Source organism: Xenopus laevis, chromosome 1S (genome assembly GCF_017654675.1).
Source record: "Xenopus laevis strain J_2021 chromosome 1S, Xenopus_laevis_v10.1, whole genome shotgun sequence".
NCBI classification, from domain to species: domain Eukaryota; kingdom Metazoa; phylum Chordata; class Amphibia; order Anura; family Pipidae; genus Xenopus; species Xenopus laevis.
The window spans coordinates 183,633,028-183,690,019 of record NC_054372.1 but is presented as its reverse complement, the minus strand read 5'-3'; the positions used below and the strand labels follow the sequence as shown (position 1 = coordinate 183,690,019).

Below are 56,992 nucleotides of genomic sequence, written 5' to 3'. Positions count from 1 at the left end.
TCCTCTTTATCGGTTCCATCAATCTATCTGGGTGATACAATGACAACTGTATTAAGAGTTAATCAGCTATAGAGTCGTCTTCGACAGAGGTGTATTCATTAGGGGGGCAGTAGGGGTGAATGTTGTACTTAGAGTGTTATAAAACTAAATTATGATCTATAATTGTGCCTCTTAATTGTATAGACACTATTACAATAATAATAGTAGTAGAAGGAATAGATGGTCCCTAGCAGGGCCACCATCAGGAGGGCACAGGGGGACTGCTGTACAGGCCTAAAGGGGGGCCTGGCTGTGCAGCACTTTTTCGAAATAGCTGGGCCCCCTTGGCATCGCCGAAGATATGCCACCTCTCCAGAAGTCCTGAACCGATGAAGTCCCGAACTGCCGAAGCCCCGAAGCCGAGAAAAGACCCGAAGTCACTAAAAGAGTCGACCTTGAAGTTCACTTCTACTGAACAACAATGTGTGTTTTATTTTTTAAAGCCTTATTTACCAATGTATTATTTTAATACTCTATAGGCCCCTGCCAACTATGTTTTTTTTTAAATATTCTCTGGGGCCCCAATGTTTTAAGGGGGGCCCTGACCACCAATGATTTTTAAAAAACATTTATGGGGGCCCCTGGCGCCAGTATTTTTTTTTTAACTTTTATAGAGGGCCCTGGTGCCACAATTTTTTTAAACTTATAGGAGGGCCCTGACATCAATGGCTTTTTGTAAAGTGTGGGGGGGGGGTTACTGTTTTTAGTGCTGATGTCTGTGTGGTCTTTTAACTGTGGTGTGGATCTGGGGTGGGCGGGGCCCAAAAATTTTGTACGGGGCCCGTGATTTCTAATGGCGGTCCTGGTCCCTAGCAGTTGGATAATGGTCTCTGGGAAGAAACTGTGGCTGTTGGATAGCAGTTATAGTAGGAAGAGATGGTGCCTATAGTAACAGTGGATAATAGTCTCTGGGAAGGGAGTGTGACTGTGGGATAGCAGGTATAGTAGGGAGAGATGGTGCCTATAGTAACAGTAGGATAATAGTCTCTGGGAAGGGAGTGTGACTGTGGGAGGTGGCAAGTGTAGTAGGGAGAGATGGTGCCTATAGTAACAGTGGATAATAGTCTCTGGGAAAGGAGTGTGACTGTGGGATAGCAGGTATAGTAGGGAGAGATGGTGCCTATAGTAACAGTGGGATAATAGTCTCTGGGAAGGGAGTGTGACTGTGGGATAGCAGGTATAGTAGGGAGAGATGGTGTCTATAGTAACAGTGGGATAATAGTCTCTGGGAAGGGAGTGTGACTGTGGGATAGCAGGTATAGTAGGGAGAGATGGTGCCTATAGTAACAGTGGGATAATAGTCTCTGGGAAGGGAGTGTGACTGTGGGAGGTGGCAAGTGTAGTAGGGAGAGATGGTGCCTATAGTAACAGTGGATAATAGTCTCTGGGAAAGGAGTGTGACTGTGGGATAGCAGGTATAGTAGGGAGAGATGGTGTCTATAGTAACAGTGGGATAATAGTCTCTGGGAAGGGAGTGTGACTGTGGGATAGCAGGTATAGTAGGGAGAGATGGTGCCTATAGTAACAGTGGGATAATAGTCTCTGGGAAGGGAGTGTGACTGTGGGAGGTGGCAAGTGTAGTAGGGAGAGATGGTGCCTATAGTAACAGTGGATAATAGTCTCTGGGAAGGGAGTGTGACTGTGGGATAGCAGGTATAGTAGGGAGAGATGGTGCCTATAGTAACAGTGGATAATAGTCTCTGGGAAGGGAGTGTGACTGTGGGATAGCAGGTATAGTAGGGAGAGATGGTGCCTATAGTAACAGTGGGATAATAGTCTCTGGGAAGGGAGTGTGACTGTGGGATAGCAGGTATAGTAGGAAGAGATGGTGCCTATAGTAACAGTGGATAATAGTCTCTGGGAAGGGAGTGTGACTGTGGGATAGCAGGTATAGTAGGGAGAGATGGTGTCTATAGTAACAGTGGGATAATAGTCTCTGGGAAGGAAGTGTGACTGTGGGAGGTGGCAGGTGTAGTAGGGAGAGATGGTGTCTATAGTAACAGTGGATAATAGTCTCTGGGAAGGGAGTGTGACTGTGGGATAGCAGGTATAGTAGGGAGAGATGGTGCCTAAAGTAACAGTGGATAACAGTCTCTGGGAAGGGAGTGTGACTGTGGGATAGCAGGTATAGTAGGGAGAGATGGTGCCTATAGTAACAGTGGATACTGTTCCCTTTGTGTGGGGAGTGTGACTGTGGGATAGCAGGTATAGTAGGGAGAGATGGTGTCTATAGTAACAGTGGATAATAGTCTCTGGGAAGGGAGTGTGACTGTGGGATAGCAGGTATAGTAGGGAGAGATGGTGCCTATAGTAACAGTGGATAATAGTCTCTGGGAAGGGAGTGTGACTGTGGGAGGTGGCAGGTGTAGTAGGGAGAGATGGTGCCTATAGTAACAGTGGATAATAGTCTCTGGGAAGGGAGTGTGACTGTGGGAGGTGGCAGGTGTAGTAGGGAGAGAGTATCAGTGACATGCACAGTATTCCATAGTTTTAGCTGCTGCCCCTTATCCCATGTTGGCTTTTCTATACACACACTAAGAAAGCCTAAATCCCATTCCCAGAAGGAGTTTCTTTTAAAATAAGAGGCTTTTTGGCAGAGAGCCCAGAACTCCGAGCAGCTGCACTTCAGAACACTTGTAACAATTTAAGTTTGAAACAATTGTAACAATTTAAAGGGAAACTATAACCCCTGAACAATGTAGGTCTCTATAAAAATATAATTCACGAAACAGCTCATATGTAAAACCCTGCTTCATGTAAATAGACTATTTTCATAATAATATAATTTTCATTAGTATGTGCCATTGGATAATCCTAAATAAAAAATTGCCATTTTAAGAAATAAAGGCTGCCCCCTGGGATCCTATGAGTCACGGTGCACACAAAAAACCATACATGTTAGGTCACATGAGCCAATTAACAGACAGAGTTCTGTCTTTTGCTTCCACACTTCTTCCTGTTACAGTTAGAGCTGCAGTATTTCTGGTCAGGGGATCTCTGAGGCAGCACAGAGAATATCATAAAATGGTGATTCAAAGGAAAATATGTAACAGGGCAATATTTAAAATAAATATAGATTTCAGTTTGGTAAGATTCTTTAATATGCCACCTAATATGATATATATCTCTTTTTTAAAATATTCATTTTGGGGGTATAGTTTTCCTTTAAAGGGGTGCTTCACCTTTAAGTTAACGTTTAGTATGGTATAAAATGGCTAATTCTAAGCAAATGTTCAATTGGTCTTCATTATTTCTTTTTCATAGTTTTCTAATTATTTGCCTTCTTCTTATGATTCTTTCCAGCTTTCAAATGGGAGTCACTGACGCCATCTAAAAAGACAAATGCTCTGTAAGGCTAAAATTTTATTGTTATTGCAACTTTTTATTCCTTATCCTTCTATTCGGGCCTCTCCTATTCATATTCCAGTCTCTTATTCAAATCAATGCATTGTTGCTAGGGTCATTTGGACCCTAGTTACCAGATTGCTTAAGATGCAAATTGAAGAGCTGCTGAATAAAAAGCTAAATAATTCAAATAAAAAAAATGAAAACCAATTGCAAATTGTCTCAGAATTTCACTCTCTACATCATATTAAAAGTTAATTTAAAGGTGAACAACCCCTTTAAGATAAGCAAAGATACAATTGTAACAAATCTGTCGTAACATATGAAACAAAATAATTCTCAGAAATGTGTTCAAACTTTCATAACCTGCCAAATTTTGTAAAATTGACATGGTAATCAGGGGGTGTTGCCATAAAATGTGCGTGGTCAAAATATTTCGCCCTGCTGTTTTTCTCACTATTTACATTTTCTTAATGTTCTTAGGTATTTAATTTATAGCAGGGGATGGGCCTCTTTCCTGTTGTAGGATATCCACACTGACCAATCATGGTACAACCTGACGCCTAGAGAAGTTTAACTGCAAGTCTCAGATCCCAGTAATTATTCTACTTGGGAGGTGTTAAAGGATCAGTTCTGTATAAAAATAAAAACTGAGTTAATAGATAGACTGGGCAAAATAAAAAATGTTTCTAATATAGTTAGTTAGCCAAAAATGTAATGTATAAAGGCTGGAGTGACTGGGTATGTAACATAATAACCAGAACACTACTTCCTGCTTTTCAGCTCTCTTTGTTTCCACTGATTGGTTACCAGTCTGCAACCAATCAATGACTTGAAGGGGGTGACATGGGTCATAACTGTTGCTTTTGAATCTGAGCTGAATGCTGAGGATGAATTACAAACTCACTGAACAGTTATGTCCCATGTGACCCCCCCTTATATTCACTGATTAACTCAGAGTTAGAGAGCTGAACAGCAGGAAGTAGTGTTCTGGCTATTATGTTACACATCCAGTCACTCCAGCCTTTATACATTACATTTTTGGCTAACTAACTTTATTAGAAACATTTTTTAATTTTGCACATTCTATCTATTTACCCAGTTTTTATATTTACACTGAACTGTTCCTTTAAAGGGGTGGTTCACCTTTAAGGTAACTTTTAGTATGTTATAGAATGGCCAATTCTAAGCAACTTTTCAATTGGCCTTCATTATTTATTTTTTATGGTGATTTGCCTTTTTCTTCTGGCTCTTTGCCGCTTTCAAATGGGGTCGCTGACCCCTTCTAAAGAACGAATACTCTGTAAGGCTACAAATTTATTGTTATTGTTACATTTTATTACTCATCTTTCTATTCAGGCCTCTCCTACTCATATTCCAGTCTCTTATTCAAATCAGTGCGTGGTTGCTAGGGGAATTTTGGCACTGGCAACCAGATTGCAGAAATTGCAAACTAGAAAGCTGCTGAATAAAAAGCTAAATGACTCAAAAACCTCAAATGATAAAAAATGAAAACCAATTGCAAATTGTCTCAGAATATCCCTCTCTACATCATACTAAAAGTTATCTCAAAGGAGAACTGACCCTTTAAAGATTTCAAAGAAAGGCGCAAAGTGTAAATCCCTGATCAATTGAGTGACAGTTTTCAGCCAATAATTCGTTTCCCAGGGATCCCAGTGAGGTGAGAGAGCCTGATGGAAATACCCTGCATGTCCACCATAGACCCGCCCCTGCTATGACTCTTCAGGACCAAGGAAAGCACGACACATTGGCGCAATAACGTAACGCTCTATCCAGTCAGGAGAAGCAGAAAGGGGCGGGGTCTCGTTGGCGTGTCCGAGCTTTCATAAACAGAAGCCTCAGCCCAGTGGGCGTGTCTTAGAGTAGCTCCGCCCTGTTGTGCTTGACGCAGCGAATCCCGGAAGAGAAGCGGCTGCTGCCTGTCATTGAGTGGAGCTGCAGGTGGGGGAGAGCAGTGAGATGCATCGAGGAGCCGGCCGCGCACTGACTCTCCCAGGGACTGACAAATGGAGGTAAGTGCTCAGCGTTCTGCTCATTAGTCTTTAATATTCAGCAGTGTGCTGCATTGTTATTCTTATAACACCCATCCCTGTGCCTTTTCCTCTGCACTGCTGCTTCTCTCTGCTGAAACAATGTAGCAGAAGTCAGTGTTGCTTCCCAGGTCAGCAGCCTTTGCTACATTCTCTCACAAGTCACAATCACCAGGGAATGGAGAGGGGCAGACGCTGCTACAGTTACTTTATCATGTAGTTGTTTCTGTTGGGTTTATATGCCCTTTAACAAGAGATCTCATTTCGCTGACACTCTGGGAAGTTTTTTCTTATTTTCATTTTTTTAGAATTCATTTGAGTTGCTTAAAATAAAGGGCCAGGGATTTAGTACATTTGCTGTTGTTCAACTGCAACTCTGAGCATCCCCTTGAAATGTAGCAGCTGGAGGGTTGAAGGGTGAACGCAGCTGATTTAATCCACATGGAACCTCGCAAGCTCTGCCTTTTATTATTTTGATTGGCAGTTTAGTTTCCCCTGAACAGGACAGGCCACTGTCAGTGTATGTAACCTTAGAGGGGTTGTTCAGCTTTAAGTTAAGTTTAAGTATGATGTAGAGAGTGATATTCTGAGTAGGGATGCACCAAATCCACTATTTGGGATTCTGCGAATCCTTGATGAAAGAATCCGCCAAATACCGAACCAAATCCTAATTTGCATATGTAAATTAGGGACAGGAAAGGAAAAAGTGGAAAAAATTACACTTTTGTGATGAAAAGTCACATGATTTCCCTACCCACCCCTAATGTACATATGCAAATTCGGTTCGGCCATGCACAAGGATTCGGCCGAATCCGAATCCTGCTGAAAAAGGCAGAATCCTGAACCAAATCCTGGATTCGGTGCATCCCTATTTCTGAGTCAATTTGCAATTGGTTTTCATTTTTTATTGTTTGTGGTTTTTGAGTTATTTAGCTTTTTATTCATCAGTTTGCTGGTTGCTAGGGTTCAAATTGCCCTAGCAACCATGCACTGATTTAAATAAGAGACTGGCATATAAATAGTAGAGAACCTGAATAGCAAGATGAGTAATAAAAAGTAGCAATAAAAATACATTTGTAGCCTTACAGAGCATTTGTTTTTTTTTAGATGGGGTCAGTGACCCCCATTTGAAAGCTGGAAAGAGTCGGAAGAAGGAGGCAAATGATTAAAAAAATGATAGAAAATAAATAATATATAAATAATATAGACCAATTGAAAAGTTGCTTAGAATCGGCCCTTCTATAACATACAAAAAGTTAACTTAAAGGGATCCTGACATGTTTTTTTCAAAACGCATAAGTTAATAGTCCAGCAGAATTCTGCACTGAAATCCATTTTTCAAAAGAGGAAACAGATTTTTTTATATTCAATTTTGAAATCTGACATGGGGCTAAATATTTTGTCAATTTCCCAGCTGCCCCTGGTCATGTGACTTGTGCCTGCACTTTAGGAGAGAAATGCTTTCTGGCAGGCTGCTGTTTTTCCTTCTCAATGTAACTGAATGTGTCTCAGTGGGACATGGGATTTTACTATTGAGTGTTGTTCTTAGATCTACCAGGCAGCTGTTATCTTGTGTTAGAGAGCTGTTATCTGGTTACCTCCCATTGTTCTTTTGTTTTACTGCTGGGGGGAAAGGGAGGGGGTGATATCAGTCCAACTTGCAGTACAGCAGTAAAGAGTGACTGAAGTTTATACGAGCACAAGTCACATGACTGGGGGCAGCTGGGAAATTGACAATATGTCTAGCCCCATGTCAGATTTCAAAATTGAATATAAAAAAAATTCTGTTTGCTCTTTTTAGAAATGGATTTCAGTGCAGAATTCTGCTGGAGCAGCACTATTAACTGATTCATTTTGAAAAATAAAATTTTTCCATGACAGTATCCCTTTAAAGGTGAACAGCCCCTTTAACCTGATAAATTCAAGCTTTCACTTTTTGCAACAAAGAAGTGCTGCGGCGGTATTTTTTTTCCTGCCTGTAAGCTCTTGTGCCTCAGCTTGTGGGGTTCTGCTCTCTATAAACAGGACAATCTCTGACAAAGCGTCACATTTAAAGGAATTGTTCAGTGTAAAAATAAAAACTGGGTAAATAGATAGGCTGTGCAAAATAAAAAATGTTTCTAATATAGTTAGTTAGCCAAAAATGTAATGTATAAAGGCTGGAGTGATTTGATGTGTAACATATCAGTCTGAACACTACTTTCTGCTTTTCAGCTCTCTTGGTTTACACTGACTGGTAACCCTGGCTACCAGGCAGTAACCAATCAGAGACTTGAGGGGGGGCTACATGGGTCATATCTGTTGCTTTTGAATCTGAGCTGAATGCTGAGGATCAATTACAAACTCACTGAACAGAAATGTCCCATGTGGCCCCCCTTCAAGTCGCTGACTAACTCAGAGTTAGAGAGCTGAAAAGCAGGAAGTAGTGTTCTGGTTATTATGTTACACATCCAGTCACTCCAGCCTTTATACATTACATTTTTGCCTAACTAACTATATTAGAAACATTTTTTATTTTGCACAGCCTATCTATTTACACAGCGAATCCATACAGCGGAGAATTACTTAAACAGGGGGGCTCACTACTGGGAATATATTGGGTAAAACACACTTTTTATTTATTACAAATTTCATATTACTTATTACATATTAAGAAAACTGGATATAGCAGCAATGTGTTAGGGGTGGCATCAATCCATTTGTTTCACTAAAGGTAAAGATAATAAAACATTTAATTGAGTACCCGGTTACTGTAAAAAATACTGAATCCCTAAAGTGGCTGATGCACGGTGTCATCCATAATGAACTAGCACTGCTAATTTGCATATGCAAATTAGGAGTGGAGTGGAAAATCGCGTGACTTTTTGTCACAAAACAAGGAAGTAAAAAATGTCCCCCCTTCCCACTGCAAATTAGGATTCTGTTCGGTATTCGGCCATATCTTTTGCAAAGGATTCGGGGGTTTGGCCAATCCAAAATAGTGAATTCGGTGCATCCCTACCTGATTTTAAGTTTTCCCTCATTTTACATTGTTGTTTTCTTGTCCCACCTATATATTATGCATAATTCATTTCCCTGATTTTACATTTTCCTGGATTTTACACCATTTTTTTATGGTCCACTGAAAAACATAAAAATTGTGGGTTCTACTGTGTTTATGTCCATATAAATTACGTGTTCTGATCCCAGAGGCGGAGAAGCAGTTCCTGTGTAGTACCTGAAGGTTAATAGAAAAGTGGTTGTGTATGTGACGTCCATCAAGGGAATATATATATATATATATATATATATATATATATATATATATATATATATATATATTTAGCAGAGAATAAATTGCCACTGATTCAACTAGCAGTGCAGTGACTCAGCTGGGGGGGAGGCTTATGAAAAGAGCAGGCGGCATCTCTGATGGCTCTGACCTTGAGCAAGGATTGCACTTACTTACATCAGTGGTCACAGCATTACTATGGGAGGGGGGAGAGCTGTAGGCAGGAGAATGGAAATTAAACAAGGGATAGGCCACTGGAAAGGGGCTGCGTCTGTTGCTAGCAGGTGGGGTTGGGATGCCCAAGCTTGTTAAAGGAAAACTATACCCCAAAATGAACACTTAAGCAGCAGATTTATATCCTATTAAGTGGCATATTAAAGAATCGTATCAAACTGGAATATATATTTAAGTAAATCTTGCCCTTTTACATCTCTTGCCTTGAGCCACCATTTTGTGATGGTCTGTGTGCTGCCTCAGAGATCACCTGACCAGAAATACTGCAGCTCTAACTGTAACAGGAAGTGTTGAAGCAAAAGACACAACTCTGTCTGTTAATTGGCTTGTGTGACCTAACAAGTATGGTTCGTTGGTATGTTTGTGTGCACAGTGAATCATACTATCCCATTTTTAAAATGGCAGTTTTCTATTTATGATTACCCAATGACACATACTACTAGAAAAGTATATTATTATGAAAATGGTTTATTTACATGAAGCAGGGTTTTACATATGAGCTGTTTCATGCAATATCTTTTTATAGAGACCTACATTGTTTGAGGGGTATAGTTTTCCTTTAAAGGAAATGTTTAGTATAAAAATAACACTGGGTAAATAGGCTGTGCCAAATAAAAAATGTTTCTAATATAGTTAGTTAGCCAAAAATGTAATGTATAAAGGCTGGGGTGACTGGATGTCTAACATAATAGCCTGAACACTACTTCCTGCTTTTCAGCTCTCTTTGTTTCCACTGATTGGTTACCAGTCAGCAACCAATCAGTGACTTGACGGAGGGGCACATGGGTCATAACTGTTGCTTTTGAATCTGAGCTGAATGCTGAGAATCAATTGCAAACTCACAGAACAGTTATGTCCCATGTGGCCCCCCTTATAGTCACTGACTAACTCAGAGTTAGAGAGAAGCAGGAAGTAGTGTTCTGACTATTATGTTACACACCCAGTCCCTCCAGTCTTTATACATTACATTTTTGGCTAACTAACTATATTAGAAACATTTTTTATAATGCACAGCCTATCTATTTACCTAGTTTTTATTTTTATACTGAACTGATCCTTTAAAACAGTACTGGCAACACCAGTGTCACATATCGGCCTTATAGGGCTCCATTTTGTATCTGCAGGCAGCTTTCTGACTCTCCAACTGTTCCGATTTGATACGTCTGTTGACACATTTGTGAGACACACCAGCAACAAATGTATCATTTAGTAACAATTTTATATAGATAGATAGATAGAGAGAGAGAGAGAGAGATATAGAGAGAGATATAGATAGATAGAGAGATAGAGAGAGATATAGAGATATAGATATATATAGATATATAGATATATAGATAGATAGATAGATAGATAGATATAAACATTGGCGAAGCTCAGTAGGGGCTTAAAGGGCTTGTTCACTTTCCAGCAAATTTTTTCAGTTCAGTTGCTTTCTCAGATAGTTCAGCAGATATAAAGACTTTCATTTATTTTATACTTGTGGGTGTTTTTTTTTCCTAATATTAAAGTTAAAATTTCTGATTCTTTTCCCCTTTTCTTACTGAAGCAGCTTGTGGGGGGGGGGTGCTGACTCTTTAACTGTTCTGAATTGATACATTTAGTTGATCTATTTCTTATCTTTGTCCCTGCTGAGCAGAATCCCTGAGTTTCATTAAAGGGATACTATCATGGGAAAAACATTTATTTCAAAATGAATCAGTTAATAGTGCCGCTCCAGCAGAATTCTGCACTGAAATCCATTTCTTAAAAGAGCAAACAGATTTTTTTTATATTCAATTTTGAAATCTGACATGGGGCTAGACATTTTGTCAGTTTCCCAGCTGCCCCAAGTAGTGAATTCCCCCTACAATGTCTGGTGAGTTTAATAGAGTGAGCTCTAATACATCTTCTAGGCAAAAGGAGCCCCCCTATAAGATATATTGGATCTAACTGTCAATGAATATCTGACACCCAACTGCTGCATGAAGAGAAAATGAAGTGAAACAGATGCTGAGAGAGAGAGAGAGAGGAATAGTGAAGATGAACTTGGTTATTTCAGACACAATTCAGAATATTTAATTGATGGCATTTAGAAAGTTTCTTATTTCATTATGCTGAAGCTTATATTAAATTTTCATTTTCTCGATAGTTCCCCTTTAAGTTATTTTTTTGCAGGAAGCTTTTTGGTGTTTAGAGGCCCAGATTTGGGCGGTTTGGCTGATATCACCCGACTGGACACACACACATATATATATATATATATATATATATATATATATATATATATATATATATATATATATATATATAGACAAATACAAGATTCCTCTGCACTCAACCCATTATCAATATATTTAAGACAGAGACATTTTGTGCATACTGCTACTGAAAAATGCCTTACCCTTTAAACAAAACAGGGATTGTTTGTCCATATATTGCAATATATTTAAGCTGGCCAACTACGTCAAAGTCATCCCATATCTGGGAGTTTTACTTTGAAAGCAGCTAGTAAGTTGCAGGTAAAACGTATTCGTCCCTTTTATAAAATGTATAATTAAACCATAGAATTCTTAATGAATCAGATGAAAATTGAGCATAGGACTGGCCAGATATGGGATGACTTTGACGTAGTTGGCCAGCTTAAATATATTGCAATATATGGACAAACAATCCCTGTTTTGTTTAAAGGGTAAGGCATTTTTCAGTAGCAGTATGCACAAAATGTCGCTGTCTTAAATATATTGATAATGGGTTGAGTGCAGAGGAATCTTGTATTTGTCTATATGTATTTTGTGGTCACACCCTCATTGCACCCCCGCCTAATGATTTTAAAAACTAGTGGTGAGCACAACTTTCCCCTGTTTGTTATATATATATATATATATATGCAAATACATGCTGAATTGGGTGATATCAGCCAATGTTCTGCAACCATCTAACTGCTGTCCTGGAATATCTTTCAGAACCAAGCAAAGTTGCAATGGACTGGATGAAACATCCTGATACATCGCTCTCCCACGTGTCATGGCATCAGAGATGGAGAAGACTGACGCCCTCCTTCACACCTTCAGCATGGCCTCTGCACTCTCCAGTTTAGGACTTGGGCTCTTCTGCTTTGTGGCCGATAGAGTTCAGCAGGCGGCATTCATCCAGCAAAAGGATTGGCTGAGAGCACTTTCTGATAGCACCACCCACTGCGTGATAGGCATGTGGTCCTGGGCCATTGTCATTGGCTTGAGGAAGAGAAGTGACTTTTGCGAAGTGGCCCTCGCTGGTTTCTTTGCCTCGGTTATTGACCTGGATCACTTTTTCCTTGCCGGCTCTGTCTCCTTAAAGGTAAGGGAAGATCATATCCAGGTCTTCCAACAGCTTTTAAAAGTCATTTCAGTGGCATCCTCAGAAACCCTTTTTTTCCTAAATGCACCAGTGTGTCTATAACATAGTGAAAGCAATGAGTTATTTAGTTGGGAGTTTAAAGGGGAAATAAACTTATAAATAAAGTAATTTATGCTTGTATAGTTAGTATTAAAGGAGAAGGAAAGGCTAAAATTAAAGAAAGGTCTATATAAACACACCAGTAAACCAGTAATGCTGCTCTGAGTTCTCTGTGAAAAGAAACACAGCATTTCTTTCCTTCTATTGTGTACTCATGGGCTTCTGTATCAGACTTCCTGTTTTCAGCTTAAACCTCCAGGGCTAGGGCTTGAGCATGCTCAGTTTGCTCCTCCCCTCCTTGCTGTTTTCTGAGCCCAGAGCTATGAGTGAACAGGCAGTGACTCAGGCAGGAAGTGATGTCACACCAAGCTAATATGGCAGCTGCTATCCTAAACAAACAGAGAGCTTCTAGAGTTGTTTACTCAGGTATGGGAAAGCATTCTGAAGAATAAATATAATGTTATAGCTTGCACTATTGTGGCTAATCTATTGGCAATAAACTGCTTCGCTAGCTTTGCTTCTTAAATATTAGTAGTTTTACAGATCCTAAATGACACCTTGATGATGTGGGGCCTTCTCTGGTGTGTGGTGTGCTCCGCTTGTGTGTCCTTGTCCCTACTTACAAGCACCCAGGCCTTGCTGTATGGTGGTTTATACTAGGAATGCACCGAATCCACTATTTTGGATTCGGCCGAACCCCCAAATCGTTTGCAAAAGATTCGGCCGAATACCGAACCGAATCCGAATGTTCATATGCAAATTAGGAGTGTGAAGGGGAAAACATTTTTACTTCCTTGTTTTGTGACAAAAAGTCAATTTCATATGCAAATTAGGATTCGGTGCATCCCTAGTTTAAACTCCCTTGCGTGAAGCACACACATGCCGATAATACCAAGGAAATTGGGCCGTAGAGACGCATGTTTTTAGGTGTTGGAATGGACCAAGTCTCTATAGCTCTTGCAACCAACCCCAGCAACTATTCTCCCAAGTGGCTCTCATCTTTAGGAAAATCTTTCTGCCGTTTGGAGAGTGATAGTGGGTATTTCATGGTCCTCGTGGTACTGTGGTCATACCAACATGGAATGTTTATAGTTTTTACAGGGTGCAAAAATTTTCCTTAAATTCCTGTTCCTCTGTGCAGACAAAGATGTGTTGTAAGATGAACCTTAATAAAATATCGGTTGTTTTAACTATCAAGGATTTGAAGGAATAGTGCAAACACAAAGGGGCAGATTTATTAAGGGTCGAATTGAAAATTTGAATGCAATTTTTTTTATGGTCAAAACTCTCAAACTCGAATTGTGAATTATCCCGATTCGAATTTTAATTCAAATTTCGAAATTTATCACACTCTGGCCCTTTAAGAACTTGAATTTGACTATTCACCACCTAAAACCTGCCGAATTGCTGTTTAAGTCAGCGGGAGAGGTCCAGGGGTCAATTTGGAGTTGTTTGCAGCCTTCCTGACGTGAGGATTTTTTTCGGAGAAAAAAAAAATTTCATTGAGTTCTTTAAAATCAAATTCGATTTGAGTTTTTGGGTTGATTTAATTCATCTGAGTTTTAAAAATTCGATTTTTTTTTTTGATAAATTTCGGATGGTCGAATTTCAAATTTATGGGGGTTTATTTATGAATCAGAAATTTGACCTTTGATAAATGTGCCTCCCCGTGTCCATGTGTCACATTGTGCTGTCCTTTCTCTAGGCTGCTACAAACCTTCAGCGTCGCCCCCCTCTCCATTGCTCCACTCTCATTCCGGTGGTGGCCCTCACACTCAAGTTCCTCATGCAGCTCCTGAGACTTAAGGACTCCTGGTGTTTCCTTCCTTGGATGCTGTTTATATCATGGACTTCCCACCATGTTCGAGACGGAATACGCCACGGACTGTGGATCTGTCCGTTTGGAAAGACATCCCCTCTGCCTTACTGGCTCTATGTGATGATCACTGCCTCCATGCCCAGCCTGTGCTCCCTAATCATGTGTCTCACTGGAACGAGACAACTCATGACGACAAAGCACGGGATACACATCGATGTGTAACGTTAACAGATGCCTTGAAATCTCATGAATCTGAGTGTTTACAAAAACATTCTCTCACCTTTTCTCCACCCAGTTCCACCACTTTTACCTCTAGAAGACACATCACATTTATACTTCTATATGACACTGGGTACAGTTGTTGAAGCCTTAAGTAGTGTGTTCCCATTAATGGCTCATATTCAGGGTTACCTGCTGGGGGATATTAAGCTTCCTTCATCTTTATCCCATCTCCTGACATGACATTCTCTAACGGAAAAGAAGAAATTACCCTCACACACCCTGACCGTCTAATAGATATGAATCCTCGATGAAAGAGGATTGGCAACCTCAAATTCAGTATAGAAGAACAGAAGATCACCGGCACAACTGGGTAATATTAGCAGGGAAAACCCTTGCTCGTTTATTGCGGATGCAACGTTTCAGGGTGTAACCCCTTTGTCAAGCATGGGGTTACGCCCCGAAACGTTGCATCCGCAATAAACAAGCAAGGGTTTTCCCTGCTAATATTACCCAGTTGTGCCGGTGATCTTCTGTTCTTCTATGACATTCTCTAACGCCATACTGAAATATTTCACTCACATCAGTTTAGTAAAAAAAATCGCTGTAAGGAGCTTAAATTAGATGGAACCATGTCTAAACTAAGACATATCTTAAAGGGATACTGTCTTGGGAAAACTTTTTTTTTCTTCAAAATTCATCAGTTAATAGTGCTGCTTCAGCAGAATTCGGCACTGAAATTTGTTTCTCAAAAAAGCAAACAGATTTAGACATATTGTCAGTTTCCCAGGTGCCCCCAGTCATTTGACTTGTGCTCTGATAAACATCAGTCACCCTTTACTGCTGTACTGCAAGTTGATTGATATCACCCTTCTCTCTTCCCCCCCCCCAGCAGCCTAACAACAGAACAATGGGAAGGTAACCAGATAGTGGCTCCCTAACACAAGATAACAGCTGCCTGGTAGATCTAAGAACAGCACTCAATAGTAAAATCCAGGTCCCACTGAGACACATTCAGTTACATTGAGTAGGAGAAACAACAGCCTGCCAGAAAGCAGTTCCATCCTAAAGTGCTGGCTCTTTCTGAAAGCACATGACCAGGCAAAATGACCTGAGATGCACCTACACACCAATATTGCCAATAAAATAACTGCACTTGCTAAAAAAAATTACGCTTGCTGGTTCAGGAATGACATTTTATATTGTAGAGTGAATTATTTGCAGTGTCATTTAGAAATAGAAAATACATCATAAAAATCATGACAGAATCCCTTTAAGGTGAGCCATCCTATGCCAGGCAGTTTGGCACATTCTGATTTTACCTGTTGATCATTGGTGGTCAGTCTTGGTAGAGCAATAGACACTGATGGACAAATGATTGGATCAGTCTCGATCTGCGCATTAAATTCAGCATGTCAGTGGTACCATCTCTGGAGCCAATGCACAAGCAGGTAGATTAATACCATTTGACCATTTGGTAGATTGCTACCTTTATGACCAAATATGTAAAAATAACCACAACGTTTGCCTCTGTATGGCCATCTAACAGACATATTTGCAAGTTTCTCCCATGTGTCCAGATCTGCTTAAAAACAATTCCATAAAAATAAACCCCCAGTAGACGTGTAGTATACATTACGTTCTAAACTGTGTTTGTCGGTGTTGTGTTTTCCTGCACTGATACTACAGTCACATCACACTACACCCTGCACAACGCTATAACCCAATTGATACATCTAGTTTGCTCTTACTTGGATAAGCATCGGGACATGATGAAGATTAGGGACTTAGGACTTCACTTAGGATCATGTTGAAGAAGAGACTGATTTCATCCAAAAGCAGCTTTTGCAGAAAGAGCTGTAGGACCATGGAGCACCCCCCTAAACTACTAACTGCATCTGTTGGCGCTTTCTCTTTATATCTCTCAAGCTTTAGTGTCCTGATAGATGTTTAGTGACAATGCAGTGCCTTTATTTCAAGACTTTATGACAGCAGAATGCTTTGCAGGTTTCTGAGAGCCAAAAGAGTCAGTAGCTTCAGCATTTTGATGGTGTCGCTTTGTGTTTTACTGACATTCCGCCCTTTTGTTAGTGGTGGGGTGGACAAAAAAAAAAAAGCATTTATTAAAGTGAAATGTCAGAAATTGAAATACATAGTAATATAGTCATTTAGGTTGAAAAAAGGACCCACGTCCATTAAGTTCAACCTAACTTTATTTTAACCTGCCTATCTGCCAGTTGATCCAGAGGAAGGCAAAAAAAACCCATCTGAAGCCTCTCCAATTTGCCTCAGAGGGGAAAAATTCCTTCCTGACTCCAAGATGGCAAACATACCAGTCCCTGGATCAACTTGTACTATGAGCTATCTCCCATAACCCTGTATTCCCTCACTTGCTAAACACCATCCAACCCCTTCTTAAAGCTATCTAATGTATCAGCCAGTACAACTGATTCAGGGAGACAATTCCACATCTTCACAGCTCTCACTGTAAAAAAACCCTTCCCAATATTTAGCCGGAACCTCTTTTCTTCTAATTGGAATGGGTGACCTTGTGTCAGCTCGAAAGACCTACTGGTAAATAAAGCATTAGAGAGATTATTATATGATCCCCTTATATATTTATACATAGTTATCATATCACCCCTTAAGCGCCTCTTCTCCAGTGTGAACATTCCCAATTTGGCCAGTCTTTCCTCATAGCTAAGATTTTCAATACCTTTTACCAGCTTAGTTGCCCTTCTCTGTACCCTCTCTAATACAATAATGTCCTGTTTGAGTGATCGAGACCAAAACTGTACGGCATATTCTAGATGGGGCCTTACAAGTGCTCTATACAGTGGAAGAATGACCCCCTCCTCCCGTGACTCTATGCCCCTTTTAATACAACTCAAGACCTTATTTGCCCTTGATGCTGCTGACTGGCATTGCTTGCTACAGACAAGTTTATCATCTACAAGGACTCCAAGGTCCTTTTCCATAATGGATTTGCCTAGTGCAGTCCCATTAAGGGTATAAGTGGATATTCTTACATCCCAGGTGCCTGACTTTACATTTATCAACATTGAATCTCATTTGCCACTTAGCTGCCCAGATTGCCAGTTTGTCAAGATCCTGTTGCAAGTCCCACATCCTGAAATGGTTTAAAAGTAATAATATAATATACAATTGAAACGGGAAAATGAAAGTGGATTATTCCCTTTCTTTGTCTTGTCGAAATCTTCATTAGTAACCAGCCCAAATCATTTAGTTTTCAGATCACACGGCAGCCCTCAAGGAGGAGAAACTAGGGGACATGTTCTTTGCTTCCAAAGGTTGGAAGATCTTCTCATAACCTAAAGTCCTTCCTTACAAATGAGTAAATGTGTTCATAAAGGCAGAGATATCATTTTATAGCCACCAAATGTTTGTAAGATCAAGAATTATTGTTGATGAAGTTTGCTAGATTAAAAATATGTGTATTGGAAAACTGGGCGTCGTGTAAATGTGCCAGTCAGGAACACCCACCTGTTTTTCTATCTTTATCTTCTATAGACAATACACAGATATTATCTTTGCTCTAATAGAAATCAAAGAAGTGAAAGGGTGCCATAAATAGCCAGTATATGTTCACTCACCAATAGTGATGGGCAAATAATGAATAGTGAAACGGCAAAAAATTTGCGAAGCGCCGCTGGTGTCTTGTTTTTGATGCCGGCGTCCGTTTTTGACGCCTGTGCAAATTCGCTGGCGAAAATGCGCCGGCGTCCATTTTTTTTTGACGCCGGCGAATTTCGTGAATTGCAGGATTTTGACACAAATTCACACCTGCTGAATAAATTCGCCCATCACTACTCACCAAGCTCCTGGGGCAGAATCAATTGATGGGCAATAGCATATCAGTTGGTATATATAGGCAATAGCATAGAAGGAGGCTTCAGGTACACGGAAGAAACCATAGGGCCACAAGAATAAAGTAAAATCTCATTTTATTTATTCACATTAAAAATAAACCTCCTAAAGGCCCTCTGCATTTCGTGCCTCTAAGGCACTTCGCCCATGACTTAGCTTAGAGGTACAAAATGTGTAGGGCTCTTTGTTCAATCACACGCATCCTAAAAATAAAACGGAAACCCTAGTACAGGTATGGGAGCCGTTATCCTGAATCCCGTTAGCCAGAAAGATCTGAATTACGCAAAGGTTGTCTCCCATAGACTCCATTTTATCCAAATAATCAAAGTAATTCCCTTTTTCTCTGTAATAATAAAACAGTAGCGTGAACTTGATCCCAACTAAGATATAATTAATTCTTATTAAAAGCAGAATCAGCCCATTGGGTTTATTTAATATTTTCATGATTTTCTATTAGATTTAAGGTATGAAGATCCAAATTACAGTAAAATCAGTTATTCAGAAAAACCCAGGTCCTGAGCATTCTGGATAACAGGTCCCATACTATCTACAATATCTGTAGGCAAATGGCCACTTATCTGCCACGTGCGGGGAACTCTAATAATTACTTGCAGTTAACAGTAGTGGTTATTGGGACTTTATATTGACCAGTTATAGATGTTAGATAATGATATAGGCTTTTATCATGAGTAAATCAATGTATTTTGCAAATATGAGTTACACCAGTGAGTCCTGGGTGAATTTATTGTCCTATGGATTTTGTAAAGTGTTAATCGCCATGGCAAACCCAGTCCTAACATTGTTCTATCATTTAACAATTATCGTTGTCTCCCCGATTCCTGTTTCTGCATAGTTTACTGGTCATTTCTCTAAAGATAAAAGCTGCCGAGAATCTCACAGTTCAACAGCTGGTTCCATTCTGCTTGGGAAGCCATTTCTGCTGCACTACCCACTTCCTGTTCTTCTGTTATAAAGGGAAAAGAACCAGTAAAATGGCTTCAATAGCAATGGCCGAACATACAGGCGATGTATCATGGTGTGAGTGTATTTCTGCTCCATGCAATAGCGATTTGTCATTTCTTTGTTTAACCCTGTATACACATATATATTTATCGTATTCATTGTTTCTGGTGAGTTTCACAAAAACAAGTTTATTGTTCATTTTAAAAAATAAAACACTGGAGAATTTTAAAAATATTAATTACCTAGGAATTTGGTTATTTGGCACCTCTTTAGCATATGATTTAGGGCCCAGCCGGTGGCCCCTCTAGATGAAAAAACAGTTGGGATTTGCAGTTCTACAAGGGAGGGGCAGGCTGGTCTCTAGGAAACAGTGGTATTATTTTTCCATGTCACAAAAGCAAATTCAAAGCGATCTCTCCTGCAGCTGAAACAAATATTATAATAGGGTTATATTTGCCTAAATAATTACAGCAGTAACAGATCATTTGCAACTATTTTTATGTCCTCTAATTATTGTGTTTATCAGGTGCTCTGCAATTACCTTCCCCATAGCAGCTTCATACAATGGTGGTTTGTTGCTTGGATACTAAATGTGCCCGAGGCTGGTTCTCAAGTTCTTTAGAATAATGATATTTTGCCATTTTAAACATTCAACGCAACGTCTTTAAGCCAAACTCCGTGTGGAGTCAGAAATTCTGGCCATAGAAAGAATCAAACCTGAGATTGACCTGGTGATTATTCAGGGCAAATATGCTCTGGTTATAGTTATACAGGTCTAGCAGTTAAACTGCAATTCACACCCCAATAGGTGCAGGTGCCATTGGCAGTTTGTAAAGCAGGTTCCAAACGAAGGTTCCGCTCGCACACCCTGGCATTACAACTCAATGGCTGGTGTTTGGTGATAGAGGGGTCGGCACCCTCCGAAATGTACAATCAAACAGGAATCACTGGCACTCAAAGGCAGGTGCAAGTAGGGCCAAGCCCTTGCGTGTTTATTCAGCAGAAAAATGCAACGTTTCGGGGTAAACCCCTTTGTCGAGCAGGGGCAACTCTTAGCCAGCTGCAGTCAGTCCAGGAGCTGTTGCTGTGAGAGCTGCCATAGCAACACATTGGTGCTGGTTAGGACCATGACTTTCCTATTGTTTAACTGCACCCAATTGTGCCCACTAGGGTTGCCACCTGTCCGGTTTTGACCCAGACACAGTGGCGATCCTAGAGGGGGGCGGGCCCTGGTGCGTGACGCACATCCGGGCCCTGCCCCCTCCGTACGGCCGCATTTGCCGGCATGTTCAGCGGCGAACGGACTGCCGGGGGGGCCCTGAGGGGGAGCGGGCCCCCTGCTCCCCCCGTAGTTCCGCCACTGCCCAGACAGCCTGGTATTTTGAACTTCCAGCCTGGTTTTCCAATAAGGAAAACCAGGCAGGATTCCCCATGATTGACACAGCAATCCGCGTGATGTCCCGCCCCGCCCCTCTACGACATGGCCCTGCCCCTATGCCTGGTCTCCACTGGTTAGAAAGATGGCAACCCTAATGCCCACTCATGAGTAGAATCCAGCAGTGTTTATGCTAATGCTGATATTGGCAACTGACGCTTAACAAATTCAGAAATTCTACATATTAGGGGTCATTTACTGCACCCTGAGACATAGGGTTGCCAACTTTTCCCCCAGTAAAGACCATGCAGGGGGCGGGGCCATGATGCAGTGGGGCGGGCCGTGGCATATAGGGTTGTGTCTGTTATATGGAGGGGCTGGGCTGTGATGTCAAGGGGCCTGGCTATGACTCGCCGATTGGCCGATCGCCGTGTCAATCAAAGGGAATCCTGCCCGGTTTTCTAAATAAGGACGTTTTTGACCTGGGCAGCCCTTCAAAATACTGGGCTGTCCGGATTAAAACCAGACAGGTGGCAACACTACTGAGACACCAGCGCTAGAGCAGCAAGTGCACACCCCATGGAGCACATCTAAGCACTTGCACCCCAGGCTAAGATGGAAAATCCAGTGCAAAGAGCAGGCAGGAGGTAAGGACAGGGCCGCAATGGGAGTTGAGAATATTACAACTAGGGTTGCCATCTGTCCGGTTTTTTGAAGGGTTGCCCGGGTCAAAACTACCTGCCTGGTATTCCAAATTAGAAAAACTGGGTAAAATTCACTATGATTGACAAAGGGATTGGCCAATTGCTGATTTCCACGTCATAGCAATGCCCCGATGACCACCCCCCCTCCCGCAACATCTCTGTTCTGCCCCCAGTCTGGAAGAAAGGTGCCAACCCTAGCTGCAACCTACCGACCCCTCTTGGACGGAACATTGCCTAATGCAGGTGGCACTTAATTCAAGGGTCATGTCACTCAGCATTTCAGGTAAGGCACCATGCAGTGAGCAAAGTGGGGGAAAAAGGCAGACTGAGTTTTTTTTTTTGCACACAGCGTGGTGCTTTGTAAATGATCCTTATTGTATTTTGGACTTCTGTACCACTCTTTAGCAGTAAAGATCTGTGTCTCCAAAGATGCCCCAGTAGCTGCCCATCTTCTTTTCTGCCGATTCACTGCACATGCTCTGTGCTGCTGTCACTTACTGAGCTTAGGGACCCACTCACAATATACAGTACACATAGAATAGAAATGTCACAATATACAGTATATATGCGATGATGCTTTTCATTAATGGTTCCAGTGTTCAGACGCACTTCCATGCACTCACACTCCGGGCCATTGGGACGACACAGGGGGTACAGTCGTACCTGCCTAAAGGGGGCCCGGCTGTGCCACACTTTCCAAATGAGCCGGGTTCCCCTTAACAGTGTATGAGCCGAACCCAAAGCCTAAAGTGCTGAAGGAGCCGAAACTGAGGCTCTGAAACCTTGAAAAGACCCAAAGCCACAAAAGGAGCTGAAAAAAAACCCCGAAGAAGCTGACAATACTGAGGACAAGGAAGAAGAACCTAAGGTAACTTCTACTGAACACCAATGTGTTCTTTTTATTAAACCCCTGGCCACCAACGTATTATTTTAATCATCTATAGGCCCCTGGCTACCAGTGTTTTTTAAAAATATTCTGTGGGGCCCCTGACCACCAATGATTTTTTTAACTTGCAAGAGGGTGCTGGCCACAACTGTTTTTTTTCACCTTGTAGGGGGGGGGGCCCTGGAAATCAATGGGTTTTTCTAACTTGTAGAGGGACCACCAAACTTTTATGGGGGGGGAAGGTCCTGACCACGAATTGTTTCTTAACTTGTAGGGGGCACCCTGGCCACCAATATATATTTTTTTTAACTTGCGGGGGGGGGGGCAGTAACAAACCTTATCATCAATTTTGATCTTATGAGCAATGGCTTGCCTAAAATGATGTGCCCCAAATCTTAAAGTTATAGCCACAATTCATGGCAGGGTAGTTATCAGGAGAAAGAAAGAGGCTGCTCTGATGTTCTTCTACTTAGGAACGATTTTTTCTAAGCAGAAGAACATCAGAGCAGCCTCTTTCTTTCTCCTGACAACTTCCTTGACTACTTGGTGGTCAGACTAGTGGGAAAATGACCAGCAGGTGGCGCTTTTGTAACAAAATTCATTCATATTAACATAGTTAAATTGGGTTGAAAGTCCATCAAGTTCAACCCCTCCAAATGAAAACCCAGCATCCATACACACATCCCTCCCTACTTTTAATTAAAATTCTATATACCCATATCTATGCTAACTATAGAGTTTAGTATCACAATAGCCTTTAATATTATGTCTGTCCAAAAAATCATCCAAGTCCCTCTTATAGTCATTAACTGAATCAGCATCACAACATCACCTGGCAGTGCATTCCACAACCTCACTGTCCTGACTGTGAAGAACCCCCTACGTTGCTTCAAATGAAAGTTCTTTTCTTCTAGTCTGAAGGGGAGGCCTCTGGTACGGTGATCCACTTTATGGGTAAAAAGGTCCCCTGCTATTTATCTATAATGTCCAGTACATGTATTCCTTAATATTTTGGAATAAAAACAAAATATATAATGAATGTAAATTACAAAGGTGCTTAGAACATTACCCTCGTCAATTTTACACTTATTTTAAAGGTTTACTTATCCTTTAAAAATGATTCTGTATTTAGCGCAAGGATCATCGTCAAATGAATAAACGGACCTCAAATTAGAACGGTCTCCATTGTTGAGGTGTGATAAAGATCACATTTGAGTTTACATTCGAATTGGGGGATTAAAATTTGAATGTGTGAATTTTGACAGCAAAAATACTGAAAAATTAAAATTTACCAATTGAGCCTGAATAAAACTGCCCATAAATGTATAGAAGCAGCTTGGGGCTGGAAGTAACCACTGAGCCTCCCTATTGTATGCTTTTGCAGCAATTAGAAATGAACATTGAAATAAAAGATGACCCAAAGTTGTCCCAGGTAATTGAAAAACAAAAAAAAAAAAAACATTTTTTGGAGGGGTTTGTTTCTCCTTTGATGGATGCAAATGTCATGTTAATCTTCCTAAAAGGGGAAAATGTTATTTAAATACAAACTTTAGCTCATGGAAACAAGGATCAAGTTACTCTTTACTCTCCCCCGCTCAGCTACTCCGTCTCTCTACATGCAGCCGTGTGTCGGCGTCGGTTATTTCGACAAACAGCTCTAGTACATTGTCCAGGCAAAGAGAACACACGCCTGTGTATTTGAGACAAACTGTTGAGACGGGAATAGCGAAGAGTAACTTCATTATCTTAGAAAGGGTACGGATTATTTCATTGATTATATTTAGAAACTTTCTTATTTCAATGAGATGAAGCTCATATTAAATTTCTGTACAAAGGAAAAATACTAGAAAGTGTGCCATGGCTAGAGACTTGTCTTTTAGTTGACTTACTGGAAACTGTAGCCATTAAAAAGTCTAAACCTGGAAGCACTCTTATACTGAAAGGAATACGTGGCTCAACTAGTTTATACAGAGATTCTATAATATAATTCCAACCAAAACCAGTGATTGATCAGGTTAGTGATGTCAGACTGTTATTATTCTGAACACAACTGTACATACAATGGAGGCTTAACCAAACACGAGACACATCAGCCAACGAAATGCCTAACAAACCCCAAGGCAAAAAGACGGGGCCACACATGACATAAGTGTTAGAACAAAATTTTTAGAAAAAGAAAAAAGAAACCCCACCAATAGTTATGATTCTAAGGTTGACAGAAAAATTCTAATAGGTGCTGCAACCTACTTATTTAACAACAATAATTCATAAGAAATTGTACTAAAAAAAGATTTTAAAGTGCCAGTGCCGTTATAACCACATTAAACTTTTCATAAATACTTTGAGATCGAAAAGTTTGAAAAATCTAACTAATTCAATTCATCAGTGAGATAATATTACTCCTTGAATTCATCCATAAATAGAAAAATTCATTACTTAAGTAAAGTGCAGTGCAATAATTTAGAGTATTAGACCCCAAAAAAATTAATTCGTTGAATTAAAAAGTAGTTAAAAATGACCAAACAAGGTGGTGGGTTAAAAAACAGTCACAATCCAAAAAATTAGATAGTAGAAATTAGAAAAAATAGATGGTGGAGTTGTCCCGAAAACTAGCTACCTGATTTTTTCTAGAGCCTGGGAAACCACAAAGATAAGGCAGGACAGGGTAACCGGGGCTGTGGCCTTGGTATTTAACTTGCCCTAGATGTTTAAAAGAGGCTAAATAACCCTAAAAAGCCACACAGTAGAAGAGGATTTGACCCAAAAATTCTTGCCCCCACTTCCGTTGAAAAAAACCCAACCAGACTATTAGTTATAGAATGAATTTACAAAAAGATTAAATTTTAGCAAAGGAGGATTACTGAGAACGCCGACGTACGTTTTGCTAAATAGCTTTGTCAAGGCGAAAATGAAGAGCCTCACCGGTGTGCGTGTAGAAATAAACTTCCGCAATGCGCATCACTGTTAGAACACACACAAGACAAACCGCTTTTCTCCAAGCAAAGCTGCAATGGGTTTCTATGATCAGAATTCCATCCTTGGTGGATCTTGCATTAGAGAATACAAGAACAATTTAAAGAAACTTGATTTTATTTCTCAGCATTTAAGAGAAAACAAAACTTTCACAACCAGTACTGTACAAAGCATGGTCTAGACCAGGGATCCCCAACCTTTTGAATCCATGAGCAACATTCAGAAGTAAAAGGAGTTGGGGAGCAACAGAAAAATGTTCTTGGGGTGCCAAATAAGGGCTGTGATTGGCTATTGGTAGCCACTATGTGGATTGTCAACCTACATAGAGACTCTGTTTGGCAGTACATCTGTTTTTTATACAACAAAAACTTGCCTCCAAGCCTGGAAATCAAAAATAAGCTCCTGCTTTGAGGCCACTGGGAGCAACATCCAAGGGGTTGAGGAGCAACATGTTACTCACGAGCTTCTGGTTGGGGATCACTGGTCTAGACCATCTGTCTGTATGTGAGAGGCAACAGACTGACTGACAAGTACAGATTAGCCAACACATATTAGAACATGTTCCCCATTAGTCATTAATGGTATCTACCAACCAAAAACGTCTAAATCACTTGTGTAAATACTTTTTTCCCCATTAAGAGAACGGCAGACATTGTTTTTGGTTTTATTTTCTATCGATTGATTGGACCAAAGTGGATCCCAGAACCCAAAAGTCACCAGGTCTCATTATATAAAAAGCAAGAGGAAAAAACTAGGCCTTTGTTAGGACTAAATGACTGCCAGGGCCTTTTTATTTTATTTAATACTTGCCTTTCTAAGGGAGCCCTCTCCATATTCATCCTCCAGTCTGCCCTTCAAACCAATTCCATGTAACTAGACCTTAGCAACCAGTTTACTTCCAAACTAGAGAGCGGCAGGACAGTTAAATCATCCCAACCCCATAATAACAGAAATAAATCCAGGTATGGGATCCATTTCATGGAAACCAGTTATCCAGAAAGCTCCGAATTACGGAAAGGCCATCTCCCATAGACTCCATTTTATCCAAATAATGCAAATTTTAAAAAATGATTTCCCTTTTCTCTGTAATAATAAAACAGTAACTTGTACTTGATCCCAACTAAGATATAACTAATCCTTATTGGAAGCAAAACCAGCTTATTAGGTTTAACGTTTACATGATTTTCTAGTAGATTTAAGGTATGAAAATCCAAATTACAGAAAGATCAATTAAATCCTGAAAACCCCAGGTCCTGGGCATTCTGGATAACAGGCCCCATACCTGTACCATCCAAATTATTTAAATTACCATTTGGTGCACCATAAGAAAGGTTCATTCCAGAAAAAATTCCCCTATAAGCAGCCCTGGTAGCAGCGGAGCTTATCTTACCCTTTATTCACATACCCATGTTTATCATTTGTATTCCTGATGCTCTAAGGGTCAGGCCACACGAGCAGATCCGGGGAGATTAGTCGCCCCAGCGACAAATCTCTTCTTCGGGCGACAATCTCACCTAACTACCTTCCCCCTGCCCTCCGCCGGCTAAAATGAAAATCACCAAAGGCAATGCACACGCGGCGCTTCATTTTCCGAAATCGCTCCTCGTGAGGCAACTTTGGAAAACGAAGCAGGGCATGTGCATTGCCGTAGGTGATTATAATTTTAGCCAGCAGAGGGCAGGGGGAAGGCAGTTCGGGGAGATTGTCGCCCCGAAGAAGAAGACATTTGTCAATGGGGCGACTAATCTCCCTGAATCTGCTCGTGTGCCCTGACCCTTGGCCTGTAACTCTTAATAAATGAGATTAATAAACCAAGCCCCCACTAATCTGTACAGATAACATGCTGATGTAGAAGCAAACCCAGGCTGGTTCTGTGAAATGTATCAGATTAGTAGCACGGACTCAGCTGGTTCGTAAAGGTTTCTCTCAACACAAAACATCTCTGAAATGAAATTTTTATTGCAGCCAAAAACACATTTCTCACTTTTTTTCCCCTCTTTATCTGTACATAAAATAAACTAATATATACACAAACTTTCATTTTAACTTACAGGGTATCAGTTTTTCCAGAGAGCTGGTTTGCACAAACTGAATCTTAAAAAAATTAGGTTTATTGATGAGATGTTCCCCCTGTTTACTAATCATCATACCGGAGATGCCCCCCCCATGGGGCTTTCAGCTATTGAGGCCCACAGCGTGCAGCTTCTTTCCCCTGCCACTGGGGAGGGAGGTGTAGTTCAAAACTACAACATGGCGGAGAGAGATTGATGTCCCTGCCCAACAGGGTGACTAATGTTTCACTGTTTCTTCTTATGTTCTGACTCCAAGCAGAACTTCTCGTAGGCTTCTTCCATTTCAGGATCCATCTCATTATCATCATCGTCTTCAAAGTAGCTGAAATAAGTAGGAACCATTAAAAAGACATACAGTGGCATAAAGAGATTGCTACACCTTTACATGTGCAAAACATTAAATGCAAATACCAAGTACTGCCCAGGGATCAGAGGTTAGCAGGCTATCAATTAAAGGGATACACCCACATATGCCAATGAAATCCTTAAAGGGATTCTGTCATGATTTTTATGGTGTCGTTTTTATTTCTACATTACACTGTTTACACTGCAAATAACTCACTCTATAATATAAAATTTAATTCCTGAACCAGCAAGTGTATTTTTTTAGTTGTAATATTGGTGTGTAGGTGCATCTCAGGTCATTTTGCCTGGTCATGTGCTTTCAGAAAGAGCCAGCACTTTAGGATGGAACGGCTTTCTGGCAGGCTGTTGTTTCTACTACTCAATGTAACTGAATGTGTCTCAGTGGGACCTGAATTTTACTATTGAGTGTTGTTCTTAGATCTACCAGGCAGCTGTTATTTTATGTTAGGGAGCTGCTATCTGGTTACCTTCCCATTGTTCTGTTGTTGGGCTGCTGGGGGGGGGGTGATATCATTCCAACTTGCAGTACAGCAGTAAAGAGTGACTGAAGTTTATCACAGCACAAGTCACATGACTGGGGGCAGCTGGGAAAAGGACAATATGTCTAGCCACATGTCAGATTTAAAAATTGAATATAAATGAATCGGTTTGCTCTTGAGAAACAGATTTTAGTGCAGAATTCTACTGGAGCAGCACTATTATCTGATGCGTTTTGAATAAAAAAACAAAACAAAGAAAACCACGTTTTCAAATGACCGTATCCCTTTAAAGTAGGGATACGCAGAACCCCTGAATCCTTCACAAAAGATGTACATTTTTTTTTATTTCTTGTTTTGTGACAAAAAGTCACGTGATTTCCCTTTCTTGCCCTAATTTGTATATGCAAAGTAGGATTCGGTTCGGCCAGGAAGAAGGATCCAGGGCGAATCCGAATGCTGCTGAAAAAGGCGGTGCGTTAAAGCAATGCTATGTGCAAACAATCCTAAAGCTGCTGGAACACTGCAGATGTTTCTTAAAAGGGCACTATATACGTTCATAAGAGACTTTTTGCAATAACCAATATAAAAGAGAAGGGTGGGGAAGAAAAAAAAACAAAAAAAAACATACGAATCTCCGCCGTCTGTCCCATTTTCATCATAATCTCGGAAGAAATCTTCCCTGTCCAACAGCTCCTGGTACTTTTCTTGGTAATCTGAAAGGAAGGGATATGGGAGTCACATTATGGGAAATATAAAAATAAATATTCATTGACCTGATCTAAACTGAATTTCTACATTTTTTAGAGGGGGGGCATAGATTAAACCCTGGGCTCACTTACCGGGATCTGCTGCAGTAAAAGGGACTCCTTCAGATGTGTAAAATGTAGGTTCATTCTGTAAAAGAAAGATGCGACTGAATGTTCTAATACAATAAAATAGAACAACTGGTACTAAAAATCAATATATGTAACTTGAGAGACTTAAAATAGAGAACAGCCCTGTTACCGCATTAAGTGGTGCTTGGGTTTGATTTTACAGCATAATGCCCTAAAAATATAATATTCAGAGACTGGGAAGGCATGGCGGCTATTACCAAAAAATACAAACTTTGTATTAGTTTTCACTAAAAGCCTAGAGAGAGTTTCTTTATTTCAAGATCCTGAAATATTAAAGGACCAGTAACATCAATTTTTTTTTTTAAAACAAAATTCGTTAGTATACATAGAAAAAAAAAAAAAACCAAGACAAAGGAAAATTTAAAAATCGCAAAGAAATTAAGAAATTACTGTAATTTACCGAAACTCTGCTTGCGCTCCTCTTCAGAAAAGGCGATGGTCCATCATGTGGCACTCGATTACTCCTCCCTGGCTATCTCCTATAAGGAAAGCAGGGAGGAGAAATAGAGCGCCACATCATGGATCGCCCGACCGTTTTCTGAAGAGGAGCGCAAGTGGAGTTTCGGCAAGTTATTTCTTTCTAAAGACTTTGTGAACTTTAAAGTTTAATTTGTCTTGGTGTTTTTTTTTTTTTTGATGTATACGAACGAGTTTTAAAAAAAAAGTAAAGTAAGTTTAAAGGCATTTTTATGGTAACATTTTTATTACTACATAACACCGTATACATTGCAAGTAATTCGTTCTACCATTTAAAATTTTATTCTTGAACCAATAAATATGTTTTTTTTTATTTTTGTAATATTGGTGGGTAGGCAGCCATCTCAGGTTATTTCGCCTGGTCACGTGCTTTCAGAAAGAGCCAGCACTTTTGTTTCTCTCACTCAACGTAACTGAAGGATTCGCAACTTGGGTTAACCGGACTTGGATTCTACCGAATGTTGTTCTCATATCTACCACTAGTTGGGGCATGGAAGCTTTTTTAGCAATGCAGGAGCCAGGGAGCTGTTATCTGGTTACCTTCCCATTGTTCTGCAGAAAGGCTGCTGGGGGTAAAAGCAAGGGGGTGATATCACTCCAACTTGCAGTGCAGCAGTGAAGAGTGACTGAAGTTTATCAGATTACAAATCACGTGATTAAAGGCCCCTGGGAAACTAAAAATGCCTAGCCCCATGTCTAATAAAATTAAATATAATATATAATTATATATTTGCTCTTTTGAAAATTTCAATGCAGGATTCAGCTGGAAGAGAGCTATTGACTGATACATTTTGTAAAAAAACATGTTCCCCCCCCATGACAATTTCGTTATGGAAGCTATAAAAGTGGAGTATAAAAATAATGAAAACCCCTAAAAATCTGAGCCATCATCTTCTTGGTATGCTGTTCTCCCAGAACTAACTATCCTTACCCCTTAGTTGAGCAAAACGAAAGCAAAACTGCTTATCTTTGCCCTACTTGGAAGTCACTTGCATGTTACACATCGGTGCTTGGAAGTTTGTGAACCCTTTTAAAATTTTCTATATTTTTATATGAATGTGACATAAAACCTGAATCTGATCTTTCAGATCTGATTTTTCAAACAAGTCCTAAAGTAGATGAAGAAAACCTAGTTAAACAAATGAAAAAATTACATTACATTTGTTCATGTATTTTTTGGAAAAGAAATTATCCAATAACATTTGCATATGGCAAAAGTAAGTGAATTCTTAGGACGACCATATTATTTGAAGGTGAAATCAGAGGCTGGTGTTTTTAGTCAATGGGATGGCAATCAGGTGTGAGTGTCAGTTTTTTTAAAGAACGGGGATCAAGCAAAGCCTGATCACACATAAAACACATTAGTGGTTGTGCATCATGGCTTGAACAAAGGAGATGTCTGAGGACCTCAGAAAGAGTTTTTGATGCCCATAAAACTGGAAAAGTTTACAAAAAGGATTTTGACCTCCTCCAATCAACAGTCAGACTGTGTACAAATGGAGGAAACTGAAGTATGTTACCCTACCCAGAAGTAGTTGACTATCAAAGATAACGCCAACTGCAAGGCATCTAATAATCCAAGAGGTTACAAAAGAACCCAGGGTAACTTCTTAGCAACTGAAGACCTGTCTCACATTGGTGAATGTTTATGGTCAGGAGTCCATCATCAGGAGAACAATGAAAAGCAACTGTGTGTATGACAGGGTAACAAGGAAATAACTGCTCTTCCCTAAAAATATTGCTAACCATCTACAGTTTGTTAAAGATCATGTGGACAAAGCAGAAGGAGACTGGAAGAATGTTTTGTGGACGGATGATGCCAAAATATAACTTTTTGGCTTAAAGTGGACCTGTCACCCAGACATAAAATTATGTATAATAAAAGTACTTTTCAAACTTTCACATGTAATCATAGCTGTTGTAAACTCATTTAAAAATCTCAGCTGTCAATCAAATATTGCCTGCCCCTCCTCTATGCCTAAAGCTGGCCATAGACGCAAAGATCTGATCGTACGAATCGAGGATTCGTACGATTTTCGAACCGTGTGTGGAGAGTCCCGACATTTTTCGTCCGGCGGAGATCGGTCGTTTTGTCGATCGGACAGGTTAGAAAATTTCTGTCGGCTGCCGATAATATCTCTGCGTGTATTGCCGATCGTATGATTTTCAGTGGGAGACTGTCACCAGCTTTGGTTGGACATAGATATCGTACGATTGCTGTCAGGGGCAGAACATTGCTGATCTGTTCTTTAACTAATCTGACTGGTAAGACTTTGATCTGAATGGTTAGTGGCGGGTCGGGAGATGGGAAAGTCCAATCGTACGATGATTCGTACGATCGGATCTTTGCATCTATGGCCAGCTTTAGGCATAGGGGCAGACAATTACTTTCACTTTCCATTCAGCACTTCCTAGATGTCACTGCTCTCCCCACATCCCCCCGTTCTCTTCACCATTTAATTGTGTAGCCAGGGCATGGGGGATGGACATCAGGTCCCCCATTCTGGTGCACAAACAAGATTCTGAGATGATGCAAGGCTTGCCTTAAAGGAAAACTATACCCCCAAAATGAACACTTAATCAACAGATTATATCATATTAAGTGGCAGATGAAAGAATCTTAAGTAAATATTGCCCTTTTACATCTCTTGCCTTGAACCACCATTTCGTGATGGTCTGTGTGCTGCCTCAGAGATCACCTGACCAGAAATACTACAACTGTAACAAGTGTTGAAGCAAAAGACACAACTCTGTCTGTTAATTGGCTCATGTGACCTAACATGTATGGTTTGTTGGTATGTTTGTGTGCACATTGAATCGTAGGATCCCAGGGGGCGGCCCTTATTTTTTAAAATGGCAATTTTCTATTAATGATTACCCAATGGCACATACTACTAGAAAAGTATATTATTATGAAAAAGGTTTATTTACATGAAGCAGGGTTTTACATATGAGCTGTTTTATGCAATATCTTTTTATAGAGACCTACATGGTTTGGGGGGGGCATAGTTTTCCTTTAATACCAGTGTCCACAAAATGGCTCCTGCCTGCTTGCTATAATTATGAATTCCCAGATTGAAGGAAACAAGATTCAAATAATTTATATAGTGTAATTAAAGTTTATTTTGCTTGACTAATGCGATAAAATAGGATCTGGAATATTTTTTTTCGTGTGACAGGTCCCCTTTAAATGAAGAGCATTACATTTGGAGAAAGAAACACTGCATTTCAGCAAGTACCTCATCCCATCTGTGAAACGACGGTGGGAGTGTTCTGCAACATCTGGGCCTGGTCGGCTTGCCATCATTGATGGAACAATGAATTGTGAACTATACCAGAGAATGCTAAAGAAAAATGTCAAGACATCTGTCCATGAACTGAACCTCAAGAGACAGCGGGTGGTGCAGCAAGACAACGATACTAAACACACAAGTCGTTCTACCAAAGAATGGTTAAATAAGAATGAAGTGAATGTTCAAGTCAAAGTCCTGACCTTAATCCAACTGAAATGTTGTTGAAGAGCTAAACCGAGTGGTTCATGTTAGGAAACCCATCAACATTCAAGAGCTGAAGCTGTTCTGTATGGAGAAACGACTCCTAATCGACGTGCAGGACTCATCAACAACTGTTTGGTATAGCCATTACTGTACGGGGGGTTTACACTTAATACTGAGCGAATTTAAGTGAACGCTTTTGCCACACGCAGATGTTATTGGATCTTTTTTCCCCAATAAATACAAGACCAAATTTAAATTTGTTTTTCATTTGTTTATCAAGGTCTTTTTCTTCATCTTCTTTTAGGACATGTTTGAAAATCAGATGATGTTTTAGGTCACATTCATATAAAAATGTAAAAGGGTTCACAGACTTAAAGGGGTTGTTCGCCTTTAAATTAACTTTTAGTATGATTTGGAGAATGATATTCCGAGACAATTTGCAATTAGTTTTTATTATTTGTGGTTTTTGAGTTTAGTTTTTTATTCACGGGCTCTCCAGTTTGCAAATTCCCCTAGCAACCATGCATTGATTTGAATTATAGACTGGAATATGAATGAGAGAGGACTGAATAGAAAGATCAGAAATAAAAAGTAGCCATAACAATACATTTGAAGCCTTACAGAACATTTGTTTTTCAGATGGGGTCAGTGACCCCCGTTCGAAAGCTAGAAAGAGTCAGAAGAAGGCAGTAAATAATTAAAAAAACACGAAAAAAATAAATAATGAAGACCAATTGATAAATTGCCCAGAATTGGCCATTCTAGAACATATTAAAAGTTAACTTGAAGGTGAACTACACGAGAAGGAAAGGATAAAATTAAGTACGCTTTATTAGAAAGGTCTATATAAATACACCAGAAAACCCTCAAAGAAATGCTGCTCTGAGTCTTCTGTCAAAAGAAACACCACATTTGTTTCCTTCTATTGTGTACTCATGGGCTTCTGTATCAGACTTCCTGTTTTCAGCATAAACCTCCAGAGAACGGCCCTGAGCATGCTCAGTTTGCTCCCTCCCTCCTCCCCTCCATGCTTTAATCTGAGCCCAGAGCTATGAGCGAGCTGGGAGAGACTCAGGCAGGAACTGATGTCATACCAAGCCAATAAGGCATTTGCTATCCTAAACAATTGCAGAACACTTCAAGAGCTGTTTACTCAAGTATGGAAAAGTATTCTGCAGAATAAATATAGTGTTATAGCTTGCACTATTGTGGCTAATCTATTGGCAATAAACTGCTTCAGTGGCTTTCCTTCTCCTTTAAGCACCACTGTAGACGTATCCCAAAGAAAGACTAATTTCCTTTCAAAATGCTCCAGAACACGAAGAATAAATCAGAATTCAGAATGGGAGAATTAAAATAAATGGACAGCCAGCATAGCTCAGACTGGATTATGGCAATAGTTGAAATCCTACCATGAAATAGTTGGGATCATTTTCTGGCGTGGCTTCTTTGAAGGTGGAAGCAGCATGGACCCTGCCCCAGTTACTTGAACGGAGTTCCACAAGTTTCAGGAGCATCTGCTTTACATCTCTAGGGGGAAGACAAATCATGAATCTTCAAACTTTTCAATCCAAAGGCTACATCCCTAGTAGCACCCTCGTTTTCTAATAGTGTGATGAGGAACTGGCCCTTTCTGACCTGCTACAGTTTGCATCCAATACCACATTCTTCATCCTCAGCATCACTTCTTCCATACAGGACAAAGCTTTTTCTTTCCATGCATCTTCTAAAACTGACCCAGTTAACTGGAAGAGAGAAAGATGCATCTCAATGATAAATTAGTCTACATGGAAGCACATCAACATTTATTTAAGTAGTTCCAGCATGGGCATTAACCCAAGGGATGAAAACATAATTCTGCCTCTTTTTAGGTCCCTGGTGAGGCCTCATCTGGAGTATGCAGTGCAGTTTTGGACTCCAGTCCTTAAGAGGGATATAAATGAGCTGGAGAGAGTGCAGAGACTAAGTGCAACTAAACTGGTTAGAGGGAGGGAAGACTTAAATTATGAGGGGAGACTGTCAAGGTTGGGGTTGTTTTCTTTGGAAAAAAGGTGCTTGCGAGGGGACATGATTACACTTTACATTATAGACCAGGGGTGCCCAAACTTTTTGCAACGAGGGCCAGGTTTGGTGAGGTGAAAATGTGTGGGGGCCGACCATTCAGCCCGTCATTCTTTGAACCATTAACATTAAATTACAGGAATCGTGTAGCCGTAGCAGTAATATTTGGGCACATTAGTGAAATGATCTGCCATTTGGTCTATACTGCTGCCTGTGTGCTGAAGGTGTTAGTAATAGACACGTACTGGCACATAGTGACGCCATACTTCTTTAGTTTACTGTACTGGCACGTCAGTACGTCTATTGACATCCCTAAAGAAGACAGTGTCTCTATAGAACAAGTGGCAGATCATTTCACTAATGTGCCCAAATATTACTGCTATCGGATTCCTAATCGCACTGTGCTGGGGGGGCCTCATTATTATTAATTTCATCACGGAGGCTGAGGGCCAGTGTAAATTTGAAAACGGGCCGCACTTTGGACATGCCTGTTATAGACAAATAGCAGGGGACCTTTTTACCCATAAAGTGGATCACCGTACCAGAGGCCTCCCCTTCAGACTAGAAGAAAAGAACTTTCATTTGAAGCAACGTAGGGGGTTCTTCACAGTCAGGACAGTGAGGTTGTGGAATGCACTGCCGGGTGATGTTGTGATGCTGATTCAGTTAATGACTATAAGAGGGACTTGGATGATTTCTTGGACAGACATAATATCCAAGGCTATTGTGATACAGGTATGGGATCCATTATCCGGAAAACTGTTATCCAGAAAGCTCTGAATTACGTAATATCTATCTCCAATAGACTCAATTTTATCCAAATATTTAAAAATGATTTCCTTGTTCTCTGTAATAATAAGACAGTACCTTGTACTTGATCCAAACTAATTATTATTATTGGAGGCAACACCAGCTATTTTTTTTTAATGTTTAAATTATTTTTGAGTAGACTAAAAAGTATGAAGATCCAAATTGCAGAAAGATCCGTTATCCCAAAAAAACCCAGGTCCCAAGCATTCTGGATAACAGGTCCCATACCTGTACTAAACTCTATAATTAGTTTAGATATGGGTATATATAATTTATGTGAAAGTAGGGAGGGGTGTGTGTATGGATGCTGGGTTTTCATTTGAAGGGGTTGAACTTGATGGACTTTGTCTTTTTTTAACCCAATTTAACTATGTAACTATCGCGAAAATGAAAATTTTAAATAAGCTTCGTCATAATGATGTGAAAACTTTCTAAATACAATCAAATAAAAATTCTGCATTATTTCTGAAATAATCAAGTTTATGTTCACTATTCCTCTCACAGCATCTGTTTCTCTTCATTCTGTCTTCATGCAGCAGTTGGGTGTCAGATAAATGATCCAATATATCTTATAGGGGGGCTTCCTTTCATAGCAGATGTATTAGAGCTCACTCCACTAACTGATTCCAGTACAAACAAAATCTAACACAATAACTGCCTTTTGCACAAATTCTGCATGTAGAGAGACATGATGTCTGGTGATTTTAATAGAGTGAGCCCCAATACATCTTCTAGGCAAAAGGAGCCCACCTATAAGATATATTGAATCATTCATTGGACACCCAACTCCTGAAGAGAGAATGAGTAGAAAGATGCTGAGAGAGGAATAGTGAAAATAAACTTGATTATTTCAGAAACAATACAGAATTTTTAATTGGTTGTATCTAGAAAGTTTCTTATTTCAGTATGATGAAGAAGGGGTCTTGAAAGTTAGCTAACAAACGCTACAGGACAAATAGAATGAGAGGGCCCTGCTCACAATAATTCAGAGCTTTCTGGATAACAGGTTCACAAATAAGGCACCCAATACCCGTCTTTCTCTATTCAATGCACTAGCAGCCCAGGGCAGCTTTGATACCAAAGTCAGAACTCCCAACCCTCTGTAGCTATATAAACTAGGGATGCACCGAATCCACTACTTTGAATTCGGCAGAACCCCTGAATCCTTCGAGAAAGATTCGCCGAATACCAAACAAAACCCTAATTTGCATATGCAAATTAGCATTCGCCGAATCCGAATCCTGCTGAAAAAGGCTGAATCCTGCCCGAATCCCGAACCTAATCCTGGATTCGGTGTATCCCTAATATAAACATCCATTCAATCCAGCAAGGAGGAACAATGGCAAATCATTATGGACCCTGGGGAAATGAAGAACAATGTGTCTGCCGAATACTGCTGAGTGTGCCCAAACTAGTAGGAAACATTGTATGAGGACCATAACTGCCATACAATACAGTACCCAGCAGACCAACAAATACAAGGTATCTGCACCTTCAGTAGTTTTACTGCACACATCAGGTTGTCATCCACTGGATTAGAGAACAGGGAATTCAGTAGTTCTTGGAGACCACTCTGCAGAATTTCAGCACGAGTCACTTGGCCCTTCGCTCCCTTGATCTAGAGTGGAGAACAAGAACATGTTAATGAGAAAAGATCTACAGCCATATCTACTGTCCACTTTTAGAAGAGACTTCAAGACAAATGGAGGGCCTGGGGTTTTCCATTCTGAAAGGCACAAGCGTTTAACTGCTCAAGTGTCAAGAAACATGTAATTGGTTCTTTCTCCACCATCATAAATATATAGGGGGGAATTCACAAAAGTGGAGAGAGCACATTTTTGTAGTAAAAGTGGCGGTAAACCGGTGTTTACCCCCCATATTCACAAACAGAAATCCACCTAAATTCTGACTCAACCAGCACTTTTCATTTTTTAGTGAAAGTCTTTTAGGAATTTGTCTTTCAAATGACATTTTAAACAACATTTTCTCCCGACATTTTAAAAATGGAGTAAAGCTCAGTGTAACTCTTCCCCGTGTGTCAGATCAATTCTAAGATAACTTGCTCTGCTTCACCCAATCTTCATTTCACACCTCCTGTAGGTGCCCCATTGGGGAGTTATTTGCATATTAATAGGGATTTGCATTTTATAGTCAGGGCACAAGTTTCTGTCTAACCCTGTAGGTGTAAAAGCCTCATTAACAAAACCAAAAAAAGTGTATTTTATACAATTTTATATGTAAAAAGTTTTTAACTCACACTTGCATTATTTTACTAGTTTTATCTTATTTAATTTTAACAGCACTATTATGCAAAATTGCATTTTTTGTATTTAGACCCTTATATCTTGTTACAGAAGTGGAATTACACAAACATGTAGGCAGATTTAGAAAGACCAGGCTATAATGAAAAAAGGATGTATAATTTTCCGAGGTAAAATAAACCCCTCTCCGGAAATTGCAATTTGATGGCTGACAGATGTAGTAAGAGCTAAAGACAAATTCATAAAAAATGTCATTAAAATGTTTTGAGAGACAAAATCTGAAAACTGTCTGTTTAAAGTAGGGATGCACCGAATCCACTATTTTGGATTTGGCCGAACCCCTGAATCCTTTGCGAAAGATTCGGCCGAATACTGAACCGACTCCTAATTAGGGGTGGGAAGGGAAAAACATTTTTTACTTCCTTGTTTTGTGACAAAAAGTCACATGATTTCCTTCCCTGCCTCTAATTTGGATTTAGATTTAATTCGGCTGGGCAGAAGGATTCTGCCAAATCCTGCTGAAAACGGCTGAATCCCGAACCGGATCCTGGATTTAGTGCATCCCTAGTTGCCAATAGATTAGACACAATATTTATACTATATTTATTCTGCAGAATGCTTTACCATACCTGAGTAAAAAGCTTTAGAAGCTCTCGGTTTGTTTAGAATAGCAGCTGCCATATTAGCTTGGTGTGACATCACTTCATGCCCGAGTCTCTCCCTGCTCACTCATAGCTCTGGACTCAGATTACAGCAGGGAGGGGAGGAGGGATGAGGGAGAGGAGGAAACTGAGCATGCTCAAGCCCTAGCCCTGGTGGTGTATGCTGAAAACAGGAAGTCTGATACAGAAGCCCATGAGTACATAATAGAAGGAAAGAAATACTGTGTTTCTTTTAACAGAGGGCTCAGAGCAGCATTACTTTGAGGGTTTACTGGTGTATATTTTATATAGACCTTTCTAACAAAGCTTGCTTAATTTTAGCCTTTCCTTCTCCTTTAAAAGACATTCACAAAAGTGGAGATTGAGGTTCGTGAATTTGGAGTGAAATCTGACATTTTTATCTCCACTTTTGTGAATTCCCCCATAGAGTTCTCACCTCTTCATTTGCACTGTAGGAATGGCCTTACTATATAAATAAACTGATTGCCCCCCCCCCCCCATCTGCTGATGTTATACTGGTGAAAACTTGACCTTATCTTTCAGGCCTCAACAGCAGATGAACACTTACAGGGTAAAAAAATCTATTCCCAGCCAGGTACACAGTTGTTACTTCTGTTTAGCGATGTTAAAGCCGTAGTACAATACCTTTCATTCATTCCATTTCAAAGCACATGGCAGGAATGGGTAAACTGACATTTTCCCTTCACAGAGTGTTACCTCCAGATTGAGATAGAGCTCGCCCAGGAACAGTACAAAGGCATGAAATTGCTTTCTGGCGGCTCCATCACCCTTTGCTGCCTGATCCCTTTTTTCAAATTCTGTTTGACACCTGCAAAATATGAAAAATAAAGGCTTTATGTCAGTGTTCTGGGATTCTTCTGACTCTTTCCAGCTTTCAAATGTAGGTCACTGACCCCATCTAAACAATTGCTCTGTAAGGCTACAAATGTATAGTTATTGATACTTATTATTACTTGTCTTTCTATTCAGGCTTCTCCTATTCACATTCTAGTCTCTTATTTATATTAATGCGTTTTTTGCTAGGGTATTTTGGACCATAGCAAGTGGAATGCTGAAATTGCAAACTGGAGAGGTGCTGAATAAAAAGCTAAACAACTCAAAAGCCACAGATAATAAAAAATGAAAACCAACCACAAATTGTCTCAAGCTGGCCATAGATGTAAAGATTTTTAAACGATCCGATCGTCACCGTGAGACCACGATTATCTTGAAACTAAGGATGCACCGAATCCAGGATTCGGTTCGGGATTCGGCCTGTTTAAGCAGGATTTGGCCGAATCCTTCTGCCTGGCCGAACCGGACCCTAATTTGTATATATAAGTTAGGGACGGGGAGGGAAATCACGTGGCTTTTTGGTCACAAAACAATGAAGTAAAAAATGGTTTCCCCCTTCCTACCCCTAATTTGCATATGCAAATTAGGGTTCGGATTCGGTATTTGGCCAAATATTTCGCAAAGGATTTGGGGGGTTCGGCCGAATCCAAAAAAGTGCATCCCTACTCGAAACGATCATACGAATTGTCCATCAACTAAAAAGACCATTTCAGGTAATATTGTCAGGAATACAAAGGTGAGCTGCCTGCTTGTCCCTGCAAACTTATAGATAGATTCCACTGGGACCGATAAAGATTTTTTAACCTGTAAAAAAATCGTAAGATGTACGATCGTTCGAATCCCACTCACCGCACGATAATTTCGAAGGATTGGTCGGACTTCGCTAAAATCGGTCGTTCGGCAAGAGAAATTTTTGCGTCTATGGGGACCATCAGAATCAGGTATGCATAAGTAGCTGGGAGCAAAGGGAAAGAGATGGGGGAGGGGGGGCTGTGTGCACACAGAAGATTTTTGGCAGAGGGGACAGGCAGCCACTAGTTACGCTACTGATTATAATACAAGTAAATTTAAAGGTGAACAACCCCTTTAAAAGTAAACTTAAAAATTAAAAGCTATAACACTATATTTATTCTGCAGAATACTTTACTATACCCGAGTAAACAGCTCTAGAAGCTCTCTCTGCTTGTTTAGGATAGCAGCTGCCATATTAGCTTGCTGTGACATCACTTCCTGCCTGAGTCTCTCCCTGCTCACTCATATTTCTGGGTTACATTACAGCAGGGAAGGGATAAGGGAGGGGGAAAGGCGAGAGAGGAGCAAACTGAGCAAGCTCAAGCCCAAGTCCTGGAGGTTTAAGTTGAAAACAGGAAGTCTGATACAGAAGCCGATGAGTACACAAGAGAAGGAAAGAAATAGAAGAATACAGCAAATACACACTTCAAAATGCAACTTTATACTGTTGTGTATAGCACATATTATAGATTAAGATAATTACAGGTGGGCACAGGTAGCGATAAACACCTCTTGACTACATACATCTGTAACAAAGCATTCTTACATACCTCTTCAGTAATAACTGCCTGAAGTTCTGGTTCTGTGGGTTAATGTGCAGATTATTTGACAGGTAATTGCACAGTCGCGCTCCCGTATAAGAGAAGTTTGGAACAGATATTGCCTAATCAATAGAAGAAATAAAAGATTACAATTAAGCATGCAATCCCTAGGCTGCAAAGAAACATACAAAAAAGGACAGAAGCTTGTTTAATTTTTGTCATTATTGCTTTCTAGAATAAATATATACATATTGTTATCCCTTGAATTTATAAAGTGATCCTGACTAGTGATGAGCGAATCTGTCCCAAAAATTCGTTAAATGGCGAACAATTCATGAAATGCATTGAAGTCAATGGTTGTTTTTTCTTATGACGACTTTTTTTGTCCTAATGCATTAAAGTCAATGGGCGATTCTTGTTATGGGCGACTTTTGTCATAATCCATTGAAGTCAACGGGCGTTATTTCTTATGGCGACTTTTTTGTCCAAATGCATTGAAGTCAAGGGTGTTTTTTCTTATGGCGACATTTTTTGCCAACATGCATTAAAGGAGAAGTCAACCCCTACTTGCAAAAATCCCTCCCCCTCCCTCCCGGCCTACCTGCTTGTTATTTATCCCTCCTTGCAGGTCCTCTCCTGCTGAGTTCACAGCAGCCATCTTCTCCCGAGTGCTCTTCTTCCTGGATTCAGCTGCTTTTTTTGGCGCATGCACAGTAGGAGGCATTAGCCGGTGCTGATCTACTGTGCATACGTCGAAAGTCACGAAGTTTCTGAAAAAAGAAATCAGAAACTTCATGACTTTCTGGGGCATGCGCAGTTGGAGGCGTTTGCCGGTACGGAGCTAATGCGCCCCGAAAGTCCAGATTTCTTTTTTTGGAAACTTTGTGACTTTCGGCCCATACGCAGTAGCTCCATACCGGCAAATGCCATCTACTGCGCATGCGCCAGAAAACGCTGCTGAATCCAGGAAGAAGAGCGCTCGGGAGAAGATGGCTGCTGTGAACTCAGCAGGAGAGGACCTGCATGGAGGGGTAAACAACAGGTATGGGGCATTTGCCAGGGGGGAGGAGGCCTACACAGGGGAGGGATTTTTGCACGAAGGGGTTGACTTCTCCTTTAAAGTCAACAGGTGTTTTTTCTTATGGCGACTTTTTTGTCCAAATGCATTAAAGTCAAGGCCATTTTTTCTTATGGCGACTTTTTTGTCCAAATGCATTAAAGTCAATGGCCGTTTTTTCTTATGGTGACTTTTTTTGTCCAAATGCATTAAAGTCAATGGCGGTTTTTTCTTATGGCGACTTTTTTGTCCAAATGCATTAGTCAATGGGTGTTTTTTCTTATGAGCAACTTTTGTCATAATGCATTGATGTCAACGGGCGTTTTTTTCTTATGAACGACTTTTTTGTCCAAATGCATTAAAGTCAAGGGTGTTTTTTTCTCATGGCGACTTTTTTTTGTCCAAATGCATTAAAGTCAAGGGCGTTTTTTCTTATAGCGACTTATTTGTCCAAATGCATTAAAGTTAATGGGCGTTTTTTTTTCTTCTGGGTGACTTTTGTCATAATGCATTTAAGTCAACGGGCGTTTTTTCTTATCGCAACTTTTTTTTGTCCAAATGCATTAAAGTCAAGGGCGTTTTCTCATATGGGTGAATTTTTCTGCAGCAAATTTTTGCCACAGTTCACAAAAAAATAATTTGCAAATGGCGAAATGTGGAAATTTACCGCAAATCCATGGCAGGCGAATAAATTCGCTCATCCACTAATCCTGACAGCTCTAAACCAATGGCAATCTGATTTGTAAGATTAAAACACCCTTCTGATATAGACAAATAGATATCAGAGGCTATATAAAGCTGGCCATAGACGCAAAGATCAGATCTTACGAAACAAGGATTTGTACGATTTTCGGACCATGTGTGGAGAGTCCCAACATTTTTCGTCCGGCAGAGATTAGTCGTTTAATCGATCGGACAGGTTAAAAGATTTCTATCGGCAGGTCGGGAGATGGGGAAATCCGATCATACGATGATTAGTACGATCGGATCTTTGCATCTGTGGCCAGCTTTAGGGTAAAAAGATTTATCTTTATTTTAATTCTGCACATGGCATTTGTTTGAGAACAAGAAGTCATTACCTGCTGGTAAATAAGTTCAACAAGTTCTTGCAATGATTCATCTGTAGTAACACAGTTATTCAGTACATCGGAGAAAGGGAAGACTTCCGCCTCAAAACTTCCAGGCTGTTCAGTTAAATGGTTTAAAAAGTCTTGCACATACTCTGTAAGTGTCCCCTCAGGAAGCACCGGATAGCAGCCGTTCTCTTCTACACAGTTCTACAAAACAAGAAGGAATCTTGTTTTATGGTAAATATAAATTCAACTGACTTTAGCTCAACGACAGACCTGTAAATGCTAACTGCTGATTGGTTGATATGAAATATGCGTGTATAGATGTGTATGTATGTATGTATGTATGTATGTATGTATGTATGTATGTATGTATGTATGTATGTATGTACGTACACACACATACATATATACATATACATACATATATATATATATATATATATATATATATATATATATATATATATATACACACATATATATATATACATATATATATATATATATATATACATATATATATATATACACACATATATATACATATATATATATATATATACATATACATATACATATACATATATATATATATATATATATATATATATATATATAAAAAAAAAAATATGGGGTGCTTTTACACTGATCAGAGCACTACCAAGTTGAGTCATTTCCCATGGCCCCTTAAGGTAAGGTCACACCTGGAGATTTAGTCGCCCTTCTTTGGGGCGACTAATCTCCCCGAACTGCTTCCGCCTGCTATAATGAAAAAACGCCTGCAGCATGGCACTCGCGACACTTCGTTTTCCGAAGTCGCAGGAAACTTCAGAAAAAGAAGCGTTTTCTGCGAAGGTTGTGGGGAAGAAAATACATGATTGACAGTTGTGATATTTCATTTCTGCAATTCTTTGATGTCAGGGCCCTCCCCACATTCCTCAAGCCGCCCTCCTGTTTATAATGGTACAGCCTGTGCACATGCAGCAGGTCCTCCACTCTGGCACATATATTAGATTTTGTGATGATGAAGCAAAACTGGTATCCACACAATGGCCTGTATGCTCTAACTCAGGCATGTCCAAAGTGCGGCCCTTTTTCAAATTTACACTGGCCCTCAGCCTCCATCATGAAATTAATAATGAGGCCCCCCAGCACAGTGCGATCAGGAATCCCATAGCAGTAATATTAAGGCACATTAGTGAAATCTGCCACTTGGTCTATACTGCTGCCTGTGTGCTGAAGGTGTTCATAATAGACAAGGATGGGCACGTAGTGATGCGCTGTTTTCGCAGACTTCTTTAGGGCTGAAGGTGTCAATAGACGTACTGACGTGCCAGTACAGTAAACTAAAGAAGTATGGCGTCACTACGTTCCAGTACGGGTCTATTGCTAACACACAGGCAGCAGTATAGACCAAGTGGCAGATCATTTCACTAATGTGCCCAAATATTACTGCTACGATTACTCAATTCCTGTAATTTAATGGTTCAAAGAATGTCGGGCTGAATGGTCGGCCCCCACATATTTTCGCCTCACCAAATCTGGCCCTCGCAAAAAGTTTGGGCACCCCTGCTCTAACTGATTTCAATAGAATAAAACAATATTTAAATAATTTATATGGTGAACGTAAGGTTTATTTTGCTTGAATAACACAATATAGAATTTGGAGTTATTTCTTAAGATGACAGGTCCCCAATTAAGAAGAAAGTACCCCGTTTGTTACCAACAATTTATCAATAAATCACTTTTTTTTTTAAATAAAAATATGTATAATTAATACTATTCAATTTATCTGTCTCAAATATTTATAACCTTGATTCTGATATCCTTGATTACTCGTAGAAACACACGAAACGCGTAAGGCGTTACTTAATGTGAAAAAGTTTCTGTTTCGATCTTACACCGCGTCCAAGGAGTTCCTGCAGTGCACGTGCAAAGTGTATTGACGAAGATCTGAGATCCTAGTGATTAAAACTAAAGTGCAGTGCAATTAATCCAATTGATCCATATAAATAGCTAATTAAAAACATTCATCAAGTGTTTAAATCTTAAAGTGTTGAATGAAGCATTATTTACCATAAATTAAATAAATTATAGGGACCAATTAACTCTGACAATAGTCAGACCCCAGCAGTAACTAACAGGATAAAATTATTTTTTAAGTCAACAAGGGAATCCATCTATTTTTTCTACTTTAGGTCCCAAAATTAAGTCAAGATGGCCATACATGCCCAGATTTAGTCACACACTTTGGCTAATTTCGACCACATTGTCCAATCATCTGGGCATGTATAGCCACACTATTCCAACAGATAATCCTGTGGATCAAGATGGTGTCCTAATGGAAAATTTCCATTGGTCAAAATGAAGGAGCCACAGTTCATCGCTGTTCCAATTGTTCAGGTCATTGGCCCAAATGAACAAAGCAACACATTCGGCGTTAGGCCAATTAGCTGAATCAGAAAGTAAAGTCATCTTCTCTCAGATACTGTCTGCTGTCAAGCATATGGTAAGGAGTCCCTTTATATTAATGTTCTTGTGATGAAAATCAGATTTTTTTTTAATTGATAAAACTATTTATTTTATTATAAAGCATTAACTCCACCCTTTCAACTTCCCTCTTTAACGGTGAGAGTTTTTTTTATTGGGTCTCATTTAGAAACACTGGGCAGATGTGCAGCCCATAGCAACCAATCAGCGATTAGCTTTATTTTCAGCCAGCTGCAGGTTGAACACTGAACGCAAACATTTGATTGGTTGCCATGCGTTACTACCGAGGTACAAATTTGCCCAGTGTTTATAAATGACCCCGATTGCTCTGCATAAAGGAACCAATTTTTTACCCCAAGCTTGTAGATTTTATATATGGATAGTATTTATAAGATGAGGTCAGCCTTCCAAATAATTGACATTAAATAGAACCTCCATTTTAGTATGTTATAGAATGGCCAAAGCTAAGCAACTTTTCAATTGGCCTTCATTATCATTTTTTATCGTTTTTGAATAATTTGCCTTCTTCTGACTCTTTCCAGCTTTCAAATGGGGGTCACTGACCCCCATCTAAAAACAAACGTTCTGTAAGGCTACAAATGTATTGTTAATGCTACTTTTTATTACTCATCTTTCTATTCAGGCCCTCTCCTATTCCAGTCTCTTATTCAAATCAATGTATAGTTGCTGGGGTAATTTGGACCCTAGCAACCAGATAGCAGAAATTGGAAACTCAAGAGCAGCTGCATAAAAAGCTAAAATAAATCAAAAACCACAAATGAAAAAAAATGAAAACCAATTGCAAGTTTTCTCAGAATATCACTCTCTACACCATACTAAAAGTTAATTTAAAGGTAAACAACCCCTTTAATTTAAATGACTGGTTCTCTATTTCTCTTATCTTTTGAGAAATCCTCTAACCAGAGCGAGGCCTAGGATAACCACCTGTCTGGTTTTAACTCGGATTGCCCAATTTTTCGGAAGGGCTGTCTGGGTCAAAACTGCCTGCCTGTTTAAATAAAACATTCAGGACTCTTAGATTGACAAAGAGATTGGCCAATCGACACATCATAGTCCTGGCTCTTCAAGGTGGGGAAAGGCAGCAACCCAATGAGGCCCTCCTCCTTCCAAATATTCAAAACTGAGATGCTTGTAAATGATAATTATCTCAACATTATTGACATATTTAGTAAGAGAAATGGTGTATTGCTTTTGAAAACCTGTTTTTTTTGGTCATTTGCTTCCTTCATTAGTTTGTAGGCAAAAGACAAACACCAAGAAAGTCCTGTGCTGGATACTCACATTGGCTTCTACAGAATATCCTGAGGGGTAGAACTCGGCAGCATTCGCAGACAGGTTTGAGCGGAGTCTCCCACGATCTGCAGGCTGTGCTTTAGATACGGCCATTGTGTAAGTGTGAGCTGGCAATTGGGCCGCTGGTGAAGTCCTTTTGTGACTTGTCTGTGCTAAAAAGGCAAGATAAGATGAACAAGGTCAGCTAGCTTATCAAGTGACAACTATATTCCAGGACACAATACATTAGGGCAGACGTTAGTAAGGGAAAAAACTAATTTTGTATAACGGATATGTGTGAGAAACAGACACGTGTGATGTGAAGATTTAGATCCCCTATAGATAGTGATCTACTGGACAATGTTTGTTTAAAATCCAAGATAGAAGATCGAGAAAGACTCACTAAAACTTTTGTATTATAATATAATACCACTTGTTGGAAAGTATGAGGATATTGGTAACCTCGGAGTTCCAGGACACACACACATATATTTTTATATGATGGTCATGGAACTCCTCAGCGACTTATAACTATCTCTCTTTCCTTCCCCGTCTCTCTCTAATCTATATATATATCTATAGTCATGTGATCCCACTGGTGTCTAATAAAAGGGCAGCCAAGTTTGGGAGTTTTACTTTGAAAGCAGCAAGTAAAGGTCCCCATACATGGATAGATCCGCTCGTTTGGCGATGTCGCCAAACGAGCGGATCTCCCTCCGATATGCCCACCTTGAGGTGGGCAATATCGGGCAGATCCGATCGTGGGCCCTAGGGCCCAACGATCGGATCCTAGCATTCTGAAACGGGCGGTCGGATCGCGGGACCGCATCAACGAACAGATGCGGCCGCGATCCGACGGGATTTTTAAACCCATCCGATCGAGATCTGGCCGACTTTCGGCCAGATCTCGATCGGGGAAGCCCGTCGGGGGCCCCCATACACGGGCCAATAAGCTGCCGACACAGTCTGTCGGCAGCTTTTATCGGCCCGTGTATGGCCACCTTTAGTTGCAGGTAAAACTTAGTTGGCCAGCTTAAATATATTGCAATATATGGACAAACAATCCCTGTTTTGTTTAAAGGGTAAGACATTTTTCAGTAGCAGTATGCACAAAATGTCTCTGTCTTAAATATATTGATAATGGGTTGAGTGCAGAGGACCTCTTGCATTTGTCATAAATAAATAAATAAATATATATATATATATATATATATATATAAAGTACTGAAAGGATATAAGCACAGGAGTCAGTTTTACTTTGAGATACAATATTTACGGTGTTAATAACGAGTTAAACATTGCAGCGTTAATGTTACACTATGGGGGCATGTGCAAGACTCTCAGTCACAGACACAAGCTAAAGCAATAAGTGATTGGTGCAGGACTGTATAAGGGGCAGACTAATTGGAATGGACTATTTACAAGCAGAACCGTGGTAACATATACATTTGGTTAATATTTTATACCTCTTTATTTCACAAATCATAACATTCATCAAGGGGAGAAAAAAAAGCAGTTTTTTGGTTACATCAGGACAAAATTTTTATGTAATATGTGGGAAAACATTAATTAAAATCAGGGAAACTGCCGCTGCTCGTGTAAGTAAAGAATATTGACAAAAGATACCCACACAGAGGACTAATGGAATGCATTTAACAGAGTCTCAAGCTCTGCATGCCAAGTGCTCAGTTATACAAATGGTTGAGCTTTGTTCATGGCCATCTTAAAGGAGAAGGAAAGGAACAAATCAATACCTATCTCCTTGTGTTGTACTACTTAAGACCTCCTGAAAAAAAGCACTTATGTCATTCAGATCTCCTAAAATCCATGTCCTTGTTCGCATCATTTTTTTCAGGTGGGCACCATGTTAGTTATGTAGCGACGGCTTCCTTCACCTTTTTTCTAATTGCGCATGTGCCAAAAAAAAGTAGTTGACCCATAGCGTGTCAGTAGTGAAATAGTCATCGATATTGGCCTCACCTTGGCCTGCTCTGTATGGAGTTACTGTCCCCTCACTGCACACCGCAAACGCTTCATGTAGACTGCTATCCCCACTGAAATTTAAAAGCGATTCCCTTGCGTCTCCTACACAAAAAAAAAGCTCCTCTTCTGATTGGGTGGGGGCATGGGCACAAGAGTCAATGATGACGCGCTCATAGCTGCGCCCAGAGTACATGCGCACTACAAGTAACTTCTGCCTAATGCGCATCATGGCTGCCTCTGGCAGAAGATGCCTGAGATAAAGGTGACGTCACCAAAAATCACACACTGTCGTCTTGGGAGAGCGTCACTGCTTGAACACCAGACCGGGGAGAACAGATTGCAAACTCTCTGTAAGTTCTATGCGCCAAAGCCTTTACTTAAAAGACTATGTTTTGACTTTCCTTCTCCTTTAAAGAAACAGGAACTTCAGCAAAAACTACTATAGTTTATATAAACAAGCTGCCATAGGGGCAGCCATTCAAGCACGTGATACACAGTAGATAACAGATAAGTACTACTATAGTTTATATAAACAAGCTGCTGTGTAGCCATAGGGGCAGCCATTCAAGCACAGGATACACAGTAGATAACAGATAAGTACTACTATAGTTTATATAAACAAGCTGCTGTGTAGCCATGGGGGCAGCCATTCAAGCACAGGATACACAGTAGATAACAGATAAGTACTACTATAGTTTATATAAACAAGCTGCTGTGTAGCCATGGGGGCAGCCATTCAAGCACAGGATACACATTAGATAACAGATAAGTACTACTATAGTTTATATAAACAAGCTGCTGTGTAGCCATGGGGGCAGCCATTCCAGCACAGGATACACAGTAGTGTTTATATAAACTATACAGGTGAGGGGCACACAGCTAATACTGACAGATGGAAGGATGACAAATTAGGAGGAAGCAGTGCCAGGTGGTGCCAAGAAATAGTGATAAATACAAGGGCACTTTTGACCTACTACATTAAAATAATTTTAAATTAATTTCTATTGTGTCTGTCAAGCAAAAGAAACTTCACTTACACTATATAAAATATTTCAATCTTGTTTGCTTCAATCTTGGCAATTACAATCACAGTAAGCAGGAGGGGGCCATTCTGGGAAGCCTGTTAGTAGGGTAAGCTGTGTTACCCAAAATCTTGTGTATGTGCCAGAACAGGGGAGCTGATGTACACACCCATGTTACACAATCAGACTGGGAAAAGGGAGGGGGAAGGAGAGAATTCAATGATATTAGAAATAGCAGAATAGAAAGTGAAAGTAATTGCTAAGGAATAGATGTGGGCAGGCAATACAAGGTATGGGACCAGTTACCCAGAATGCTCAGGACCTGGGGCTTTCCAGATAACAGATCTTTCTGTAATTTGTCTTTACAAACATTAAATAAACCCAATAGGCTGGTTTTACTTCCAATAAGGATTAATTATATCTTAGTTAGGATCATGTAAAAGGTACGTTTTCATTATTGCAGAGAAAAAGGAATTTTTTTTTTTTTTTTTTCAAATTTGGATTATTTGGATAAAATGGAGTCTATGTGATTTGGCCTTTCAGTAATTCTGAGTTTTCTGGATTACGGATACCATACCTGTACTGTATATGTGACTTTTTTTTTTTAAATACCTTTAATAACAGGTATGGATGTTTTATTTAAAAAAAAAAAAGTTGGGGGTTCAGGTTTCATTTGAAAATGGATTTTATTATACAGCTGGTTATGTCTGGATGACAGGTCCCCTTAAAGGGGTTGTTCAACTTTAGATTACATTTTAGTATGATATAGAGAGTGAAATTCTGAGACAATATACAATATCGGTTTCCATTTTTTATTATTTGTGTTTTTTAGTTATTTATTATTATTATTATTATTAACATGTATTTATATAACGCCAACATATTGCGTAGCACTGTAATTTATCTTTTTATTCAGCAGTTCTCCAGTTTGCAGTTTCAGCAATTTGGTTGCTAGGGTCCAAATTATCTTAGCAACCATACATAATAAAAAGTAGCAATAATAAATGCATGCCCAACATCTAGATCAGGGATCCCCAACCTTTTGAACCTGTGAGCAACATTTAAAAAAATGTAGCAACAACTATAAAATGTGTAGTGTTACTAAGCATTTGTTTTTTTTAGATGGGGTCAGTGACCCCCATTTAAAAGCTGGAAGAAATTAGTAGAAAAAAATGCACCGAATCCATTATTTTGGATTCGGCCGAACCCTTCGCGAAAGATTCGGCATTCGAATTCGAACCCAAATTTGCATATGCTAATTAGGATGAGAATGGAAAAACATTTTTTTACTTCCTTGTTTTGTGACAAAAAGTCATGTGAGTTCCCTCCCTGCCCCTAATTTGCATATGCAAATTAGGATTCGGATTCGGTCCGGCTGGGCAGAAGGATTCAGCCGAATCCTGCTGAAAAAGGCAGAATCCCGAACCGAATCCTGTATTCGGTGCATCCCTAATGAAGACAAATTGAAAAGTTACTTAGAATTGGCCATTTGATAACATACTAAAAGTTAACTTAAAGGTAAACCACCCCTTTAAAGGCTAATTCAGTGTTAAATTGGGAGTCAAATGTTCATTTACTACAGAAACTCACTGAAGTCAAAATCAGCTGATTAGCAGCTTTTGTAAAGGCCAACTAACACTAAAATGTGTGGTTTGTTTTCTTAAAACAAGGAATTTGGTAAGTAACGCCGTCCCCTCACCAGACCAAGTCGGCAGCTTATTGGCCCGTGTGTGGGGCCTTTAGATGGGCTTCCCCGATCGATATCTGATTGAAAGTCAGCCAGATAGAGTCCTGCAGCGGGCCGGGTACCTGCAAAAACCTGCGAGTTGAAGTTCCGGGTGGGGGTATAGCTGCGGGTCTGCGGTTCTATGGGTCGGGCCGCGGGTCTTCTCAATAGTGATTTTTACTCCTTTTTTCTGATCACTCCTACTTCAGACAATGCCACTTCCGGTTTATATTGACAGAACTTCCAGGTTGCGGATAAGGTACTTGCGGATCGGGTAGCGGGTCCAAGCGGGTAAGAATGCGGGTTCAGGTTGCGGATTGCAGGTTCCAAAAAAATGAACCGCACAGGACTCTACAGCCAGATGTCGATTTGGCAGGGTAAAAAATCCCGTTTGATCGCGGCCGCATCTGTTCGTTGATACAGTCCCACGATCCGACTGCCCGTATTGCCTCCATTCTGATCCAATCATTGGGCCCTAGGGCCCACAATCGATCAGCCCGATATCGCCCATACCAATATGATCCGCTTGTTTGGCGATCGCCCTGTGTATGGCCACCGTTAGCCTCTCAATTCACAGACATAGTTACATTGTTATCAACACCAAAAGCCTTATGTCAACTTCCAACACAGTCATTGGCAACAGATTTGTCTGAGGAGGTTTTTTTTATTGTTTTTTATTTTTTTTAAATCAAGTTCTTAAAGGACAACTAAACCTGAGAACAGTGATGCAGAGGGCTGGAAGAAGCAGCGCTCGGAATTGGATTGCAATGGCCAACGGCGGGTCACAGGGAAGATGGAGGAGGCACACTCTGTAGAAACTAAACTACGCTGAAGAAACGGGGGCGCCAGTCGGGGGTATGAGGTTGGCAGTTACAGGGGTGAACCCACCAAATGGGCACTGGTAGGTTTAGTTCTCCTTTAATACCAGTTTACTCCACTTAGGGAATGTCCCTCCCTGTCACAAAATCTGGGAAGAGCATAATGCAGCTACTGATGAACTACAACTCCCAGGATCCCCTGACACACACAGAGAAGACATTTAGAGAGACAATTCCAGGAGGGCCAATTACCTGCTCCTGCATCTCCTCCTCCTCCAGGCGGCCCAGTGCGAGGCGGCCGTAGCGGCTCCTGCTGTTGGCTCCCCGCGGCTTTGGCTCTGCCCGGCTCATCCCCAGCGCCCGAGGCCCCACTGAAGCCCGGTGTTTTCCCTCCCTCCGCCGTTTCTATTCCCCGCCCGCGCCCTCTGCCCCTCCCGACCCCAGGGGCCCTCTCAAACCCGTCGGACATAGCTCTGTGGAAAACTCGGTGCTCCAGCGGCAACAGCCCCCGGGGCCCCGAACGATCACAAATGTAGCCCGCCCCCTGTCAGTCACACAGTAAGTTATTGGCGAAAACAAACAAACCAGCGCCGCCTGTTGCCCGGAGGACCCAGAAATGAAAGTAACCAGAGCTCGTCTTCCTTCCGGACTAACGCTACACACACAGAGCGCCACCTAGAGTCGGGAGGGCGTATAGTCCGCCAGCAGTTGCTGTTATTGGTCAGACTAGAACATTAGAAGATTTAAAGGACCCTTTGCTCCCACGACTATATGAGGGGCCAGGCAAACCCAATTAGTCTCAGGGAGCCTCTATTTGCAATTGAATCCTGATTGGGCTGCATGGGGAAATCCTCTTTAATTCCCTCCCTTTCCATAACATTCTATTTGTCTTCCACCATTTAAAAAGACTGGCTGGTTGCTAGGCCAAGTTCCCCAGCAACCAACAATTTAAACATCCAAAAAAAACAAAAAAATACATGACAAATTTAAAAAATGTCAGACCATCAGCTTTTTAACCCCATCCTGTGCCAAAATGGTCCATTATTTAAATTATCATTTATTTATATAGCTATGCACTTAACTATACACAGGATCCAACTCTTACAGGCCGTTTATCCAATGACCACTTTTCCTTGCTGTACTGTACACACTATCTCCCCACTTACAGGCCTTCCCCCAAACACCCATCTTGCTTGTTTATAGCACCTCCACACCTACAGCCCCTTCTGCCTCTCCTCTTACCTCACTATACACACTACCCCCTCTAGTTATTAGGGAAGCACTGAATCCGGCCTTTACCAGCAGAATTGGTATTTGGTTCAATCTGAGTGCCTGGCTGAACCAAATCCTTAAATTCACATGACCTTCCCTAACGCAAACAAGAAAGTTGAACATTTTTCACAAGGTTGTCTCTGATCCTTCCTTGCCCCAACTTCAGTAACATAACTATGAAGCTTTTTTTTAAAGGAGAACTAAACCCTAAAAAGGAATATGGCTAAAAATGCCATAGTTTATATAGTGAACTTATTGCACCCGCCTAAAGTTTCAGCTTGTCAATAGCCGCAATGATCCAGGACTTCAAACTTGTCACAGGCGGTCACCATCTTGGAAAGTGTCTGTGACACTCACATGCTCAGTGGGCTCTGAGCAGCTGTTGAGAAGCTAAGCTTAGGGCTCGTCACTAATTATCCAGCAGAAAATGAGCTTCCCCTGTAATATAAGCTGATGCTACAGGTTTGCTGATTATTAAATTCTGATGCTAATTGCACTGGTTTCTGTGCTGCCATGTAGTAATTATCTGTATTAATTACTAATCAGCCTTATATTGTGACATTTCTATTCTATGTGTACTGTATATTGTGAGTGGGCCCCTAAGCTCAGTAAGTGACAGCAGCACAGAGCATGTGCAGTAATTCAACAGAAAAGAAAATGGGGAGCTACTGGGGCATCTTTGGAGACACAGATCTGTACTGCTAAAGGGCTGTGGTTGCCTTGGGCTGGTACAGAAACCCAAAACATAAAGTATAAAATTTCTAGCTACTTCTTTAGTTAAGCTTTAGTTCTCCTTTAAGCGCCTACGTGCTCAGGCGAGCTACCGACGGGCCCTGTACAAGTGCACCCCCTGCTCCCCCAGTAGTTACGCCACTGTCCAATTTGCATATGTAAATTAGGGTTCCGGTTCAATTCAGGATTTGACTGAATTTTTCATTAAAAGGGTATTTCAAAGTTAACTGTGTACAAAATAGCCAATTCTAAGTAAATTTTCAATTGGTCGTCATTTTTTTTTAAATAGTATTTTTTCTTCCTACTCTTTCCAGCTTTCAAATGGGGGTAACTGATGCCATCTAAAAGAACAAATGCTCTGTAAGGCTACAAATTTATTACTACTTTTTATTACTCATATTGTATTCAGGCCTCTACTATTCCAGTTTCTTATTATAATCAATGCATGGGTAATTTGGTCCCTAGTAACCAGATTGCCGACATATCAAACTGCAGAGTTTCTGAATAAAAAGCTAAATAACTTTAAAAGCTACGAATAAACCATTAAAACAATTGCAAATTGTATCAGTAAAAATATAACTCTCAAATCATACTAGATGGGCGCTAGGACACTGGGAGGGAGTTCCCGATGCATGCGGCCTTGTCAGAGCACATGTGCAAATGCGATTCGGACGTCACAAACATGTGTATAATGATCAAGTTGCGTTATTAGTTATGCCTATGCGTGTGCCCAAACATGGTCGCTCGTACCGGGAACTCCCTTCTGGTGCAGGTGCCCTAGCGAGGGACAATTTTAAAAAAAAAACTATACTGTTACCCCCAATGGGAGTGCAGTTTCTATTAGCCCGCACCTTTGCTTGGGGATAATAACCGAACAGGTGTCCTTAAAGGAGAAACAAACCCCTTGTTACTAAAAACCCCTATCCCCCATAGTCCCCCCTCCACACACAGGAGTTAACACAAGTAAATGCCCCTAAGCAGGTAATTACCCCTCGTTGCAGAGTCAGTGCAGCAGAGCTCACTGGGGCCATCTTCAGTGCTTCAGTAAACTTCGGAAAGTAAGTGCCGTATCGGCGCATGTGCAGTTTTCCGGTTCGTAACAACTGCACATGTGCCGAAAGTGATGAAGATTACCGAAGCGCCGGAAGAAGGCGGTTGTGAGCTGCGCTGACTCTGCAACAAGGGGTAATTACAGGCTTAGGGGCATTTACTTGTGTTAACACCTGTGAAGGGGGGGCTATGGAAGGTAGGGGGTAGGAGTTTTTATAAGCAAGGGGTTTAATTCTCCTTTAAGGATTGTGGCAAATCCCAATACTGTGGATTCAGTGCATCCAAACTAGTTAGCCACATTAACTCTCGACCCCTTCTCCCAACACCTTTTCTTGCCTCACTACTCACATCCCAAGTCCCTTCTCTTCATGCTAGCCCATGGCCACATGCATTTCCTACATCATCCTTTGCGTTTGTGCGTGCTGCGTGTGCACATAACTTGCCTCTCTAGGGCTAACTCTGCTGCAGCATATGGAGACGATGTGCCCGTATCACAATACACTGCAGCTTCCACGCTTAAAGTGGTTGATGTAGAGAGTGATATTCTGAGACAATTTGCAATTGGTTTTCATTTTTTAGCCTTTTATTCTTCAATTTGCATCTGGTGGCTAGGGTTGCCACCTTTTAAAATGATCTTTACCGGCAGATGGAGGGGGCGGGGTTAAAGGGTGGGCCGTGATGATAAAGGGGCGGGACCCTGACGCGCTATTGGCTGGCCGGGTCGTGCCGTCAAAGGGGGCAGAGCCAAGCACACGCATTTGGCAAGATGCCCAGCAAAAAAAGGTACGTTTCAGCAGGCTGGGGGCAGGCCACGGGCTTTTTTTTAGGTGTATTACAAATTTACCGGCAGCTACATTGCTGGTAAATTTGTAATACCGGCCCCGGCTGGTGTTTTACAAATTTACCGGCAGGGTGGCAACACTACTGGTGGCTAGGGTCCAAATGACCCTAGCAACCATCCATTGATTTAAATAAGAGACTGGAATAGGAGAGGACCTTACTAGAAATGAAAATTAGCAATATATTTGTAGCCTTACAGAGCATTTCGATTTTTATATGGGGTCTGCAACGCTAGTTTGAAAGCCGGAAAGAAAAGGCAAATAATTATAAAACTATAAAAAATAAATAACCATAACCAATGAAAAAGTTGCTTAGAATTGGCCATTCTATAACATACTAAAAGTTGACTTAAAGGTGAACCACCCCTTTAATTGCCATAAGAATGAATGTAGGGATCAGCTGGTTTGGTTGCTAATTAACAACAGCTCAGGCTCCCTCCCCTCTTTCTCTCTGACACATTGTATCT

General features: G+C 40.5%; 2 protein-coding genes across 3 annotated transcripts; one reads left to right on the top strand and one right to left on the bottom strand.

Moving 5' to 3' along the window:
• The first annotated feature begins 5,246 nt into the window (after positions 1-5,246).
• tmem267.S (transmembrane protein 267 S homeolog) lies at positions 5,247-14,761 on the top strand. The gene is made up of 3 exons (XM_018244498.2): positions 5,247-5,417; positions 11,883-12,255; positions 14,060-14,761. Exons 2-3 carry the CDS (start codon positions 11,944-11,946, stop codon positions 14,393-14,395), a joined length of 648 nt encoding a protein of 215 aa, XP_018099987.1. The 5' UTR covers positions 5,247-5,417; positions 11,883-11,943; the 3' UTR covers positions 14,396-14,761.
• A 12,361-nt stretch (positions 14,762-27,122) lies between these two features.
• Positions 27,123-53,179, bottom strand: paip1.S (poly(A) binding protein interacting protein 1 S homeolog). Of its 2 annotated transcripts, none has more exon segments than NM_001087062.1 (11): positions 27,123-27,575; positions 28,727-28,811; positions 28,938-28,992; positions 34,381-34,498; positions 34,607-34,713; positions 37,332-37,457; positions 39,480-39,591; positions 41,180-41,292; positions 43,307-43,504; positions 47,093-47,256; positions 52,885-53,179. In NM_001087062.1, coding segments are annotated over 11 exon segments (1,392 nt in total). In that variant the 5' UTR covers positions 53,102-53,179; the 3' UTR covers positions 27,123-27,478.
• Positions 53,180-56,992: the final 3,813 nt, after the last annotated feature.

Bases quoted from the DNA above. Each gene is read 5' to 3' on its own strand.
- tmem267.S (XM_018244498.2), top strand. From the start codon at position 11,944: ATGGCATCAGAGATGGAGAAGACTGACGCCCTCCTTCACACCTTCAGC. The intron at 12,256-14,059 runs GTAAGGGAAGAT...TCCTTTCTCTAG, and splicing joins CCGGCTCTGTCTCCTTAAAG to GCTGCTACAAACCTTCAGCG.
- paip1.S (XM_041573246.1), bottom strand. From the start codon at position 49,295: ATGATGCGCATTAGGCAGAAGTTACTTGTAGTGCGCATGTACTCTGGG. The intron at 41,293-43,306 runs GTAATGACTTCT...TCTATTGATTAG, and splicing joins TTGAACTTATTTACCAGCAG to GCAATATCTGTTCCAAACTT. The intron at 27,576-28,726 runs GTATGTTTTTTT...TACTTATTTCAG, and splicing joins GGGACAGACGGCGGAGATTC to CTACTTTGAAGACGATGATG.